General features: G+C 34.6%; 1 pseudogene; it reads left to right on the top strand.

The window, feature by feature from the left end:
• The first annotated feature begins 30,529 nt into the window (after positions 1-30,529).
• Positions 30,530-33,444, top strand: LOC131625058 (uncharacterized; annotated as a pseudogene).
• The last annotated feature ends 38,645 nt before the right edge of the window (positions 33,445-72,089 follow it).

Consider the following 72,089-nt stretch of genomic DNA (forward strand, 5'->3'; position numbering starts at 1 on the left):
TCTCTCATGCTGAGTATGAGAAGATATCTAACAGGGAAACGGCCTATGACATATATGAGTCTTTGAAAATGACTCATGAAGGAAATGCTCAAGTCAAGGAGACAAAAGCTCTTGCCTTAATCCAGAAGTATGAAGCCTTCAAGATGGAGGATGATGAAGACATTGAAAAGATGTTTTCGAGATTTCAAACTCTTACTGCTGGATTGAGAGTTCTTGACAAAGGATACACCAAGGCTGATCATGTGAAGAAGATCATCAGAAGCTTACCCAGAAGATGGGGTCCTATGGTGACTGCATTCAAGATTGCAAAGAATCTGAATGAAGTTTCTCTGGAAGAGCTTATCAGCGCCTTGAGAAGTCATGAAATAGAGCTGGACGCAAATGAGCCTCAAAAGAAAGGTAAGTCTATTGCATTAAAATCAAATATCAAGAAATGCACTAACGCTTTTCAGGCCAGAGAAGAAGATCCTGAAGAATCAGAATCTGAAGAAGAAGATGAACTGTCCATGATTTCCAGAAGGCTAAATCAACTTTGGAAGACCAAGCAAAGGAAGTTCAGAGGCTTCAGAAGTTCAAGGAAATTTGAACGTGGAGAATCTTCTGATGAAAGAAGATTTGACAAGAAGAAGGTCATGTGCTATGAATGCAATGAGCCTGGACACTACAAGAATGAATGTCCAAATCTTCAGAAGGAAAGTCCCAAGAAAAAGTTTCATAAGAAGAAAGGTCTTATGGCAACCTGGGATGAGTCAGAAGATGATTCAGAAGATGAGCAGGCCAACTGTGCGCTGATGGCGACAGAAGATGACGGATCAGAATCTACATCAGAATCAGATTCTGAAGAGGTATTTTCTGAACTTACTAGAGATGAGTTAGTTTCCGGTCTAACTGAACTTCTGGAACTCAAGTCTCAGATTAGTCTCAAATACAAAAAGCTGAAAAAGCAATTTGAATTTGAAACAAAGAAGCTTGAGTTGGAGAATTCTGAATTAAAAGAAAAACTTTTAAAATTATCCAATAATGTTGGATCTCCTTCTGATTCAGAAAAATCCACTCCTAGTCTGAACCATATTCTGAAAGAATATGATTTAAGTTTCAGAAAGTTCTTATCTAGAAGTATTGGCAGAAGTCAGCTAGCTTCTATGATATATGCTGTGTCTGGAAACAAAAGAGTTGGCATTGGTTATGAGGGTGAAACCCCATACAAACTTGAACCTGTTGATGAAATGAAAATTACATACAAGCCATTGTATGATCAGTTCAAGTATGGCCACTCTCATGATATTAGGCACACCTCACATGCACAAAGTTTTCACATAACACACACTAAGAAGCATGTGACTCAACCTAGGAAATATCATGAAACTCACATTAAGAATTATCATGTTGTTCCTCCTATTGCTTACAATGTTAAACCCAAGTTCAATCAGAACTTGAGAAAATCTAACAAGAAAGGACCCAAAAAGATGTGGGTACCTAAGGATAAGATTATTCCTATTGCAGATATCCTTGGCTGCAAGAAGGACAAAGCACAACATGTCATGGTACCTGGACTCTAGATGCTCGCGACACATGACAGGAAGAAGGTCTATGTTCCAAGACCTGGTGCTTAAGTCTGGAGGAGAAGTCAAGTTCGGAGGAGATCAGAAGGGCAAGATAATTGGCTCTGGAACTATAAAGTCTGGTAACTCTCCTTCCATCTCTAATGTACTTCTTGTAGAAGGATTATCACATAACCTCTTATCTATCAGTCAATTAAGTGACAATGGTTATGATATAATCTTCAATCAAAAGTCTTGCAAGGCTGTAAATCAGAAGGATGGCTCAATCCTATTTACAGGCAAGAGGAAGAACAACATTTATAAGACAGATCTGCAAGATCTTATGAGTCAGAAGGTGACTTGTCTTATGTCTGTTTCTGAAGAGCAGTGGGTCTGGCACAGGAGATTAGGTCATGCTAGTTTGAGAAAGATCTCTCAGATTAACAAACTGAATCTTGTCAGAGGACTCCCTAATCTGAAATTCCAATCAGATGCTCTTTGTGAAGCATGTCAGAAGGGCAAGTTCTCCAAACCTGCATTCAAGTCTAAGAATGTTGTTTCTACCTCAAGGCCATTAGAACTCTTGCACATTGATCTGTTTGGACCAGTCAAAACAGCATCTGTCAGAGGAAAGAAATATGGATTAGTCATCGTAGATGATTATAGCCGCTGGACATGGGTAAAATTCTTGAAACACAAGGATGAGACTCATTCAGTGTTCTTTGATTTCTGCATTCAGATTCAATCTGAAAAAGAGTGTAAAATCATAAAGGTCAGAAGTGATCATGGTGGTGAATTTGAGAACAGATCCTTTGAAGAATTCTTCAAAGAAAATGGTATTGCCCATGATTTCTCTTGTCCTAGAACTCCACAGCAAAATGGGGTTGTAGAACGAAAGAATAGGACTCTTCAAGAAATGGCCAGAACCATGATCAATGAAACCAATATGGCTAAGCATTTCTGGGCAGAAGCAATAAACACTGCATGCTATATTCAGAATAGAATCTCTATCAGACCTATTCTAAATAAGACTCCCTATGAATTGTGGAAGAATAGAAAGCCTAACATTTCATATTTCCATCCTTTTGGATGTGTATGCTTTATTCTGAACACTAAAGATCATCTTGGTAAGTTTGATTCCAAAGCACAAAAATGTTTTCTTCTTGGATATTCTGAACGCTCAAAAGGCTACAGAGTATACAATACTGAAACATTGGTTGTAGAAGAATCAATCAATATCAGGTTTGATGATAAGCTTGGTTCTAAAAAAACCAAAGCAAGTTGATAATTTTGCAGGTTGTGATATTGACATATCAGAAGTTGTTGAGCCAAGAAGCAACGCATCAGAAGCAGAGCTTCTCAGAAGCAAAGAGTCTGAAGATCAAGTATCAGCGTCTCTGGAGGATCTAAGTATTTCTGAAGAACCATCCGTCAGAAGATCATCCAGACTTATCTCTGGTCATTCAGAAGATGTCATTCTTGGAAAGAAGGATGATCCAATCAGAACAAGAGCATTCCTTAGAAACAATGCAGACTGTCAATTAGGTCTTGTATCTTTGATCGAGCCAACTTCTGTTGATCATGCTCTAGAAGATCCAGACTGGATAATTGCTATGCAAGAAGAACTAAATCAGTTTACAAGGAATGATGTTTGGGATCTTGTTCCTAGACCAGATGGATTCAATATAATCGGTACAAAATGGGTCTTCAGAAACAAGCTCAGTGAGAAAGGTGAAGTGGTAAGGAACAAAGCCAGACTGGTGGCTCAGGGTTATAGTCAGCAAGAAGGGATTGATTACACAGAAACCTTTGCACCAGTGGCCAGGTTAGAATCTATTCGTCTATTAATTTCTTTTGCCACTCAACATAACATCACTCTCTATCAGATGGATGTTAAGAGTGCCTTCTTAAATGGTTATATAGATGAAGAAGTTTATGTCCATCAACCTCCTGGTTTTGAAGACTCTATGTCTCCTAATCATGTTTTTAAACTTAAGAAATCATTGTATGGATTGAAACAGGCTCCCAGAGCTTGGTACGAACGCTTAAGTTCTTTCCTTCTGGATAATGGTTTCACTAGAGGAAAAGTGGACACTACTCTCTTTTGTAAAACCTTTGAAAAGGATATTTTAATTTGTCAAATATATGTAGATGATATTATTTTTGGAACATCTAATGCTACACTTGGAAAGGAGTTTGCTAAGTCTATGCAGGCTGAGTTTGAAATGAGCATGATGGGAGAACTCAAGTATTTCCTTGGAATACAAATAAATCAAACATCAGAAGGAACGTATGTTCACCAAACCAAGTATGTGAAGGAACTTCTGAAGAAGTTTAATCTTCTAGACTGCAAAGAAGCCAAAACTCCTATGCATCCAACATGCATCCTAGGTAAGGATGAGGTAAGTAAGAAGGTAGATCAGAAGTTATACAGAGGTATGATTGGATCTCTTCTATATCTGACTGCTTCTAGACCTGACATTCTGTTCAGTGTTTGTTTGTGTGCTAGATTCCAATCAGATCCTAGAGAATCTCATTTAACTGCTGTTAAGAGGATTCTAAGGTATCTGAAAGGTACTACTAATGTTGGCTTAGTTTACAGAAAATCTAAAGAATACAACTTAGTAGGATTCTGCGATGCTGACTATGCTGGAGACAGAATTGAAAGAAAAAGTACTTCAGGAAGTTGCCAATTTCTTGGAAGTCATTTGATCTCCTGGTACAGCAAGAAGCAAGCAACTATTGCTCTATCAACAACAGAAGCAGAATATGTCGCTGCTGCTGGTTGTAGCACACAGATGCTCTGGATGAAGAGTCAGTTAGAAGATTATCAGATATTTGAGAGTAACATTCCTATATTCTGTGATAATACTTCTGCTATATGTTTATCTAAGAATCCTATTCTTCATTCAAAAGCTAAACATATTGAGATAAAACATCATTTCATAAGGGACTATGTTCAGAAGGGTGTTATATCTTTAAACTTTGTTGATACAGACCATCAATGGGCTGATATCTTTACAAAACCCCTAGCTGAAGATAGGTTTAAGTTCATTCTGAAGAACATCAGTATGGATTTATGCCCAGAATGAGAAGATGAGAAGTTCTCATGTATGAGTATCTTCTGAAATGAATGTGGAACATTTTTTTTAATCAGAAGTTCTGATTGAATTCTTTTAGAAATTATGATTCGGTTATTACTAACGTTTCATTGTCTAAGTTGATTCAGAACCTCTTTTAAAGCAAAACAGCTGTTACGCTTTATCTCGGGATGGTAAACCTGTCGTTACTATTCATGGATAAGCGCGCGTGCAGTTGAAGGGACGCCGACCATAGGTAACTGTGCTAGTCACCTCATTTGTCTTTATTATCTCTCCTCACGTCACGTAACATTAAATGCTAGTCATCATTCGTTTCATTCCATTTTCCTTTAAATACCCTTCAAAATGGTTTTTTGGTTTCCTATCTTTTTGTTTTCCTCTTAAAAGTTTTCTCTCTCTCTCTCTCTCTCTCGGTTTTCATTTCTTCTCTCAAAACCTAGCGTTCACCCTAAGCCTGTTGAAGCTCCATGACTCAAAGGCTACAGATCTCTGTGCATCTCGGGATGGCTCTTCTAATACCGCTCAAGTCAGACTCTTCTTTGATGTTGTTATCAACTTTCATCCAAAGACAGAAGACTTTCTTGAGTTATGGGAGGAGGTTAAGAATGATATTCTTAACTTCTATGTTAAGGGAAAGCCCCGTTTGCAACATTAGCTCTCTGTCTGTGAACTGTCCCTCACTTCCTCCTTGGTTCTGGGATCTCTCCTACAGTGGAGGTTTCAGTCTGGAAGACAAGAAGTCCTCCGGGATTCTTGATGGGTTGACACAGAGCGTGTCTAGCTAGGGTTCTGTTTTTAATTTTTGTAGTGATTTCCTTTTTGGAAATCCTTTTTTTGTATTTGCTAGGAATGTTTTTCATCTTGTTAAACATAGGAACCTTTTGTAATATCTTTTGATTATCAATGAAAAAGTTTCTTTGTGTTTTACATTCCAGTAAATGTTTTCTTTTGTCGTTTTATACATCTGAATCTTTTTATATATTCTTTTTGATGTTATGACAAAAAGGGGGAGAAAGATAAATGATAAATGATTTGATTAAATCTATCAGTTGCTGGGTAAAGGCTCCCACACATTCACTAACAAGAACTGCAAGTTCTATATGGTTTAAGTGTTTTGCAGGTACAGAGAAGTGAAGTGAATCTTCAAAGCAAACACTAGAAGCAAAACCATGGAAACTGAAGCAAGCTGAGTGCTGTCAAGCTTCAGAGATCAGAAGCAAGAAAGAAGAATGAATCAGAAGCACTGATAATAGAATTTGAATATCTTTGTCTATCCTGTTATGACAAAATTCTATTTGCCCTGATACATATAATGTTATGGCTCTGATACATTATCTGCTCTGATACATGTTTTTAGCCTAAATGCTCTGATACATTTGGCTCTGATACATATCATGTATTTGAATATACATTTTATGTTCTAACTCGTTCATGCTGACTTTTGTCGTTTAGTTTTTGTTCTGTAACATTTCAGGATGTAGAGATGCTCTGATGATGCTCTGGTACATTCAACAATGTTCTGATACAAATCTAGCATGAAGTGATGTTGGTAGACATTCAAAGTTCTGAAGCTATCCGAGGGAAGCAGAAATCAGAAGATGTGAATGTTCTAAAAGATCCAGTAATTCAAGTTCTGAAGCTGTCCTGAATGGAAGCAGAAGTCAGAAGCTGTGAATGTTCTGAAGATCAAAGAAATTCAAGTTCTGAAGCTGTCCTGAATGGAAGCAGAAGTCAGAAGCTGTGAATGTTCTGAAGATCAAAGAAATTCAAGTTCTGAAGCTGTCCAATGGAAGCAGAAGTCAGAAGCTATGAATTCTCTGAAGGCAGAAGCTTATATGATCGTCTCTACCGAAATAATCAGGGAAGTCTTTTATCAAAGTTCTTCGAGTATTTATTTCAGGGGGAGATTATTTATCTCAGGGGGAGATTGTTAATCTCAGGGGGAGACATATTCATATGCTTATGCTATAGCTGTGTAATTTGTCTTTTGCCGTCTACTCTTTCTGATCGCAAATTCATATCATTTATATATGTTTTTGTCATCATCAAAAAGGGGGAGATTGTTAGAACAAGATTTGTTCTTATCAATTATCTTAGTTTTGATGATAACAATAATATGAATTTTGCTTAAGATAATATGGTACTCTAATCCAATGCAATTTCCCTTTCAGGAAATATATAAAGAGTACGCATAATTCAGCGCTCAGAAGATGTGTCTCAAATGGTTCAGCATGCAACATCAGAACATGGTCTGGCAAGACATCAGAAGATGGTCGAAGCAGAATCAGAACATGGGTCTATGGAAGCATCAGAAGAACATGAGATCAGAAGCACTGAAGATCAGAAGATGGTATCACGCTCAGAAGCACTTCAAGGTCAGAAGATCAGAAGATGCTATGCACCAAGCTGTTTGACTCTGATGATATTCAAACGTCGTATTCACAAACATCAGATCAGAAGGAAGTACACGTGGCAGACTACGCTGACTGACAAAAGGAACGTTAAAGCTACTAAAGGCTACGTCAGTAGACACAGCGTGAACAAGGCTCGAGGTAGTTGACAAAAGCGTATAACATTAAATGCAAAGCTGTACGGAACACGCAAAGCATTAAATGCATTCAACGGTCATCTTCTCAACGCCTATAAATATGAAGTTCTGATGAGAAGCAAGGTTAACGATTCTGCACAAAATCAACTTATATCAAACTTGCTGAAACGCTGTTCAAATCTAAATTCAGAATCTTCATCTTCATCAAAGCTCACTACATTGCTGTTGTAATATCTTAGTGAGATTAAGCTTAAATTGTAAGAGAAATATCACAGTTGTGATTATCGCTTTTAAGAAGCATTTGTAAACTCTTGAATAGATTACATTAAGTTGTAAGGAACTAGAGTGATCAGTTGATCAGTATACTCTAGGAAGTCTTAGCAGTTAGCTGAGCAGGAAGTCTTGGCAGTTGGCTGAGCAGGAAGTCTTGGCAGTTGGCTGAGCAGAAAGTCTTAGGAGTGAACTAAGCCTAGAGTGATCGTGTTGATCAGTAGACTCTAGAAAAAGTCTTAGGAGTGAACTAAGCAGTTGTTCCTGGAGTGATCAGGTTGTGATCAGAAGACTCTGGAAGACTTAGTTGCGGCTAAGTGGAAAACCATTGTAATCCGTGCGATTAGTGGATTAAATCCTCAGTTGAGGTAAATCATCTCTGCGGGGGTGGACTGGAGTAGCTTCGTTAACAGTGAACCAGGATAAAAATATTTGTGCATTTATTTTTATCGTCCAAGATTTAAAGTCACACTTATTCAATCCCCCCCTTTCTAAGTGTTTTTCTATCCTTCACAACCATTTAAGAGTTTTGGAAATTTTGAAGTTTTAGGTCATAAACACTTAGAAAATTTTCTAAGTGTTTTAACCTATAACACATAACACATCTGAAAACATGCCATGCATTCATTTTTACCATGCCATGATAATTGAGGAAGATTCCTAAAACAAGAACATGTGATTATGTAATGATTACATTTGAGAATTTATGGCAAATTGATGAATCACCCAAGGAATCTTCTCACCAACCAATTAGAGCTCACTTTGCATCTGAAATGTTCCCTAAGATCAGATAGAATCAATGGATAGGGAGCTGGCTCGAAAATGCAATGATCACACTTGGATATTCTTTGAAATTTCTTCATGGCTAAGAAACCAAATTCACTTCACTAAGCAAGCTCACTCTCTCAATCAGTACTGAATCATTTGCCTATAAATAGGAGAGCATACCTCAGTAGAAAAACACACCAAAGCAACCATATTCCTTGCTTTCTCTTTCTCTTCTCATGCTTATGGTTTTTCAAAGTTCTTTGGCAAGAAGAATCGTTTTCTTCAAACCAGAGCTTATCTTTGGAAAGTAAGCATTCTAACATCTCAAAGGGGTTCATTTGAGGTGATCCAAGCACCTGGATCACTTTTGTAAGTGGAGGAACGCCATTGTTGCTCTCACTTTGGAGCTGTTGCAGTTGGAGGTCCACAGAGCAATTCAGAAGGCTCCAAGCAAGGTTAAGCATCCAGGCACGTTCCATAGGAGGTAGTGGAACTATCCAGATGGTCGCAGCTCATCTGTAACTCAAGAATCATCACTCTCCATGTCCACTTGAAGCTCAAATCGAGGGAGGTCCATAGAGCAATTCAGGAGAATTGAAGTTACAATAAGCATTCAGTTAGCATCACTGAGTCCCAAGGAAGCTTTTGGGATCATTCATACAAGCCCAGGTGCTCTCTACCATCCTCACGACCTCCATTTTCAGAGGTAAGTTTCTGAACTCCACCTCTTTAATTTAAGCACTCTTTGTGGTAAAGCTCGATTCTATCTTGTTCAGCATCATCAGAGGATTGAAAACCCTCTATCATCATTCATTTATTCATCTTGTGCATCATTTAATTTTAAAATAAGGGTTTATATGTTCTTCGAGTGAGATTGATGTTTACATCATGCCATTTAGTTGAGAAACCAGAGAGTTAGGAATTTGAAAATGTGAAGCTCGGGGAAGAAGATGAACATGGCGCGCGCAAAATTTGAATCTTCTGGCTTGTTTTAAAATATATTATGTTGGATGCGTGTGAATAACAAACTGCGCGCGTAGCCCAGATGGTGGGAGTTTTTGCCAATGACTTGGAGGGCGTGAGTTCAAGCCCTCTAGGTGACAAAACCATTTTTTTATCACCTTTTCCACTTAATTTCTTCACAACTTTAACCAATTAGTTAACCTATCAAATTAGCTCCTTTTTAATTCATTTTTTATACACTTATTGATTAATATATATATTTTATAAATAATCAAAAAAATCATAAAAATATTATTTATTTTATATGTTTTTATTAGGTTAAAAATGGTGTTGTTTTAAGTATTTTAAAATATAGTTCAATATATGTTTTCATTAGAATTTCAAAACCTAATATTTCATAAGTATTTTAGTGTTAAAAACCCTAATCATTTAGGTCTTAATTAGGTATAGATTTTGTCTGTACTTCAATTAAGTTGACTTTTGTCAAAATTTAAATCATGTTCAAACTTCAAAGTAAACAGACGATCGTGGTTTTCAAACAACAGAACCCCGTATCTTTTCAACTGTTTTCATAGACAGTAAATCATTTTTAAGTGGGCCTCTAATAGAGTGTAAGTCCCAACACCTTCTCTTCTTAGCTTGTTTTCAAAAACTGTATTTTCAAAATCTTCTCTCTGTTTTCAAAACATTCTTCTGGTATTTGAAGGGCATTATTCCCGGTGAAACTCTTCAGATACCTATGTGACCTTTGTCCATCTTCACTTCTTCTGTTTTCAAAAACCTTTACTGTTTATCATATATATTCAACTGTTATCCATCAATTGCTGGTAAGGCTTTGTACATACTTCTTCAAAGGCCTCCACTCCATCCAGGTTAGGCTTTACAAGCTTTCAATTTACAGTCTTTATTTAAATTACTGTCAAATATAAACTGTGCATGTATATTAGTTTAGAACTACGTTTGAGTATAAACCTTAGGACAGTTAAACTATATATATATTATAGGAATATGACCTAGGATTGAGAATGTCTTCCCGGTGAAGGCTCTTTCCTAATTAGAGATCTGTAGTTCAAACCCCCAAGATGAATTATTCCCGGTGAAACATCTTGGCAAAAACCTGAGAATCCAAAAAAATTGGACACATCCACCCAAAGAGGAATTATTCCCGGTGAAACCTCTTACCCATTTGCTTAGAGCCAAAATAAGTTCAAAACTACATAGCTTTCTCTTGTGCTATAACAAGGACCCTCGATGACCCTCGATTAGCCTCCTCTTGGGCTTTGTACAAGGACCCACAGGCTTCTTAAAAGCATTTCCAGCTTCCTCTTGAGCTTGTATACATGGACCCATCAGGTTTCTTATAAACATAGGAACAGGTCTTTAGTCACCTTTTAACATACCCTGGTGAGTTTCTTCCAATTTAAACCAGACTTTAAACAAGCTAAGTTTGTCTCAATTTTACATTGAGTACACCTTTTGGAATGAGAGACATGGACAGTCTCTGTCACCCTTATCTTCTTTAATTTTCCTTAGCAGAGTCTAGGATCCATGTTTGCTTATCCTCAGCAAGTGTCAGCCTTCATCTTGGGCTTTAAACAAGAAGTCTCCACTAGATAATCTTTCTGCCATTCATTTTAATAAAAATCCCTGGAAAGGGTTAGCTTCCAAATCATTCTTTCATTTTAACAAAAATCCCTGGAAAGGGTTAGCCTCCAAATCATTCTTTCATTTTAACAAAAACCCCTGGAAAGGGTTAGCCTCCAAAATCACTTCTTCAAAAACCAAATATTCATTTCTCTTAGGAGATAATTTCCCCAAAAGAGTCAAAACCCCTGGAAAGGGTCAGCCTCCAAAAAACATGACAATAATCAATCTTTTAACAGACAACTTCTCTAGCTGAGTCAAAATCCCTGGAAAGGGTTAGCTTCCAAAAATCAGTCTTTTAATAAATAAATCCTTCAATAGAGTCAAAATCCAACAAAAAATAGTTAGCCTCAACCTTGGGCTTCATACAAGGCACCAAAACAATAAAACTCCCTGTTAATAGTCAGCCTCAACCTTGGGCATTGTGCAAGGCAGATAATAGAGTCTCCCCAGTGAGTCCTTCATTGTTCAGTAGCCACAACCTTGGGCTTTGTACAAGGCAGATAAACCATATGTCGTGCGTCAAAGATTCCTAACATCTAGGATCTTTTCCCATAGAGTCATCCATACTCAGTTTATTTAAGAGTCCGCCACAACCTTGGGCTTCATACAAGGCAGAAAATAATATTCCCCTAGTTAGAGTCAGCCTCAATTCTGGGCTTTGTACAGAACACCAAATAAAACCCATCAAAATAGATTTTCCCTAAGTAGATTCAGCCTCAATTCTGGGCTTTGTACAGAACATAAAAAATCCCTTGTAAATTAATCCCCAGTGGAGTTTTCTCCCAGAGTCATAATAATAATCATTCAATCAAAAAGCCTCAAGCTTGGGCCTCATACAAGCCAGTTAAAAATCAAATCTTGTATACAGTAGATAGACATAGCTTATCTCTATAGAGAGATCTTTCCTCTATCTCACCACATTCAAACAAACAAACATTACATTTCATTTTAATCAAGTCTCCCATTTAGGACTTTTGAAGGGCATGAGCTGGCAGTAAAACCCAGACATGTGGTAACTTTCCCTAATTTGGATGAGCATCTTTCTTTCATTTAAGAGGCATTTGACTGGTATACTTGCACATACACAAGTAAGGTCCCCCTCTTGAATGAAATGAATTCAGTTATTCTGTCACTCTTTTAATGTTTGTGGTGGAATAGTAGAAATACCTCTCTATAAAGATGACTTCATGTCTCTTTACTGTAAACAGAGATTTAATTCAAGCTTCAACCTTGAGCTTCAAGCAAGGCACCCAAAAATAATTAATAATTAATTAGTTCCCCGAACTACATTAAGCTCTGACTTCCATTAGGGATATGTAGGCATGAGGTTCACAAGGAATCTCAGCGAGCTAATAAAATACCAAAAATAGTCAGTCTGTCTGTCTGTCTTTCTTTTTTTAATTCAATTCCTTCTCCTAATACAAAGGAGAAACTTTCCCAATAATCATTAGCAACACAAACACATTTAGACACAGAGAAGGTTCCTATAGAGTACTACAGATATGTAGGGTGTTTAAACACTTCCCTATGTATAACCGACCTCCCGGACTCCAGAATTTCTAGTCTAGGTGAATCCCCACACTTAGCAAACTCCTAGGGTTTAGTTGAGATCTTTTTTCCCCTTTCCTACTCGTAGGACAAATAAGAAAGTTCGTGTGATATCGTAGGAAGAACTGAAACAAAATTCATCCCACCACGGGCGCATTCTCCTTCCAAATTTCGCGTGAAGGGTCTAGCGTGCCGTCCTCCCAAGTGAAACGGGGAGGTAAAAAAACGACCACCACAATAAGCTTGAGTTAATGTTAGAGCCTCAAAACAATAGAGAAGCCCTAAATCTTCAAGACCCTTGATCCCATGCTAAATCATTGGTTAAATGAATGTATGATATGATGATGACCTAATAGAGGTATGTACATGAAATGTAAAGCTTAAGCTAGATAAGGGGTAAGACAAATTTGGGGTATGACACTATAACACACCCACTTATTTTTATGAAGGTGTGCATTAGCATGATACACCTTATCAATTTTAAACTAAAAACTCTTCTCTCTCTTCATTATGATTTATATAATTTCTTTTTCAATTATTTTCATATCTAAAACTCATTTTTCTCTCTCTATTTTTATTCAATTAATTACTACACATTCTTTTTTTGATAATAAAATTAATGCACATTCTATAGTATTAGTAGTAATTAATACTAACATTTATAATAAAAAATATTTTTACTTTTTTCTTGATCCAGTACTCTTCGTTATGGTAGGTTGGTGGTAGTAAAAAAAAAATATATCTCCATTAAGTTTATCGTTCACTATAAAGTTTTCAGTAAAAGAATTGAAAATAATATCCTTGAGCTGTGTTTCAAGAAGAGAAATTAATAAAAGTATTTTGATTTGATTATAAATGTTAATGTTATAAAGAATATGCACTAATTTAATTACAAAACTGTTTTTTTTTTTACCAAAACAAAACTAACTTCTTTCATTCAACAAAATAGGTTCAATACAAGGAGGTATAAAATTAATGTTTTAAAACTGTTTTAGTCACACAAAAAAAAGAAAGGAAATAGATTAATAGATAGACAATGCGCAACGTTAAAGATTTTTTTTCATATTAAATTGATAGTGAAAATGCTAAATAGCTGCTACATAAATTAATTGAATAAAAATAGAGAGAGAAAAATGAGTTTTAGATATAAAAATAATTGAAAAAGAAATTACATAAATCATAATGAAGAGAGAGAAGAGTTTTTAGTGTAAAATTAATAAGGTGTATCATGCTAATGCACACCTTCATAAAAATGAGTGGGTGTGTTATAGCATTTCCCATATATATATATATATATATATATATATATATATATATATATATATATATATATATATATATATATATATATATATATATATATATATATATATATATATATATATATATATATATATGGCCGTCTTTGAGGGTGTGCAAGGCGACCTACAACACAGGGCTTCACATTTTTTCATGTTTAAGTTATGGCAAAAAGGGCCTCCAGTTATATATTTCACTGCTAATTTACGCTTAAATAGGGCCCCTTAACAAATTTTCACGATTCAATTGAAGATAACTTCAATATATAGGCTAAATTACCTCTAGGGTCCTTTAACTTATTTACATGTAACAACTTGGTCCTTTATGTTATTTTTGCTTCACAATGGTCCTTTAAGTTACCTAACGTCCTCAACATTGGACTTGGTCAAATGTCATGTTAAAAAAAGATGATGTGTCCATTAAGTTGTTGATGTGTCCAGTCCTATGTGTCCACTATTCTTTTATGTTTAAAATTCATTCTTTTACGTTCCACTTCTAAAATAGAAGGAAGGTGAAGATATTATAAGGTCACGCAGAAGGTGAAGAAAGTAGAAGGTTAAGCAGAAGGCGAAGGTGCTCGTAGACGACGACGGAGCTGAAGGTGACACAAGAGCATTGCTGAGGTATGTATCACATATTCTAAACTGATTGTTGCTGAATGTGTGTCTGTCGTTGATAATAGCAATGTTAGGGTTTGATACTCATTAGGTTGTTGGGTGTGTGTGTTGTTGACGTTAGCAATGTTAGGGTTTGATACTCATTCGGTTGTTGGGTGTATGTTGTTGATGTTCTTAAGTCAATCTAGACATGGATGAGTTTTATGTTGATTTCCATCATGGGGGATTTTTCGCCGGTGATAAGTATGAACAAGGGGAAGTGTCGAACTGGAAATGTGATGGTGATAAATGGAGTTACTTTGAGATTTTGGGGGTTGTTAATGAGATGGGATATCCAGGGGTGCTTGAAATTTGGTACGACTTTACTGGGACATTGAAAGCGTTAGAAGATGACTATGGTGCTATAGAAGCACTGAACTGGTCTAAGACAAATGGAAAAGTTGATATATACATTGTTCACCCTATATCCCAACCTGACATAGTGGCCCAACCTGAAACAAATGAGGTCCAAGCAGAAGTGGTTGTAACTGAAACAACTGAGGTCCCACCTGAAACAACTGAGGCCCAACCTGAAACAACTGAGGTCCCACCTGAAACAAATGAGGTCCCACCTGAAACAACTGAGGTCCCACCTGAAACAAATGAGGCCCAACCTGAATCAAAAGAGGCCCAACCTGAAACAAATGAGGCCCAATCTGAAACTGAAGTAGGTGAAGTAAGTGACAGGGACATAATAGAAGGGTTTTATGACTCAGCTGATGAGATTTTAAATGATGGATTTGGAGAATTGTTAGTTGGAGAAGGGTTCATAGCTGGCCAAAATGATCAACCTCTTGATGAACTACTTCCAGAGGAGACATCTAAAAAAAGGAAGAGGACTAATGGAAGACCAAAGAAAAAAAAGTGGTAGTGGAACTCCAAAAAAGGCAAGTTCAGGAAGCTTAAATAAGGGAAAAAAGGGAAGACCAAAGAAAAAACAAGTGGATGAAGGATTAAATGCAGATGGTGTAGAAACATCAAGTGAGGAAGATGTTCTTGATTTTGGATTTAAAAAAAGGAGCATAGGTAGGAAGGTATGTCATGGTTTGTCAGACTCTGACTATCAAACTGAAGAGCTAATAAGTGAGGATGACATGAGTAGTGATTATTCAGATGAGAGTGGGAAGGTAAAGTATCCATCATTTGTTCCTCCTAAGAAGTTCAATGACTATAAGTGGGTGTTAGGAAGCTTGTTTTCAACAAGGGAAGAGTTCAAGGAAGCTGTGTCAAGTTATGCTGTTCACAATGGTAGGGATTTAAGATACCTGAAGAATGATAAGACTAGGGTCAGAGTGGGTTGCAAGGAAGGTTATGGATGGGTGGCTTTATGTTCTAAATTGCCACATGAGGATACTTGGCAATTAAGAACATTAAATGATAATCACACTTGTAGTAGAGAGTATAATATTAGGATGTTTAATACAAACTGGCTAGGGAAGAAGTTGTATTCAACAGTTAGAATTAACCCCAATGTCAAACTGACTGATATTTGTGACAAAGTACATGAAAAATGGAATGCTGGAATGAATAGGATGAAAGCTTACAGGGCAAGAAAGGCAGCATTAGATATGGTTGAAGGGTCTTTCAAGGAACAATATAGAAGACTTTATGACTATACACATGAGCTACTGAGATCTAACCCAAACAGCACCATCAAGATCAATGTCCAAGCAACTGATGTGAATCCTACTGAATTTGAACAACAACCAGAAGATTATGTTAGCAGGCCATTACTACCAAGCTTCCATAGACTTTATATGTGCCTTGAAGCTTGCAAGAAAAGTTTCCAAGTTTGTAGACCAATAATAGGAATAGATGGATGTTTTCTCAAGGGCAACTATGGTGGGCAGATTCTTGCAGCAGTTGGGAGAGACCCCAATGATCAAATGTTGCCCATTGCAATGGCTGTAGTTGAATCTGAGACAAAAGATTCTTGGGCATGGTTTTTTGACCTGCTAGTTAGAGACTTGGGAGGACCAGAAATATGTAAGAAATTCACTTTCATTTCAGATCAGCAGAAGGTAACATTATTGTCTTAACTTTTTTTGCTTTGTAACAATTCAATCCTTTGTCTTTTAAAAATGTAACAAATTAAATCCTTTCAAAGTGTAACACTGTTTGTTCATTACATGATTAGGGACTGTTACCTGCAATAGAGGAGTTATTGCCTGGAGTTGACCAGAGATTCTGTGTTAGACATCTATATAGCAACTTTAGAAAAAGGTTTCCAGGCAAGCAATTGAAGGAATTAATGTGGAGGGCAGTAAAGGCAACCTATCCCCAAGCATGGGAAAGGGAAATGAGGGAGATGAGAAAGGTTAATGAGGAAGCATAAAAGCATTTGTTGAAGATTCCTCCTAGATTTTGGAGTAAATCACAATTCAAATATACAACAAAAAGTGATGTGTTGGTTAACAATATGTCTGAAACTTTTAGTTGGGCGGAGTTAACGCTCGCGCTCTTGCATAAGGGGACAGCCTAGGATGCAATGGAGCGGAGATAACAATGCCCTTAAGAAAGGAGAGAAGAGAGAGAGTTTGAGTGTTTCGAGGAAATCCCTAAGGCAAGGGAAACTCGAGTTACTCTTTGGTTTGTGTCTTTTAAAATTTGGGAACTTACGCCCGAATGGTTCCCTAAAGCAAGGGAGATCCAAGCACTCGAATGATTCGCTAAAGCAAGGGAGATTCAAGCTTCCATTCCCTTTTTAATGATTTTCACTTTTTTATTAATGTTTTTTAAGTGTTTTCTTTGTATTTTTTTAAGGGGATTTTATTTTGAATATTTTTAGATGTTTTAGTGTTGAAAAGGAAAAGAAACTAGCCTAAGTATGAAGGGAATTTCTACCTAATGTTATCATGGTTTCTACCTAAGGTTAGGAATAAAAGACACATGAAAAATAAAGCAAAAAGTGGAGTATATGAAAATAGCATAAGAGCATGAAATAGAACAAGTCAAAATATAGCACAAAAGTGAATTAAGAGTACAATTATTTTTTTATTGATTTTTATGAAAGAAATGAGTTCAAAAGATTAATGTCAAAATTAACCTAAAATCTACTTATTTTTATGAGTTTTTTAATATGAAAAATATCAATTAAAGGGACCAAGATTAATTCCTAAAAATGATCTAAAAGTCTAACAAATTTTATTGATTTTATGATTAAAAGAGTGTTAACGGACCTAAAAGTATCTAGCAATTAACTCTAAAAGTCAACTAAAATCTATTTAGAAAAGCATGGTTTTTATTGTTTTATCAAAGGAAATTTAATAACCAAAAACTATGTCAATACCTAAATTCTAACAAGGAGATATGTGCACAGGGGGTGCAAATTAAAATAGAGGTGCATGCATGAAATAGGCGCCAGGCCCAGAAGGTTGAGCCCAGAGGGTATAGTTTTTTTGTTACAGTTTTTTAACACACCAAAAATGGTGTGTACGGGCCACAGGGGTGAAAATAGCAGTTCGGCCCAAGATTTATGCAGATTTTGTTATCTGAAAAAAGGAACATGGGCCATGGGTGATTGAACGAATTCGCGTGGCCCAAAGCTGTTTTTGTGGATCAGGAAAAAGGATAGGGGCGTGCATGGGCCTCAGGTAGTGTGAGCTATAGGAAATTCGTACCAGGCCCAAGGCATTGATTCAATCCATCTTCAAATTTTATGATTCAGATTTGTTTAATGATTAATCAGAATGAAAATAAAATAATAAAAATAAAAGAGCAAAAAGAAAGAAGGCTTAGGGTTCAGAACCTTGTGACGCTTGGAGTTCATACGAAGAGACTCTCTCCCTCTCCTCACTTGCGGCGGCCGGACTCTCACCACTCTCTTTTCCGGCAACGGCGCAAAGACGCCGCTCTAAGATCTAGGCCCTCGCTCCTCTCCGTCTCAATCTCAACTCTGATTTCTCTCGGCTTCGATCGATCAATAAACATCCGCGGCGGAGTCCTTTCAATGATACTTCCGCCGCCGTCCAAATCTCATCGCCGTTTCGTGCTCCGATCAGAGTAGAAAACCAGAAATATCAACTTCCAAGTAATTCCTTGAATCCGGCTTTGGCTAGTTCAACTTCTTTCTCGTGTTGTTGCGATTCACCTGTTGATGAAGATGCTGTTCAGAGTTTAAGAATGAAGCTTCAAAGAGAGAATTCCAGTTCTGATTATGGTGAGTTCTTGAAGATTGTTGGTGAATTGAAGGTGATGATTGTGCTCTGAGGAAGATGAAGATTGATTTTCGGTCGGAGTCTGACGGTGCTTCAACGGCAACGAAAATGGAGAGAAATTCAGAGAATCTTCAGGTAATACTTCGGTTCTCTAAAGCTTCATGATGCTTCTTCTTTTGCGTTCTCCTCTTTGCGCTTCCGAATTTCCTCTTTCCTCTATTCTTTTGATTTTCAAATTTTCACGTTGCGATATTGTTATTGTTCTTGATTTTCTGAGCTTTGTGTGGAGAGTTTGAAGATTTGTGAGGAAGTCAGAATGAGAGAGATGGATGAATGATGGAGAGAAGATGAAGGTTGAAGTATATGATGGTGAGTGAAGATGAATGTTGAAGTGGTGGAGAAGATGGTGAAGAAGATGGTGAAGAAGGTGGAAGAGATGGCGTGTGTAAGAATGGTGAAAATGGAGGGAGGTTTGAATATATAGAAGCTGGTGATGAGCTAGGTTCGGGTGCTGACTAGGATAGGAGTGAGGAATGGTTTCAGTTACTTGTGGTTTGGAGTCTGTTAAAGAGGTTTGGAGTTAGTTATGTCAGTTAGGTGGTTAGAGCTGTTAGGGTGGTTGAGTTTATAACAAACTGTTAGGAAAGTTGTTATGGTTATGAGATTGTTAGGAGGGATTAGTAATTCTGTTGAAGGTGGTTATGAAAGTTTGCTATTGTTAGTTTTTGAATCTGAAATTCTGTTAAATAATGTGAATGTGATGTGGAATTAGGGGCTGCAGTGTGTGTATGCATTGAATGGTTCGAAACAGCGGGCTATTAGATATAGGATGGTTATGGTTTTTGACAGGGCTGCTGTAGGTATTGTTTGTTAATAGGGCTGGACTGAATATGAATGCGACTTGTGTTTGTTTTTTATATTTTCTTCTAATGTGAACTGTATGCTGCAGGTTTGTACGGTAAAACTGTCCCCGGTCTTGAACTTTAACTGGTTAAAGATTGTAAGTGAACTGAACATGTATATACTGAATGAAGGTGTGTATTTGGTTTATGTGGTGAAAAGCTGCAAGGTTCTATGTTAGTAAGGCTTAGCGCAATGCTGGTTCGGAATAAGCAGTACGGTGACGAGTCAAATTGGATGAGTGTGGTTTGGTATGTATGAAATGTTAGCTGACAGTTAGGTGAATTAGGAGGTTAAGAAAGTTAGTTGCGAATATGGCTGAACTGTGTGGAATGGTTGCTTTTCTTGTGGTTTCTGCTACTATTAGTTTCTTGTTTGAGTTTTGGTTAAGATTGGTTATATGTGTTAGAGAAAATAGGAAGGGTTTTTCAATTCTGTTATGGCTATAAAAGGTTAATAAGTCTGTTAGTAATGAGATGGTTTTCTGTTTGTGAGTTGTTAATGATTTTTGTATAGGATAAGGCAGGGACTGTTATGGGCTATATCACTGAAATTGGTTTTCTTTTGTTGCATTGCAATGTGTATGGTTCTGAATTTTGTATAGCTTTCTGTGGAATGTAGACGGTAAGCTTGTATTATCAAGGATTGATTTTTTTGCGAACCGATTCCTTTTTGGTGTCATACTGAATTCTGAATTGGCTTTTCCTGTTTTGATATGCAGGTTTTGATTGTGGCAGGGTATGGGCATAGGGCACACAGTCATGAAGATGGAATCAAAGGGTGCAAACCTATCATTGATGACAGCTTAGGATTAGAAACAATAGGCTGAAGCAATTTTTGTATAGTTTTCTATGTAACGGTATGGATGTATCGAATATGTATCAAACACGGACATGGGGTAATGGGTGAATATTGTAATGAAGTTCTTTTCTTTCACATGAATGTAACTCTTATTCTCTTCCTTTCCACTTTTTGTAATAGCTTCTAGTAATGTATGAATTGAATGGCCGTTTGACTTTGCCATGTATGTTGACCCTCTTGTGTAGCCTCTTTATGATTCAAGTAGTCAAACCAAATGCCTTGTGACCTTGAACAAAAGGAATCTTCTAAACATGCTCACGCTTTTGGCAATTCAAACCATAAACCCTTGACTTAAACTTTGTAAATTAATCTATAAGTCTTCTTTTGCCTTGACAAAGTTCCTCATTGAAGATAGTATTTGAAGCATAAAGGGAAGCCTTGTCCTGAAGTACACAGTAACCATGAATCCAGACCTTATTCTCACAGTCCAATGCTCTGAGGAGCACTCGATGAATCAGTGATATTTGATATGTACACCTCAAAATCACTATGAACCCTTAATGATTCAAGATCCTTGATCCCAATGTCAATTTTATTAGTTAATGAATGCATGATGAGTTATATGACCTAATGGGAGGTATGTACATGAGATTATGAAATGCATAAGCCTAAGCCAGATAAAAGTCAAAGGGGTAGGACAAATTTGGGGTATGACAGTGGGCTATCAGGCCGCTTCGTTGGAGTCCATATGTCGAAACCGTATAGGTTAGGACGCAACCCCTGAGTTTCTCGACCCATGTAGCAGTACACACGTTCGAATGATCTTGCCAGCATTTCATCATAGACTGCCCCACATCTGGGGCATAGTGCAACTTCAGTGTTCCCTTTGTGGCATCTGACCAAAAATCCTACTAAGCTTTCCTCCATCCTTGGGTACACTTGTAGTAGGGGATTTGGTTCTCTCCCTGGGTGTTCCTATCTTTCGCGTCGAGCCTTTTCGAAGTTAGCTTCGACCCTTCGATTCAGCATGATCGAACACCTTGGATACATCCATTGTTTTCCACCATTCCTCTCATGGCAATTCCAAAGGTAGTCTTTGAGGCTTTCACCTTTTGGAGGAGCTTCGATGCCCTTATTTTGCCTTGTCAGCCATGTCTCTAATTCGCCAAATTCAGACACTGGACGTCTGGCGCTGACCATGTTAACAACTGCTGGAGGAACTTCAGAGATTCGGATTTTCTGGAGTTTCATTCTGAGGTCTTCAATGGCCTCACTGTTCTCTCCCTGCGACCCTTCATGTATCTCTGTCTTGGAAGATTCTTCAACATCAGTATTGAAGACTATATCATTATTTAGGCTCTCAGTAGCCTGCTTTCCATTGAACATTGTTTTGGTTTCCGCAACTTCGACTTCAGATGCCTCCACCATGTTGATATCTTCTAGCTCACAGAGGCTAGCGTCAGCAATGTTCAGGGGATTGGTATCGACCTTCATGTGACTCTTGGTCTTATGAGCAAACTTCAACCTTCCATCTTTGATAGCATTTTGAATTAGATCCCTGAAAAGAAAACATTGTGAAGTTTTATGGCCTAAAAAACCATGATATTTACAAAAACCTCTTTTCTTCCGTTGTTCCAACGGAGGAATTTTGGAATTTGGAGGCAGTATCATTTGGCCATCTTTTACCAGTAAATCAAATATTTCATCACACTTGGTAACGTCAAATGTATAAGTTTTCTTAGGGAACCTATCATTCTTATCGTTTTCTACTGGATTTTTTCCATTTGCAGGGTTTAGCAATTTGCAGGCATAAGGTGGCGCTTCTTTCAACTCAGCTAAGTCTATTTCGACTTCTTCAGGGTTATACGAGTCATTGAAAGACTCATCATCAGCGTCTTCGGCTTCGACGTACGCTACCCTTTCCTTTTTATAACTTTTATTTGCTCTAACCTTTTCTGCTTTCAAGCGTTCGACCTGTCGAACCCTATCTGCCAACTGGGCCATATCCCTAAGGTATTGGGTATCTAGTTTCTTTCTAATTGAATAATCTAGACCACCCGCAGCCATTTCGACTAGTTCATGCTCTGGGACTGTTGTAAAACACCTTGATTTCAACAGACGGAACCTATTCAAGTAATCATCAATTGGTTCTGTGAACTTTCTTTTAATACTGGCCAATTCTTTCAGACTTATCTTAGTTTGGCCTATGTAGAATTGTTCATGGAACAGCCTTTCTAAGTGTGCCCATGCATCTATTAAATTTGGTGGCAGGGTAGTGAACCAAATGAAAGCATTCTTTGTTAGCGAACTAGGGAAATATTTGATCCTTAGATCTTCGTTTCCTGTTAAGTCCCCTGCTTCTGTCAAATATCTAGCAATATGTTCCACCGTTGACTCGTTAGTTTCGCCTGAAAACTTTGTAAATTTGGGTACCTTAGTGCCCCTAGGCAACTCTGTCTGCATGATATAATCTGATACGGGGGATGTATAATTTGGACGTCGAAGTCCAGTACTAAGGCCATTATTGGCCATAACCCTTTCTATCATGGCAGTTAAGTTATTTTCTGTAGCCAGATTTTCTCTTCTGACTCTTTGGACAATCTCATCTGGATGCTCGTCCCTACCCACGATCCTTAATCTGGGTCTCTCTTCTTCCGTTTCCTGTCGAATGGGAACGGTTCTTTGATTTGAAGCCTCTAAGTTAATTACTGGAGTTCCTTCGGTCATCTCTGTTCTTCGTGAGGGGCCTATATCTCTAGTGGCTGTCCTAGATGGTGGAACCATATCTTGTATACGTTCCAAAATGGGCCTCTCTTCTTGATTCGAAGGCTGTTTGTCTTTCCTTCTTGGTTGTGGAACTCCCATGAAATCTTCCATTCGATTCATTTGAGATGATATCTTTTGGAAAGTCTCCACATTATCCCGATTTGTATTAGCAATATTTGTCGCTAGTGGGTTCAAAATTGAAGCTAATTCTTTGGCCAAGACCCCTAACATATCATGGTTGCTTGCATCCATTTCTTGCCGAAATGCTGCTTGGTTATTTGTGGTAAAATGGGGCATCTGGGTAGAAAAACTAGTATTGTGTGGACTTCGACCCACTGAACCAACATTCGGTGAAAACGTCGCATTGTTAGTTGTGGCATATGTGGGCCCTGCCCCTCGTACGCCTGTTCCAAATGGATATGGCATTCCGTATGGATTATTTGGCCTCCACTCGAAAGTAGAATTCGTGCCTTGACCAAACAAGTTATTTGCAGCATTTGTCGAGGAAAACGGTATTTCCTCTGCGCTTGTGGATGAAGGTGCGGTTGTCGATACTGAAACTGGAATAGTCCCTGAAGGTCCTGTATTATTTTCAGGCATAGCCTGGGAATTATCTGCAGGTCTCGATCCATTCGGACCCGGTGTATCCCGTGTTCCCTGACTAGAAGTCGAATTTGCCGCTCCTGATCCAGAACCTTGTGGGGGACCTTGGTCACCCCCTGCACTGGCCGTAACGACCATTTTCTTGTTGTACCTTCGTTTGGGAATCGGTTGTGCACTGTTCATTAACTTACCGTTCCTAAGGTTCATACAAGGTCTTGATATTGTCTAGACAAAAATAAAACAATTGATTAAAAACAATCTGCTTGACACTGTCCCACCGGGCGTGCCAATTTGTTTACGATGATTTCCGGTAAACAACCGCTAGTCTTCCAAACTATAATAAATATGATTTGGTTACTCGCAGGATCGACTAGATTGATCCTAGGACACATAGTCAAAAAGATTGTTATCAATGGTCATTCGAACCATAGTCATGATTCGTCTTCGTCAATAAGAAATGTTTCGAATAAAACAAGTAATCTTGACAATCACTTGGTTATACGTAAGTATAATTTCAGTGAAAGGATAAGTAAAATAACATATGAAATGAAGGTATTGTTAAAGCGTAAAGAATCTTAAAATGCAGGAATATTAAATACTTCAAAAGTAAATGACATAAAAGTAAAAATACAGAAATGTAAATGGCAAGAAGTAAATGAAATACAATAATACTGAAAGATATTTGAAAACGAAAGAGAATACACATGTATTAAAATGGTGGTGTCATACGTACATTTTCTCAGCGAACTCTTTCTCTTAACACTTGATACTTGAGTAATATGTGAGTGATTTGTACAAAATGAACACACAGAATCCTAGCATTAAGACTCCTATTTATACTAATTTCGACCTTAACGGCCCTACGCTAATCTATTGCCACGTTTCTCATAAGAACTCCAGGGACGCCATCTGTTATTTAGACAGTTACGAAACCGTCTTCGAATTTCAAATCTTCCCGCCTGAGTCCTTCTTCGACGCGTGGCAGTGTATTTAAAAACACTACGAAAACACGCTAAGTAGTAATACTTGAACATATTTCATAAATTTTGTCTAAGTCCTCGAAGACATACACTTCTTCAGTATTCATTATCTTCATAACGAACTTAGAAGTCTTCATTCTCGAAGCATGGCCATCAGGAGCCATTCTTTTATTTTTAAGGGATGGTCATCAGTAACCATCTTTCCTTCGAATTTTTACTTCTTCGAAGAACCAAATCTGTAAAACGAAATCTTCAGCTAACACATACACAACAGTATTTTTATTGCTTTTACGGTTTAGTGTATTGGGAATTGTTGAACCATTGTATGAGTCCCTCCATCTATCTCTTTGCATCACCTTTTCTTCTTTCATTCTCTGTTATTTATTTCCACCTTCTTCATTCTTTGCATTCTCAATTTTTTATTCTCTTCCTTTGCTCCTCATTCACTGCTCTGCCATCATTCAGTTGCTCTGCTTAACTTCAGATCTTACTATTCTGCATATCTACGAATTTGATTTTCAATTTTAATTTCTGATTCTCTAATATAATTTTTGTTTGTTTCAGGATTTTAAATTCAGATACGTGAAGACAAAAGTTTTGCTTTATAATAGATTTGTGATTTGCACCATCATCTGCATTCAGTTTCCTTACCTTTAATTCATTAATGTATTTTTTTGCAGTGACAAAGAGTGGAAAATTTGACTGCATCAAGGATATTAACGACCAAAACGTGGAGTTGATTTAATGAGATAAGAAAGAGAGTATGGTGTTTACTTGATTTTATTACAATAGAGAAGACATAAATCAGAGAAAGAAAAAATGATTTTGGATTGAAATAAGCACTTTTTATAAGTGTTTTTGGAGATAAAAAGTTATTTTTACGTTGCTGCACACAAAATTTACATCACTGCATTCTCTTTCCTTCCTCATGGTTACTTCTTTTATTTATTTTTCTTTAATTTTTAATTAAATGGTGAAATGTCATTTCTTACTTGATTTGAAAAATTCAATATAAAAATAATTAAGATTATTTTTATTAATTATTATTGTTAATTAAGAGTCGTTAGTTTTAATTATTAAGATTTAGTTTTTTTTAATAAATAAAGTGAAAGGTTTTAATTTTCCCACTTTATTTTTCTAAACTCTTAACTTTTCATTTTTCTACATTACTCTTACTTTATTTTTTTTGAAAAAGAAAAAAATATATGAGACATAAAAAGTGGAAAAGTTTAATTACAGAGCATTCCATTGAGAGAGAGATATATTTTGTTTATTTTTTATTTTTATTAAATATTTTGTTATATTATATGAGTATAGAATGAGTATTATCTTCTAAATATTGCTTTAAAAATTTAGGGTGTTATTATATATATTAATTTTTAATATATAAGACCATCAAATTATCTACTATCTATATAAGAAAATCAATAGCCGATTTAAGGTCATTTTTCAAACCCTAATTATCTCATTAATCTCTAAACAATTCGTAGGGTCTATATCAATAATGACATTAATCCACAGAATCTTTTTACGGCTATATAATTAACATTCTTAATTATTTGTTTTTTTCCAACAATTGCAATTGTCTTTTGGTATTGAATGAGAATATGAAAAATGAATGAGAATATGAAAAAAAAAGACAATAATTGAATGAGAATATGAAAATATTAATTGAATGATAATAAGAAAAATATTTATTCAATGATAATAAGAAATTGGAAGGCAATAATTTTTTATAAATGAATATTTTACATGGACAATAACAATAGGTGAATACACAAAAATCACAAGATCATTTTGGTCCTATAAAAATGGATTTAATAAATTAAGTATGATTTTTTATAAATTTATCTTAAAAAAATATCATAAATTAAAAGAAAATAATTATATTTAATATTATGACTTAATACAAGAAAAAAAATACTTAACTCCTTCTAATAAGAATTTCTGATGATTAATTTTGATTTCAAACTAATAGATAAAAAATATTTACTTATTATTTGATCTAAATTATCTTAAAATAATTGGAATATTCTTACATTACCAAAATATAATATGGTATAATCCATTTTTTTTTTAATTTTCTTATATATGTAATTCATATAAATACTTATTAATAAAACGTTAAATTAATTAATTCAATTTTATTTTGATTTTCAAATTTGTTTTTGATTTAGAGTGTCAATTTTATAGGCAACAATAATTTGCTTCTATAAAAATTGTTTCAATCAATTAAGTATGATTTCTTTTATAAATTTTTTAAGCAAAAATATCATATAGCTGATAAAAAATGATATATATTATTATTACATGATACAAATAAAAATAAAATTGACATGAAAAAATGTTAGCATTTATTTATGATAAGATGTTAACATTTATTCTAAAAGTTGATACATATATTTGTTTTTATTAAAAAACATGAGAAAATTATGATTGATGAATAAATAAATTTTTTTATGAAAGACACAAATTTATTTCTTTTTTATATTTAAAACAAAAGGCCAACATATCAACTATTATATATTTATTTACTATTTATAAAAATATTATATATAAGTAGTGTACATCCTCATATTTAATTCTTTAAAAAAAACTTTTAATATATTTAATTGAAAAAAAATGGGTATATGAATTTCACGGGAGAGTTTAAAATTGGGATTGCAATTTTCTCACGTAAAATTTCAAAAGGAAGGATAAGATTTCACGGGAGAGTTTGACTACGATTCTCTCGAGAGTTAAAATAGGATTAGGATTAACTACACACAAATAATTATAAAATGCATTAAATTATTACGTGCCAAATATTTACGTTCCAATTAAATTATTACCATTTTTATTATGTCACTCTTTACGTGCCAAATATTTATGTTTCAAATAATTCAATCATGCTTTGTTTCTTTTTCCAATTTAATTATTTTGATTCTCAATGTTAATGGTAGCTAACAAGTCTTAAATGCATTATTACTTTAAATATTAATCATATATATAATCATATTTGACCTAAAGTCTTTTCCCAAACCCTATTATACTTCCAACAGTTTTTCTCGGTTAAAGAAATTAACATATTGGAAACAAAAAATTAACCTTTTGAATTCCCACTCTATTCATTCATCAAATTTTTGTTTCGATTTATAGTAGATTTATGATTCACACCAACCTCTGCGTTTGGTTTACTTGCCTTTTATTTATTAATGTATTTTTTTCAGTGACAAAGAGTAGAAAATTTGACTACATCAAGGACATTAACAAAAAATAAAGTGGAGATGGTTCGATGGGAGAACAATCTCATTTTTCATTAAATTTTCATAATAATCAACATTAAGAGTTTATTAATAACAATTATACATTAATCAACCTAATAAAAATATTATGTTGAGTTAACAGCCCCAAATTATTAATCATAGAAATAATAATATTTTTAAAATTAATATATAATAATAATAATATCTCTAAAAGTTATTTATGGCTAAAAAAATTCACACGATTAACTTTTTTTTTGTTTTCCAATCCTAATTTATTTAATAAAATATTAAATAGTTTTATTTTATTTTATCGCAATAAAGGACCCAATAGAGGTAGATTTTAGTTGTAGTAGGTTTTAGTTGTAGGTGGTAATAATTAATAGTCTTTTTTTAATTAGAAGTTTGAAGAAAATGTCATTGGGAATATGTAGTTTTAGGTGATAATAATTAGTCTTCTTTTTTAACATTTGCAATTATTAATATTTTTTAAGAAATAATTGATCTACTATTATAATAACTACTATCATAATAAGAAAATCGATGTCTACCAAAATTAATTTCATGTCCAAGTTTAAACAAATATTTTAATCCGATTTTCATGCCTTCAATTGTCTTTTTTCATCATCAACTCATATTAGCATGCCTTATGTCTTTAATATTTCACAATATCTAAAAACAATCATTATTTCTTTTGCATGCTACAAGTTTTCCAATCAATTCCAATATCTAAAAGTAATCATTACGGTTAATTAATCATAAAAAAGTGAAAATTATATAACTCTCTACCTTCCATACAATATCAACAAATATATAGTACCTTGACATAATTCAAATTCAAATAGAGGAATCAATATAAAATAATTGTAAATAAACATACAAAAAAGATTTTGTATAGAATTAAAAATTAAAAATTAAATGGATATAACACCTTTCAATACGCATTATTGTATCTTTCCTAGGGGTGGCAAAACGGGCGGTGGCCCGCCGGGCCGACCCGCGCCCCGCCAATAAATGGCGGGTTGGGTTGAGGTTTTGGGTCCGCCGCCCATCAAAGACCGCCCCGCCAAAACCCGCCGCCCGCCTAAGCTCGCCCCGCCAAAAAACCCGCCGCCCGCTAAAGCCCGCCTCACCTATTTGTTAAGTTCGTTTCGCCTTAATCCCGCCCTTATTTAGTTAATTCTAGTCATTCAAATTTTAAATGGTTTTATTTTATACATTTATTTGTAAATATATGCAATATTTTTTTAGGTAAAATTTATTTAAAAGATGCTTTATAAAAAAACTGTTCTAAAAAATAAGTGAAAAATTTAATTGAAAGGCAAAAAAAGTCTATTAATCTATTAAAAAAATAAAAGAAAATAAATAAATAAAATAGGCGGGTAAGGCCGCCGCCCGCCAACCCGCCACCTTGACGGGGCGGGCATGATTTTCATGCCCATTTTACTTGGCGGGCTTGCTCGCCCCGCTCGCTTTTTGGCGGGCTTTAGGCGGGCACGGGGCGGGGCAGGGCGGGCGGCCCGTTTTGCCACCCCTAATCTTTCCCATTGAAAATAGTTGACATTACTTCTAATTTATATTCATTTCTTTAATATCTATAAAAAAAATATTTGACATTAATTCTAATTTATATTCATTTCATTAAATATATCAAATATAAAGAAAGAGTTGGTATATAAATCTTTTTCTATCAAGATTATAAATAAAATTATACGTTATTTTTTATTTAATAAATGTTCTATTTTTGTTATTGGATATGCAATTTGAATTAAATATTTTTGCTGTTTTTATTTCATTACATTAGTATTTTTGATTCGGTATGAGTAGCTAACACAAATATGAGAATTTAACGACATATATGTGATAAGTAACATTAATATTAATAATATACATCTTTTGTACAAATTTTTCTTTGTTAAATCAAATTAAATATATATTTAAAGTTAAATAAGGAGATTTAAATGTGTTGCATTGAATTATAATATGTCATTTCATTATTTTTTGTTTCTTGACTTATATAGATGTTATAATTTTTTTTGCAATTTTTTATTTGGATAATTTGAATTTGCAATTTGAATCATGCTCATAAAAAGGCGGGTAGACATACTAGGGGTGGGAGCCCATAAAAATTGTTGATAATGTGCGTCTGCGAAAAAAAAGGTGGGTAGACATACTAGGGGTGGGAGCCCATAAAAATTGTTGATAATGATAGTACATAATAACTACATTATCTCAATTTTTATTTATTTTTTTACTTTTTATCAAGAACTATATTTTTTCAGAGTTAAAATTGTAATCAACAATAATAATTAATTATCTCTAATATTATTTTAATTTTTATCCAACATAAATATCATCATTGAAAACAACTACAAATTGATAAATTAAATTAATATTGATATGATAATCATCATTGAATAAATTATTTCGCTTAATTAATATATATTTTAATATAATTCTTTAACGATAACCATATTATATTTATTTAATATTTATACCGACTTTACGTGCGGGCGCACGGGTCCTTTACTAGTTCTTATACAATGATACACTCACTTGTATATATATGCGTTGTCCAAAAATATAATTTATATTTTTTTGTTTTTTCCCTATCTATCATGAAAAGTTATAAAACTATAAATTTGGTTGAAATATTTTTAATATAATCTCTTTATTAAGTGTCTTAAATAGGAAAACACAATACACATTTACTAATAATTATAATTTTATGAAGTGTTTTTTACAATTCCATAAGAGCTTAAATGTTATTTTGTTGGTTTGAAGAGAGGATGAACTTTGTATTTATAAAATGATAAAACCATTTATCATATGTAAAGGGAAAAAATATGACTAAAGTTATAAAGTTTGTTTATGTCATGATTATCCTTCTTTCTCTATTTCTTGCTGCAACAAACGTTGAATGTAAGCCATTTTTATCCTTTTTAAATTTTTTAAATAACTTTCTACACAATATTTTAACGAATTTAATTTAATATGTATTACTTTATCACTTTTTTTCTCCTTACAGCGTGGCATGGTAATAGACGTTGTCTTAGACTATGTACAATGGTTACATTATTCAACACCCTACTTTTTCACTTTTTATCTTCCACATCATCTTCTCTCTCTTCCACCTAATAATTCAACACCTATTCAATTTTTTTTCACTACAATGATTTTGTTTAATAAAATTCAACACCCTACCCCACATCATATTCTTATTTTATTTTAAAGTTTTGTTTTTATGATTATATATTAATATCTATTATCAATTAAAATTAAATTAAAATAATTAATATTTAAACTTTTTTTTTTAAATTTAATAATTTATTTATTTTTTCTAATTTTCTATTCTTAATTTTTTTTCTTGCAAGTAATAAATAAGAGATGTAAAAATAGTTATTTTTTAAAAAAATAAAATTATAAAAAAACTTAAAAATGCAATAAATACACTAAACACACAACACACTAAAAAAGAAACACACAAAAATGAAACACACATAATTTAATTAGTACAATAGACTCGACTCACAAACAATTTATTTAATTATGAAATATTCCGAACTTTTCCCATATGTGTTTGACTAGATCTGCTTGCAATTCGTGATGTACATTTGAATCACGCATCACAGATCTAGCACGCACGTGATTCGCAAATGCAGGTAGCACCTCGGTCGAGAATGACTCCGGTGTACTAGACTCACTTGCCTCAGGGTGTTAAAAGGGTTATTGTTGGGATCCATTTCACTACAAGGATGTTTAAAGCTACAAACAATGATTTTTTTAAGGCTAAATAGAAAAAAAATTGAATTTTTTTTTATGAGTCCAAATCAAATGAACCAAGTCTCTATTTATAGAGAAAAAAAATAATGAATTTTGATAAAAATAAATAAAAAATTTATTTACTATGAAATAATTAATTTTAAATGATTAAAAGAAAATAAAATCTAAATAATCACAACAACCAATAAAATTGTGTAAAGTGTTGCATGTGGCCCCACTTTTTTCTCATTCAACATGTTGAATCTTTTCAACACCAATTAATCCACATCACATTAAACACCTCATTCAATCAACCATTATAGACATTCAACTATTGAATAATTTTTTCAACACCCCCATTGTAAATGGTCTTAGAGATTCAGATTGTAATCAAAATAAGTGCAGAAAACCTACAATTATTAAGTGTGTCAATCGTATTTGTACATGTGTAGCGGTATTTACTACCCTATCCAAGAGTACCTAATTTCACTATTAGAACTTTCTATCTCTTAATTATTGTGTTTGTATTAGCGCTCTATAATTTGATTTTTACTTTATCTAATTTCAAGATCGGTATTTTTATGGTTTTGTAATCTAAGATGATGGATATGAAGTAAAATAAGTTGTCAATTAATATTAAGTAGATTATATATATTTGTTCTTGCGGGAGAATATTTGATAATCACTCTAATGCTGATCGGTAGAGGTTACAGAGAAGTGGTGTGTTTCTTGTTATTGGATTGCTTGCCCCTCTTGGAGAGGGGTGAGTCTATTTATAATTTCTTGTCGTTATGGTATTACTCTTTCTGCTCTCTTTCTCGAAGGGCATACGGGACTCTTTTCCTACGGGATGCAGCTTCTCTTGTTGAGGCGAGATGTGTTTTATGGCTATGATTATCGTGTCTCTCCTTGTCCCCAGAATAGTTTCCTTAGTGAATTATGACTTTAATGCGATCATAATGGTTGTTGAAAGCGATGTCTTTTGGCGGGTTGGAGCACAAATAGTCCACTGAAGACTTGGCAGACCAGTACCTGTAACACCCTTCTAAACCTCCGATAAATTAATTAATATTTTTAAAGTAAACATGCAATTAAGAGCGTTACAATTACTTCATATAAAATAAAACGTCTGTCATGCTAATCCGAGGAACATAAACAATTAAAACATGTTTAAAACACAACGGAATACTTCAGTTGAATATTTAAAACCACCATCTACCACATTCAAGGTATAAACAACATTATTCAACAATAAAACCAAAACGAGAGTTATTATGCAACTCTAAAACGCAAACATTCCCCAGTGTTACAAGACCAGAGCATGACACGACTCTAACTATCGAGATAGCCTACAAGCTATCCTCACCAAAGCAAGCACCGCTACACTTCAATCTAAAAAATGATCAACAGTAAGGGTGAGTCTCATTCGCAATTAAACAATGTTATCAGTTCCTAAACGATAGAACATCAACTGTATAATATTCACCGAATAGAAAATACATTCAGATTATATCCACATCCACAAAACAACAGTAATTCAAACACACAACATTATAACATTGGATAACCTTCCATTCATGTTATAATAATTCATACACCTAATGCAATACAACTATATGCATGTGGTACCAATCATGAGTTTCACTCATCTCACTGATCCACCATCGTCAAGGATACGGCTACTTCCTCTCACTAATTTCACACAATGGAAATTAACGACCACTGATCCATCTACATCGGGATTCAGCCACCATATGATTACGAAATGCATGCATCATCTATCACATGTTAATCACCACTCCAATCATATGAACAACATTATCATAATTCAACTCATTATACGGTACATACGACAATAACACCATTTCACAATCATGTACCAAGTACATTAACCAACACAACCACAACAGGGGGATTTACATCATCATAATACCATGCATAACACATCCGCCACAATTTACCATTTCAAAAATATCGGTTATATAAAATAAAAGTGAGACACTTCTCTTTGAATTAAATAGATATATAGGAAATAAAATTATTGACTCAACGCCCAAAACGGAATCCTAAACGAACTTACAGTTCAAAAGATATGAATTTTTGAAAATAATTATTTTTCACAAAAGCAACAGCGTAACTGGTTACAGAAAAAGCGTAACGGGTTACGAAAACGATTTTTCAAAAACACCTTTAGTGTAACCGGTTACAAGGAAACCGTAACCGGTTATACTTGACGTAACTCTATTCGCTATTATTTTTACGTGACCGTAACCGGTTACGAACAACACCGTAACCAGTTACGAACTCGTAACCAGCCCCAAAACCCCATTTTTCACAACCGTAATCGGTTACAAGCCCGACCGTAACCGGTTACATCAGCTTGCAACAGAAAAAAACACTTTTGACAGCAACTTATTTTCCCCAAACACAACCTTATCGAATCATTTCGACTGTACACGGAAAACAAAGTCAATTCACAAGTAATACAAGTTATATCATCAATCGAACAACACATCCAACATCATCAATCATCACAAAACATGTAATTACACATAATCTACCAAATTAAACCTAAATTTCAAAACCCCAACCTAGAACACATTTCTCTACTGTATCAATAGCATACTAATCTCAATCCTAACGCCTATAACCCAATAATAGAGGTTAACCGGAAGAGTCCCCCCTTAACTTAGCCAAAATCTTGAGATCTCTCTTCCTTGTTGATTCTTCTCCTCCTCTGCTCTTTACGTATTCAGCTTCTCCAAAAATGCTCTTGCGTTTCTATTTTTCCAAAACTCTTGTTTTATGAAAAATATAACATAACTTTAGTAAGGCCTTAGTTTTAACACCCTCCCTCTTACTAACCACAACATTGGCGCATTAACTCATTATTCCATAATTCTTCTAAATTTTAATCTAGTCACCGAATAATTAAATAAATTCCAATAATTAAATTAAAAATTCAATTGAATTAATTTACGAAAATTACGGGTGTTACAACTCTCCCCCACTAAAAGAGTTTTCATCCTCGAAAACATACCTCAAACAAAGAGTTCCGGATATGAGTCCTTCATCTGACTCTCCAATTCTCATGTAACATTTCCACCTGCCGGTCCTCCCCAAGCTACTCTGACAACTCTCCCTAACCAAAAGAAGAACGCCAACTGACATCAGGATAAGGTTCTTTCATGAACACATGCAACCAATCAATATGAAGCATTCAAATTCACACTCAACCAGATTGCAACGGCTACATTCCAACGGTAAATACTCATCAAGTTATAAATAGAACCAATCTTCACACTTGAAGTGTATAGAGTAACCACAGTATATGGAATCCAACCACCTTACTCAGAGCAAAAAATCAATGCATCCAAAATGAAGAGTGAGTGATCAACCATCCCTTGAATGGATTCGGAAGTTAAAAGGAGAAAATATCAAGCAAGGATCATCCATGGAGATAATAAGAAAGTGTGCAAACAAAGATATATTTTGCACAAAAGAAGAAGAGAGAATCTGCAGAATGCTTCTGTGCATTTATAGATGAAGAAGCTAAGCATGTACATCAAACTGAAGAAATATGAAGTCATGCATCAGAAGATACATAGAGGCAATACATACTTAGTATGTGAGAAATTCATCCAAATGTTGTTATACACAAATCATCAGCCTTATTAAAGAAGACATCTGAAGAAGAAGAAAAAGCCGACACTGTTGTTAAGCAGCATGCTCCATTGAAGATTATGAAATTGCTCATACTTGACCAATGCTTACATTGCTCATGTCGAATAATAAAAGTAAATGAATGCACTGAGTTGTTGCTCGTAGAGTGTTTCATGTCTATTGAAGTTAATCAATATGTCATCAGATGTTATCAGCTTAATGATCAAAATTGAAGAAGGAGGAGCTAAAGTTTAACATGAAGAAGCGCATAAAACAGAACTGATGTTCTGAATCTGCTTATGGAAACAGAAACACAAGAAACAAATTTAAATAAGAGTTGTTGCTCTTTACCTGCTTGCAGAAGAAGAAGTTGATGATCATTCTGAAGAAGCATTCTTAAAAAGAGATGTGTCCCTTAATTAGTTTTCAGACGATTCAAGAGATCAAGCAACGAGCATAACATAACTACAACATTTTTCTTCAAGCGTATAATTACTACATGTTAATGCGAACTATATAAATATTTAGAATAATTAATAATGTGTATAAAATTGATTTATAAAAGAAAACACAAATTAATATAGAGAATTTTTAACTACACCCATTGGATCTCTCACGCACCTGTGAATTGGCAAAATCGCCCCTCTACTTTCGTAGATGTACCTCTGAAAGCACCTTTTTTACAAAAAAATTGGTTTTTTTCCGTAGATGCATCTACCGAAGCGTTAAAACATAGTTAAACTTGGGTTTTTTTTCAATTAATTGAGAAAATTCCAAATTAATTTCCCAATTAATTAGAAAAATCCCAAATTAATTGGGAAAAACTCTAGTTAATTAAGTTCGTGAAATCTTCAGTAGCTACATGTACGGAAGGGTTTAAAAATAGAGTGTTCCGTATATGTACATACGGAACATTCTGTCATATCTTCAAATCAACTACATTTCACTCACAAACTCCATTTTTTTCAACAAAATGAAACATCAAATTTTAGAAAATCAAAGTAATTGGAAAACCTCAATTGCGCTACTTTGCGTTACTATAATTTGATGTTACCTTTTTTTTATAAAAATTGAGTTTTGGAGTGAAATGTAATTGATTTAAAATATAACAAAATATTCCGTAGGTACATCTACGAAACACTCTTTTTCAAATCTTTCAGTAGATGTAGCTACGAAAGATTTCATGAACTTGAGATTTTTCCAATTAATTGAGAAAATCTCAAGTTTTATTATGTTTTAATGCTTTCGTAGATGCATCTACGGAAAAAATCATTTTTTTTAAAAGTGCTTCCGAATGTGCATCTACGGAAGCAGTGTGTATAATTGGAATTGCGCCAAGTGACTAAGAGATTCAATAGGTGCATTGAGAAATCCTCTTAATATATATTTACGCATGGTAAAATGGCCTCATAAAACATTATTCATTCTTATTAGCCAACTTATTTTGTATGTACATCTTTATAGTGTTTTGTATCATACCTTGAAATTGAATCTTCAATTATTATTATTATTATTATTTTTTATATACATAAAAGATGAGAGAGATAGTTAGAGAGAGAGCGAGCTAGGGTTTAACTTCTATTGTTAATTTCTTAGCACCTTCATGGATAAAGCGAATACAGGGGTTTCAGGCAAGTGGTTTCCGGTACGTAGCAATCATGGGAAGAAAGGTTTGTCTTCGAGATGGGACATTATGAAGAATGTGGAAGGAGGGGTTAAAGGATCAATTTCTACGTACTTTTTTACTGAGTTCAGAGAAGATTGGAGGGATAAGGACTTTTTCTTCGAGTTCAAAGATTTAGGTGTCCTCAATGAGATTGTTATTCCACCAAAAAGAGACTGGAAGGGTCAAAGATATGGCTTTGCGAGATTTGCAGGAGTTCCGGATGAAAGGTTGCTGGAAGTCAAGCTGAACAATCTGTGGCTGGATGACAGGAAGCTGAAGGCGAACGTTTCGAAGATTAAAAGGAAAGAAGTGACTCCCAGATTCGGAGAGGGGGGTAAAAACTCCAAGCCTTCGTCAGATTCTAGGTTCAATACTAGGAGTTTTAATGGAGGGATGGCGACTTCTGGCCCCTCTATAAAACCTTCGGGAAATTTGTGTGGGAGGTCTTTTGCTGAAGCTCTTAAAGGTGGTGGTAGGGGTGATCAAATCACGGAGAAGGAGGCGTGTTGTTCGTTCGTTTACAACACTTCTGAGAAGGAGAAGAAGTGGAAGGATGGGAAGGCTATGGTGGGGGTTGTGGCTGAACAAGGAGCGGCGTATGGGGTGGGGGGAAGTCTTGAAGTTGAAGGTATTTTTTCGATTAAAGCAATTCCTTTAGGGCCAAATCTGTGCCTGTTGGAGGAATTGGAAAAGGGTGTGCTGAGTATTTTTCTAGAAGGTGGAGAGTGGTTTAAAAGATGGTTCAAAGAAGTGCGGAGGTGGAAATCTTCTGATGTGGAATGCGTGAGGGTAGCGTGGTTATCTTTATACGGTGTGCCTTGTCATGTTAGGAATGCTTCTTTTCTTAAAGTTTTATTGTCTGATATTGGTGTGTTTGCTAATAGTGACGTGCTGGAAGAGCAGATTGTAAGGTTTGATGTTTTAAATGTTATGGTGTTCACGAAGAGTTTGGATTTAATCAAGAATAAGATTTCGGTGTGTCTGGACGGAGTTTGGGTGGAGGTTATGGTGATTGAAGATCAAACGTTCAAGTATGACAAACTCGGTGGTTTCCACGGTGAGGTATCTGGATCTAGCAGTTCCGGCGATAGCTTGTTTGAATCGGAAGATGAGACTAGGGAGGAGGTTTCATCTAGGGAGGAGGGTGTCTTTCGAGAGAAGCTGGAAGTAGGGTCTGTGGGCCGTAGCCTATCCGAGGTTGACAAAAGTACTGCTGAGTTTTCAGAAAGTAAAAAGGTTATAGATGTCTTATTGGAGGAAAGAGAAGAGAAGCAGGATGCAGTTTTGAAGATGGCTAAGGAAGTCCATCATAAGGAGAGTTCTGGTCCGTCGGATGAAATATCTAATAGCTTCTCTAGAAACGTAGGATGTTCGCTAGAATCAGCTACAAGTGCTGATTCTGTCTCCAAAGTGGATGGAAAGTGGGGCCCAGGAGGAGTTTTTATATTAGATAAATCGGGATCTGAAACAAGGCTTTATTTTGAAAAAGAGAATGATATTGGGCCAGTTAGTGGTAAGGGGGTGGGTAGGGGAGATGGGCTGAATTATGTGAAGGCCCAAGGAGATTCTATTGCCTCCAGGACGGAAGATATGCAGCCCAGGGAGATTGAAAAGGGGGTAGACTCAGATAGTAATATAGAAGTCTCTTTTGATGAACAGTGCGCTAGGGTGAAAAATTCGAAGGTAGTCAGAAAGAAATTAAGAGAGGTATTTGATCTTGGTACCAAGGCGGAGGATTTCTGCTACCCAGTTGAGGAGCGACTCCCTTCAGAGCAACTTTTCGATATCAAAATTCCAGGTAATGCCCCTTTTTGCTCTAATTCCAGGTTGGGTTCCGATGATAGTCAACTGTCGAGTGGTTCGCTAACTCATTCAGATATCCTGAACTGCAACAAAAGAATTCTAAACAGAGGAATGGGGAAGGTGTCAGAAGGCTTGTGGAGATCTATGTCGAATCTAGGTATGGTTAACAATTCAAGGGAGGCTTTTGATCCAATTCAAAAAATTGTGGAGTTAGAAAATAGAGATCGTCACGAAGGGAGGAGTACCAAGGCGAACAACTCTGTGGTTAAATGATAGTTTTATCCTTTAATATTAGAGGAGGGGGAAGCAACTTGAAAAGAAAAAGAATTGGGTTTATGAATAGAACAGGGGAAGCAGATGTCTGTTTTATACAGGAGACCAAGTTGTCAGGTTTAAATGAGGGCATGGTTAAGGAGATGTGGGGAGATGACAGGTTTGAGTTTTCTTATCTGGACGCAATTGGGGCTTCAGGAGGGATCTTAACGATGTGGAGGAAGGACTTTTTCAAGGTTTTGTTCAGTTTTAGAGGAGAGGGTTTTCTTGGGCAGTGTGTGGAGAAGGAAGGTAAGCTGATATATCTGGTAAACGTGTGTATGCTTCTTGCGTTAATTCGATTAGAAGGATCACGTGGAAGAAGCTGGTAGAATATAGCCGTAAGTTTCAACAGGGAGATTGGTCCGTCGGGGGCGATTTTAACGCTGTGTCAGCTCAAGAAGAAAGAGTGGGGGTTGCTGGAAGTAGACATAGGAAGGAGATTTCTCAGTTCCAGGAGTTTATAACTGAGATGAAATTGGTGGACACCCCTACAATAGGAGGTAAATACACTTGGTTCAACAGCAATGGAAAGTCTATGAGCATAATCGACAGATTTTTACTTTCAGAGAGTTTCATAGAAGAATGGAAAATCGAGGGGCAATACATAGGTGCTAGGGACATCTCTGATCACGCGCCAATTTGGATTAAAAACAACAGGAAGGACTGGGGGCCGAAACCTTTCAGGTTCAATAATGGTTGGTTAAAACATCTAGATTTTGAAAATTTCGTTAAGGAAGAACGGGGTAAGATTGTTGTCAAAGGGAGAGGGGATTTCTGTTTGGTTGAAAAGCTGAAGATTCTTAAGGGCAGGTTGGCTTGGTGGAACAAATTTGTTTTTGGATGGATTGACTTAAACATTAAAAGTGCGCAAGAAGAGCTGAGTTTTTTAGATAACGTGTTTACTAATTTTGCAGGTACGGTGAATGAAGAGGAGGTGAGAAGGAGGGCTAAAGTGGTGGAAGTTTTTTTGGGAAAATCTGCACAAGAAGGAGAGTTTTCTAAGGCTCAAATCTAGACAGACATGGCTTGCCGAGGGAGACAATAATACGAGGTTTTTCCACTGTTCTCTAAGAAGTAGGAGAAGCAAGAACAAGCTGTGTTCTATTCAATACAATGGTAGGAGGTTAGAGGAAGTGTCCAATATTAAGGAAGCTGTTTTTAATCATTTCAATGGATTCTTTTTGGAGCCGGAGCTTTATAGACCTGTGTGCTCTTTTCCTAATCTGAAATCTCTCTCTATGGCTGAATCTCTGGAGCTTGAAAGTCCGTTTTCTTTGGAAGAACTGAAGGAGGCGCTTTGGGAGTGTGACGGAAAAAAGAGCCCTGGACCGGACGGTTTTTCGATGGATTTCTTCAAAACTTTATGGTTGATCCTAAAGGAAGATTTGCTTAAGTTCTGTTCTGACTTTTATTCTAGAGGCAGGCTGGTCAAGTCCATCTCTTCAGCTTTCATTGCCCTCATTCCCAAAAATCAAAACCCCCAAGATCTAACGGAGTACAGACCGATTTGCTTGGTTGGAAGTCTGTACAAAATTTTATCGAAAATGCTGGCTGCCAGGATCAAAAAAGTGATAGGGAGTCTTATTTCATGTAACCAATCAGCTTTTGTGCCCGGAAGGAATATGCTGGACGATGTGTTATTGGTTAATGAGGTTATCGATTGGGCTAAACGGAATAAGTCAAGTGTCTCCTTTTGAAAGTCGATTTCGAGAAAGCATATGACTCTTTATCGTGGAATTTTCTTAGAGATATGTTGGTGAGGATGGGATTTGGAAAGAGGTGGTTGATGTGGATGGACGCGTGTATTTTTTCAAGTTATTTGTCTGTTCTTGTTAACGGGAGCGCCACCCATGATTTTATGGTTCATAGAGGATTGCGTCAAGGAGATCCGTTGTCCCCGTTCCTCTTCGTAATTGCAATGGAAGCACTTACAGCTTTGGTTAGAAATTCTGTAGCGGTGGGTGGTTTCAAACCGTTCCAGTTTGGAAACGACGAGGGAGTCGACATTCTTCAGTTTGCCGACGATACTGTAATTTTTGGGGAAGCATCTTCTGCAAATCTGTGGAATCTGAAAGTTATTCTGAGAGGTTTTGAGTTAATTTCAGGGCTGAAAATTAATTTCTCTAAAAGCAGTGTTATGGGAGTGAATGTGGGAGATTGGATCCTGGATGCGGCAACAAATTTCTTAGCTTTTAAGAGAGGTACTTCTTCCTTTTTGTTTCTTGGAATTATGGTGGGAATTAATCCTAGAAATAAGAAGGTGTCGTCTAAAGTCCTAGACAACTTTAAGAAAAGGTTGGATTCTTGGAAGGGTCGGAATATATCTATAGGAGGTCGGGTGACGCTCATAAACGCGGTGCTAAATGCTATTCCTTCCTATACGTTTTCTTTTTATAAAGCTCCGATTAAAGTTTTGAATCAAATTAGAGGAATCCAACGTAATTTCTTATGGAGCGGGAAAGCAAACAAGAGGAGTATAAACTGGGTGAAGTGGGATACGATTTTCAAGCCAAAGGATAAAGGGGGATTAGGAGTTAGAGACGTCGGAGAATTCAATAGAGCGCTTCTATTAAAGTGGAAATGGAGGCTTTTGAAGGATGATGGGGCGGTTTGGAAGGAATTTGTGCAGTGGAGGTACAAGAATAGTAAGCTTAAAGTGTTCCTGCCAGCGGGTGAAGGTGTAAATGCGAAAGATTCGAAATGGTGGCGTGATGTTCTTTCCATTGATATTTTAAGGGACAACTCGGAAGAAGGTTTCAGCTCCTGTGTTAAATGTATAGCTAACAATGGTTCTAGCATTTCTTTTTGGTATAGCAATTGGTTGGGAAATCAATCGCTCCGTATATCTTTCCCGGATTTGTTTGATCTCTCAACCAATAGATATGCATCAGTTGGGGATATAGTGGAGTGGGAAAATGGCATACAAAGATGGAATTTTGAAAATCTTTTCGATCATGGCTCCTTTTTGCAGGTTGTTAATACAATAGGAGGTCTGCAGGCGGCTAAATGGCAGCAGTTCTTGGATGCCGTTAACGCGATTTCGCTGGTTTCATCAGCAGAGGACAGTTTCGTGTGGTTACCCAGGCATGATGGTGTTTTTACAGTAGCCAGCGTGGCTGTTCTGCAAGAGGAGCATAAGGAGTTTTCTTGGGGTTCTGATGTTAATAGAAGGCTCAGCATTATGTGGAAATCGTCTATTCCGCTTAAAATTAAAATTTTTGCTTGGCGGTTGTTGATTTCTAGGCTGCCATTGAAAGATATGTTGGTGCTTAGAGGAATGGCAGCGAACATCATAGATCCTATATGCCCTTTTTGTAACATACATGAGGAATCCTTGGACCATTTGTTTTTCTTGTGTCAATCTTCTAAGAACATTTGGGACAAGGTTCTGGGGTGGATTGGATTTAGTTCAGGTTCTTTTCGGGAGGCGTTTTTGGGCTTAGACGATATTCAAATCAAGGTGACAAACTCCCATATTCGGAATAAAGTTAATATCATTTGGTTGGCGACTACGTGGAGCTTATGGCTTATGAGGAATGATAATTTCTTCAACAACGTTCCTTTCAGCTTTGAGACGGTGTTTAACAGAATTGTGTTTCTGTCGTGGAGGTGGTCGGAGTGTAGTTTTTTGATTTCTAGATCTAGTTTCTATGATTGGTATAAGTTACCCTTATAGTGTTCTAGTTCTCTGTTTTTTCTTTCCCGTTTGTAAGGGTTGCACCCCTAGTGCGTTTTCCTTTCAATCAATTGCTTATTGAAAAAAAATATTTATTTATTTTTATTCATAACCACCGGCAAGGCCGACCCTACCCGTTTAGAGGCCTAAAGTAAATTTTAAAATGAGACCTTTAAAATGTAGTTTTGAATAATAATTTTGTGGTTGTTAAGAGTTGAACTCAAGACTAAAAGAAAAAGAGGCCTAAATTTTACTAATTCAACTATAATTATATATGTGATTAATGTGTCATTATATATATTTTTATAACCAAATAAAAAAAATTTAAGGTTTTTTTAAGCTCAAACTTTTGAGGCCTAAAGCCTTAGTTTTGGTGGCTTGGCCCTGGGGCCGGCCTGACCACCACCACCGGTTTAGTCTGATTTTTTAATTTTCCTTAAACATATATCTCATGCATGAATTTAACTAAAAATTAATGCAAAACTCAAATTTTTACGTTAATGTATTAAAAAAAATGAATATAAATGAAAAGAGTGATGCTATTTTTAACGAAAATAAAATTTACGAATGTATCACGAATAAACCACGTCCATTTGATTGTGTGCCATTTATTGAAACAATGTATTTTTTGAAAATATATTCTCAACAAAAAGGCCGCACCATAGATACATATCGTATTATTTGTGAGTAATTTATTAAATACATGAATTGATGACGATAAAAAAGTCCCACGATATATACACATAGCTTGTCGTGATGCTCTCGTGGGTAAATTGTTTCGCTACAAATATCATTATCCAAATTGAAATCAACTTAAAAATTACGTTTACATGCACGCACCAAAATTATAACACATTTAATTTAAATTATTGGAAGTAGCTAGGACCATGCTGCAAAGAATAAATATAAGTAAAAGGAAGCAATTCCATTTAAAGAAAATCACATTTAATTCCATAAAGGAAACATTTAAATTGCACGATTAAGAACTTATTGAATGCATGATTGAACATACAAACACCCACAACTAGATACAGATAGAAACAATATAAAAAGCTGCCACACCATGGCTTACAATGGTGCTTTGTCACACACCCCTCATGATTTACTAGTACCATGTCAGTCGCTTACCATCACTAGACAAAAAGAGCACACGGGAAGGATCAAATCCAGTAGTTTCAATTTAAACATCTACCATATTAAACTTATTTCAATGAATAAATAAAGTTAAATAAAAACTCATTCTGTGATTCAATACTTGTTCCTTTTAAAGTTACGAGAAACATTTCCAGACCCTAAACGTCAATCCATTTCCAGAATCGTTTCTGATTTTAGAATCACAGACAAACTTATCTTTTTCATTTTTTTTAACCTATTAAAGAATATCCAATTTACTATACTCCAAAAACACTTGTTAGCATATATATATATATATATATATATATATATATATATATATATATATATATATATATATATATATATATATATATATATATATATATATATATATATATATATATATATATTCCACTAATCTAAACATATAATTCTTTGGAAAATACTTACATAGACACAACCATAACACCTGTACTTACACACAACCAATCACAATTTTTTTATTAATTAAAAAATAAAAATAAAATTGTCTCTCTCCTCTATTATCTCAACCACCCCTATGATGCTAATTAAAAACGAAATTAAAGATTAAATAAATTTAAATTTCCTCTCTTTTCATTGGTTGTTCCTAAAAATATGGATTTAAGTTCGTATCCATGCAAGTATTTCTCTAATTCTTTAGCATAGTAAATCAGAGAGTGTTCTACGTAAATTGAGACCGTGTCTAGACGGGCGCGTATTCAACACGCTATTAGAAGTGGAAGATGAACATTTTGAGGAATCCTTTTTGTTGGAGGAGATCAAAGAAGCAGTATGAGATTGCGATGGTAATAAATGCACGGGACCGGACGCATTTAATTTCAAATTTATTAAAAAATGCTGGAACACCATGTCAGGAATTATTTTTTAGTTTCTGAGTGACTTCCATGAAAAAGCAAATCTTCCTAAAGCAATCACTGCGTTGTTCATACTTTTGATCCCAAAGGTCGATAATTCACAGGTGCACGGGGAGTATAGGCCTATAACACTCGTGAGTTCTCTTTACATGATTGTTGCAAAACTCTTGACAAACAGGCTAAACAAAATAATTGAAAAACTCATATCAAAGTCTTAAACAACATTTATATCGGGGAGGCAGATTCAAGACAGAATCGTGGTGATAAATGAAATTGTTGATTTTGCCAAAAGAGAAAGGAAGGAATGTTTAATTCTTAAGGTCGATTTCGAGAAGGCGTGTGACCATGTTAAATGGGGCTTTCTGAAATATATACTCGGGAGATGCGGTGTCAGTTCAAGATGGTTGACTTGGATTAATGCGTGTCTCACAACCGGGTCTCTCTATGTGCTAGTAAACGGGAGTCCGACTTCAGACTTCGTAATGCATCAAGGGCTAAGGTAGGGGGACTCTTTGTCCCCGTTTCTTTACGCATTCGTAGCAGAAGGATTGACGAGACTAATACATAAAGCTGTGAAGAATGGGGATTTTAAAGGCTTCTAAATGAATAACGAAGTAGATGTCCAATTATTATAATTCGCGGACGATATAATTTTGGTAAGACAAGGGAATTTAAATAAATATGTGGTGCATAAAGGCTGTGTTAAGAGGTTTCAAGTTAGTCTCGGGTCTACATATAAACCTTTCCAAGAGTAGTCTAATGGGCATTCATATAGAGGAATTTTTCTTTGCAAGTTGCATCTTGTTTCCTGCATTGTGAAAGAGGTAAACTTCCGTTCAATTGCGTGGAATCCGATTATCAAGAATCTCAATAGTTTATTGGCATTGTGGAAGAGTAGATTTCTGTCAATAGGGGCTAGAATCACCCTGATAAATTCCGTTCTAAATTCGATTCAGATATACTATTTATCTTTCTTAAAAATTCCAAAAGTAGTTTTGAAAAGTATGGTTAGAATACAAAGGGAGTTTTTGTGGCGCGGCAGACCGGACAAGCGTAGGATATCGTGGGTAAGTTGGGTTGAAGTGTGCAAGAGTAAGTCAAAGGGTGGACTGGGTGTTAGAAGTTTACAAGATTTCAACGAGTCGCTTATGAGCAAATGAAGATGACATTTCCTGAACGATAAAGAAGCCATATGGAGACCGGTGCTAGAATTCAGGTATATGAAGTTGGAACATACTGTGCTTAGTGGATGAGATATTAGTTCTTGTAAGAAAGCCTAACTTTGGCGGAGGGATTTTAAAGCCGCTGCAAATGACGATGTTGATGCAAGAGACTGTTATGGAAATGGGGGCATTTCTTGATAACAATTGGCTTTGGAAGTTAAAGAAGAATTTGTATCTTTGTCCAAGACAGAGAGCGCGCAAGAAAAGGAGTTGCGCGAAATGGTGTTGAATGTTGGTCTTGAAGATGGCGAAAACAATGATAATTTCAAATGGTTTGCAAACGAGGAAGGCAAGTACTTAGTCTGTGAAGGATACTTAGCATCAATAAAAAGTATCAACGAGTTCTTGCCAAACATAGACCGTGAGGAGGCAATGGCAAGTGTTTGGAAGTCCAAGGTCCTTCCGAAGGTTTAGGTTATTGGATGGAGATGTTTGAAGGATAAAGTAGCTACAAAGGATCAATTATTCAAAAGGGCGATTATTCCTAACGATAACGATATGCTCCAAATAGAAGATTACTCGTATGGATGTCAACTTGTTGGGTTCTGTGGAACGCACGAAATGCTCTCGTTTTCATAAATGAACAGCACAACGCGGTTAGTGCAAAAATTGTTTCTTGGTTTTGGCATGTTATCGGGTTGAAATCCAATGGTTGTAAAAATTTCTATAATTGGTGTCAAAATCCAATAGATTTCCTAAATATGTCGTAATCGAATTGTAATTGGGCGAATACCCCTTGTACTCTTTGTTAATGATGAATTTCATTGCCTATAAAAAAAATTGTTTGCCTTGAGAGGAACCAATCAACCTCTCGAATATTAATTCCAAGTATTAACAAACTTTAAATATCTAATCTTTTGTTAATTTTTTTTTAATAAACAATATAAGATGAGAATTAACTTTTTAATGGATTTCTTATTAAGAATCTTTAATTCAACTAACTCAAATCATACTAAAATGTGTGATAATTGTCTACATAAGCTTGTTGAGTACTTAAGAAAATATAAATAAATTATTTAATAATTACTTTATATCTACTCATATTTGAGAACCAAATGAGAACCTAAATGTATCTGACATATGAACATAAGGGAGCCTAACAATTAGAGAAAACTTGACTCACTTCATAAATGATGTCTTTTTTACCATGACTTACAAGTTTCGTTTTATAAAAGAAAAACCCAATTAATTATGATGGATCAAAATATTCTCATTCAATTATAGTAATATACTATATACTATTTTTATACCTATATGATAACAAGTCATAATAATGGTAATTGAATTATTTATGGATGTCAACTTTATATGCACGAATGGAGTAAGAATCTACACGATTATATGTTTTTAAACCACTAATATGAATGATTTTAACAACTAAGATGCCATATTTGCCATAATTGAATTAGAACTTGAGCATCAATTGTTTGTATGATACAATCAAGCTGGTTAAGAAGAAAGAATTATGGGCTGAATTGTTGAGACTTCAAGCTTTGTTTCCAATAGGTGGTTGACGTGTTGGAAGTGATTTCAATATAATTAATAGATCAAGTTAAACAAGGGGATGCAGAGCGCAATCAAACTCATTAGAAATGAGTGTTATCTGTGAGTTCATTGAAGATATGAACTAAATTGATCTTCCTGCGGTTGGCAATAGAAAGGGGTATTTTTCAAGTGAACTACTAAATTAATTTTTAATTGTTTCATCATGTGCCATGATATTATGAAAAGCAAGGAAATAGTTTTTAGTTAGAAGTTGATACAATGAAGTAAAGTCATTTTAAACTTTCTATCATGTTAACTTATAAAAGATTGTTTAACTCACCCAAACTATGTTGTAACTTATATCTTTTAGTTTCAAATATAATTCCAAGTTTCTGATCATCCACGAACACGGTGGGGTGACCAATAGATAAAACATCCTAAACTCAATCAATGATGTGATCCTCATGCGAAGGGTCACATGATGGTTCAAACTTATGATCAAATTAATGTAGGATAAATAATATGAAAGCAAAGGGTTTTATAATGCTTCCGGCCCGTATAACTTTTACTAATGAAAATACATTAGCTCAACTTCACCATTAATCACCACAAGAACATATCCCATCTTTGAAATGGTGGAAACTGTTAGCATCCCTAACTACAATTAATCTTTCTATGATATTTGATATGAACTAGTAGCAGTGTGGCAATCCAAACAAACCCGAACATTTTTTATGATCCTATTTCTTTCGGTTGAAAATTTGTTAATGGGGTAAGAATAAATGTTTATTAATTTTTGTGTTTTTGTACATTTGCAAAAGAGAAGGAATTTAGAGAAGTTTAAAACCTCTGCAATCTTACTTGTTTTTCTATAGTCTATTATGATGTTGACTTTAAGTGACGTGGCATACCGCACCAACTTTCGTTTAACCAAATAGATAGCAGGAACCAAAAATATGAACGAAAAACTTTAGGAAGATTTATTCTTTGAAAGATATTTTTTAAGAGACTAAAAACGAAAATTGCAATATTTAGAAGGATCACAAAGATATTTAACCCGTAAATATATTATGTAAATCAAAGGTGATGCGATGCAGATGGCTAGTACACAAATAAATTTTTTGGTGAGGGTGTGAGTTGAAATCACACTAATGGCAAAATAATTGTTTTGTAAATCATACCCAATTTATTTTTTATGAATAATAGTCTATTTATTAATTATTAATTATATTTAATATTTGGGTTAAATATATTTGTGGTTCTTCTAAATATCTCAAATTTTGTTTTTAGTTCCTCAAAATATTTTCTTTAAAGAATAGTCCTCATAAAAAAATTGTATCCACAGTTTTGGTCCCTCTTGCAACTTAGCGGTGATTTTTACAACTTAGTAACATAATTAGCGATAATTTATTACTTAATGCTTGAATTAGCGAGAGTCTCAGCGACGATTTCAGTATTAGAGACTAAAAATGTGGATAATTTAAAAAAAAAAAAAACCATTCTTTTAAAGTAAAAATAATATTTAAAATATTTAAAAAGACCACAAACATATTTAACCCTTAATAGTTCTATATAATTAATTTTTTATTTTAAAAGTATGATTTGACACAATTGTACACAATGGATCCTCTCCTTCTATCCATCCCTCTCCTTCAACCAAAACACATGTAATTGTATAGGGAGAATTAAAAAAAAATGATAAATAGAATAAGAGAGAGAAGATATTAGAAAGAGATAGAGACATAAATAAGAAGGAGAGGGTTGGAGAGAAAATGTTGAAGGAGAGGATCCAAACCCCACAATTGAATGATGTGGCGTCATATGATCATTATCATGTCAATTTTATGTCTTAAATAAAAGTGTTAACTACTCATATCAAAATGAGGGCAAAAAATCTCAACAATAATTAATAATAGATGAAAGTGCTGAGTATTTTAAGGGGGACTAACGATTAAAAACTAAAAGGGTTAATAGTTGTTTACCCCCTGTAATATGAGCGTGTTTCAGTTTACCCCCTACCGTTGCCAAAGGTAAGTTTTGGCAACGGTTTTTTTGAAAAAACCGTTGTCAAAAGGTAGGGATGGGGAAAAGCAAAATTCGCTAACATTACAAGAGGTTGAATTACTATTAACCTAAACTAAAATAAAGAGATAAAAAAATGCATTTAAATCATAAATATATTAATTTAATATTATAATTTTAAACAACATGTGAGTCGAGTCATAGAAAAATCTCAATTATAAAAGTCTTGTGTTATAAAACATGGTAACCTTATAAGCACATGAAAAATTTATTTTCAATTTAAATATTGAAGATATTATGATAGATAGTAATGAGTGTGTGAAAACATAAAAGGTCTCAATTTAAGGCTATTGGGGTATATATAATAATAAAAAGAAGAAAAATAACTTAATAAATATTGCTACCTTATTTTATTTCATTAGGACGTTAATACAGAATTTTTTAAACTAAATTTAGGTACCTTTGATAGGGGTTTTTGAAATACCGCTATACATTTACACAAACATCTGATACACTTACTTACCTTAGGTCTTCTACAATAATCTTTAGCACAATCTGAATCTTCAAAACAATGTCTATTACTGTACGCTGCAAGAAAAAAAAAATGATAGAGTAATGTAAATTAGATTGGCTAAAAAATTATGTAAAAAGTAAATAAGGAAAATAAAAAAAAACTTACATTTAACGTTTGTTGCAGCCAAAAATAGAGAAAGAATGATAATCATCGCATAAACAAACTTAATAATATTAGCCATATTTCTTAACTTTCCATTTAATAAATGGTTTTACTAATTTATAATCATAGAGTTCATCATTTGCTTACACCAATAAAATGACTTTTAACTCTTGTAGAATTATAAAAGTAACTTTAAATATTATAATTAATATTAAATGTATTGAGTGTATATTAGTATATTGTGGTTGCCTCTTTAAAAGATAAATAGGTCAAATTAAGACTTGTTTTTCAATTAAATTTTCACATATTTATAACTTCTCGTGATAGGAATGGACAAAACAAAATATATATTATATTTCTGGATAACATATATACGCATTTTTTTTAACAAAGGAAAATCAACTCATATCATTAATAAGCAAATGTTCAATACAAGGAGGAAACATATCAAAGAAACTACGCCTAGTCCAAGAATCGGCCGCCTTAACTAAAGCATGAGGAACCGAATTCGCTTGGCGCTTTACAAACTTTATCTTAAAGTTGGGAAAATTATCCAATAAACTACGAATAGACGAAGTAATAGTACTAAACTCAGAGAAGTCATTAACTTTAGAACAAATGGCGTGAATCGTATTTTGAGAATCACCATCGAAAATAACATACTCTAGATGCAAATCAATAGCACTAAGGATGGCTTCTTTGAGGGCCAAAGCTTCTGCTTCCAGGATTGGGTAGGATCCAAAATCCCACGCGGTACCAGCAGAGATGAAATGCCCCAAATGGTCTCGAATACACCAGCCCCTATTAGTAGTACCCCGATCAATATTAAATCCTGCGTCAATATTGCATTTTAATCTGCCTTCCAACTAGGGGTGGGAATAGGCCAGGCCGGCCTACAGGGGCCTATAGCCTAGCCTACTTAAGGCCAGGCCAGGCTAGGCCTATTTGATAAAAAGGTCAGGCTTGGGCTTTTTTAAAAGCCTAATTAATAAAATAGGTCAGGCATAGGCTATTAAAAAAGCCTATAAAGCCTTGTAGGCCGGCCTATATTTTCATATATATTCAAATTAGTCTAAATAGGTTGGCCTATATATGCATATATATTAGAAAAAGTGTTAAATAGATTGGTCTATATATGCATATATATTAGAAAAAAATGATAAATAGGTCAGTCTAAATGTTCATATATATGCGACCTATAAGGCTTCTTAAGTAATATGAATTAATTGAAAATATTAATAAGAAAGAGGCTTTTAAATAGGCTTTCAGGCCAGGCCAGACTTTTAAAAAGGCTAGGCCAGACTGAAAAAACGAGCCTATAGTAGGCCATAGGCCAGGCTCAGGCCTTGTAAGTTTATCGTAGGCCAGGCCCAGGCCTTATAAAGCCTAGCCTAGCCTAGCCTATTCCCACCCCTACTTCCAACGGAGGGATCCAAGTCAGCGGATAATGATGCATTTGTTCCCGATTTTCATTATCTTGAGCCACAAAACTACTCCTGCCAACTACATAAAACATTCAAACCAAATTTAGAATAAGCATAACTCTCATTGTTCCGAATCATATTAAAGTGAATATATCTTAGTATAAAGAAAAAAGTGGTTGTTTTTCTAATTTATTATCCCATTAATATTACATCAAAATATATAACATTCCTATAATTTGAGTCGAGAAGAGAAGTAATGTATGGATATAGATCACTCACATATGCCAATGTTATGGTATCCTAAAGGATCACAGTCACAAAATAAAACGATTTAGTTTAATAAAACTAAATTGTGCTTGCAATTTTTAGGGGTTTAATTGTAATTTTAAAATTTTTTTTTTATTCTTTTTTTTGAGTTTTGATCTAATATTAAAATTCGGAAGTCTCTTTTTATAATTTTTTTTTTGACAAATTTTATTGAGATGACATTAGTAGCGATGATGTGTGCTTATCACATGGACCGGACTTAATTTAATGTCATATTTTTAATCTATAATTAAATTCTTTATTTTTAAAAAAACGTATACAATAATATTAATAAATTATTATTATTATTATTATTAAAAATAGAAGAAATTAATATTGTCTCATTAAATTATTATGAATTATTACTTTTTAAAGAACTCATTGAATAAATTTTATTATTATTTATTAATGAATTAATTATGTAAATTTAGAGGAATTAATAATAAATGAGTTTAAACTAAAATTTACTTGCTAGTAGGAGTTAACCCCGACACTCTCAAGGCAGTTAACAAGCAAATTGCCAACTGAGCTACAATTTTGTTTTGACATAAACAACTAGTCACAGACACGTGCTGTCGCACGGGTAATTTTTTGTTGATGTTGTGTACAACACCAAGAAATCAACGGACAAAATGATATATCATTAGTATTGTTAAATGTCATACAAATGAAGGAGATTTAAGGTATGAATCAAAAAATTTATTTTTAAATTAGTAGTACAATACAAAACGTGTTACAAAGGGTTACACCGAAACCAAAAAAAACAATTCTCCAAAAGGTTTGTGAAGGAGTTTTAATGTATCACACACGTTCCTCAATGAAGTGAATGAAATCATCTTGAAATAGCAAAATAACATAAACAAAATTATATTCTAGACATTTGTAAATTCAAAGTGGTCAATTATAATTGTTTATGACATGATAAGTATTAAGGGTAAATTCACACCTTTCAAATGTTATGGAAGACTTCCTTGAATACAACATTGGTGGTAGAGATCATAGGTTCCTTGTCTTTGTCATGAATAAGGTTTGTTCCTTGTTAATATATAATTGTTATTATAAAATCACATATAATTATAAATATTTAAAAATAAATATGTAGTAAATCACTAACATGATAAATCTAATATGTCTAATAATTATAAATATTTACAAATATCATTAATAACTAAAAATATTTTGTTGATTAAAATAAAAAATGTATTATGGTGATAGTGACCCGTAAAATAGTGAGTTTCAATGATAAAATAGACATAAAAAAAGATTTATGGTAATAGTGATCCGTGAAAATAGTGAATTTCAGTGATAAAATTCATAAGTGTTGATAAAATTTATAAATATCATTTTCATTGTTTTTTTATAATACAATAATAAATTGCTAGTTTTACTAATAAAATTCATAAAAGTTGCATTACAAATTATAAAATGAGTTGGTAAAAAAATTACAAAATAAGAAACTATGATGTAAATCTTTCTACATACATTTAGAAGAAATTTATTGTTATGTCATATGGAATCTATTTATGATTCATTTCTCTAACTGAAATTTGTGTCATATTATAAAAGTTGTTTTTGTAACTCTTTTTCAAATGAAGGATGTAAAAGAAATTGTAATCTTTAAAACTTCATTTTTAAACTTGGATAAGGGGTTTGTATATGGCCTATAATAATACAAATGATAAGAAAATACTCACAAAACTTCCAATTGATGCATATACAGAACCATATCGTAATGAGTGACAATTGAAATCTTGCGGATTATCACTTATTAAAAGATAGTGCTATTTATTGGATTGCAACTTATAAGTCTTCTCATATTTTATAAAACTCAAAGGACATTTCATTTGTAATTGAAATTGAATTATTTAGGAGACAATATAGTAACAGAACATGAGAAGTGGATTGTCAAAAATCACCATACAGTTAGAAGTAGATTGTTTTGAAGAGCCAACATTGTGTTATACATATAAAGTTAAAGTCAATAAACATTAACCATAGTTAGCAAAACAAAGTTCCTGCCTTAAACATAGTTCCACTCAGAAATCTTTTAACAAAGAACTAGTTGCAACCAAGTGCAGTTTAAAAATCTGGAATAACATCAAATTTATAGCACTTGCCCTTCCATCTGAGCTGAAGATAAAAATGATAGTCTCATTTGGTCCAAAAAGAATAGAACTAATGGAAGAATCATGTGCAGACCAGCCAGTGATTTGTAGATCAACAAACATGTCTTTAGGTTTGTTAAGGATGACATGATTGTGAAACCATGTGTTTCAAGACATTCTTTCAAATCTTGCCGTTGTGAGAAATCAAATTCGAATGAATAACCTGCAACCAAGTCCAGTAAATGTTTTACTGATGTGAAACCTATGAAATCAAAAAATAAAACACTCAAGAAATACAAGCAACTGTCCATTCGAAACACATTTCTTGTGTACATTGGACAGAAAAAACCCCATAAAACCATTTCATGTCTAAACAACACAGAAAAAACTCCCATTAAACTATTTCATGTCAATACAACACAATAAAGAAGGAATACATTTCAAAAGCAGTCCATAAAAAAGAAGAATGTTGAACCCGATATAATGAAAAAATGCAGTAGATGAGTAAATCCATGAAACAAAGAAGGAAGTTAAAGATGAAACCCGATATAATTAAAAAAAAAACAGAAAAGCAAAGCCTAGCAATAATTCATCGAGTTATTCCCTTAATTTTCCTTAAAGACTAAACAATCACAGATAACGACACAAAACGGCAAAGAGGAGTAGAAACTCACCAGGCGGTCGACGAAACTCGGTGAATCCTCATTGATCCAAGTCTCGGTGATAAGAAGAATCACTCCATCTCAAACTTTCAAAGGGGCGTCGTTGTCAACAGGTTCTCCATTATAAAGAAAAAAAGTGTCATGCTCCTTGACCTGTTGAACCCAATCCCAATCGTTGAAGTCTCTGTTCCTGGTGGTGACATGAATCTTATCACCCTGTTAAAAGGATGAACAAAGTAATATATTAGTTTCACACAAATCAGTATAATGTATGAAGTAAAGAAAACCATAAACAACATTAACAAACGAAGTGACGTCTCCATCTTGAATGACCATTTTAATGTGCTGATAACCATTTTTTTCAGTAACAAACCACAAATCAACAACCCTAATAGCCATTTTCCATATCTGGTTTCCCTTGACCAGATCTTTGATGAGGATCGGAGCCCTTGACATGGTTCCTGCGTTAAATGGAAAGTGTAGCTTATCATAAAAAATACATAAAAATCACAACTTTAAAGACAGAAAACCGGTATGAGAGTGGAAAGGAACAACACACACATTCAAGAAATATTTCAGAAAAACCACAACTTTAAGACACCAAACAGGTTTGAGAGTGAAAAGGAAGAGGAAATCAAATGTAAACATGAAACGAACAACTTTACAACAGCACAAACATTCAGAAAAACCACAACTTTGAAGGTACGGTATGCTTCGCAAGACTTTGAAGGAAGAGCAAATCAAATAAACGGTATAACATGTTGCGGTATGGAAACGAAGAAAGATACGACTAACTTCGCAAGATTTTGAAGGACATGCTCAGCGGTTTAGGGTGAGTTGAAATACGGCGAAGATAGGAGGTGGAAAAATGATACCTGAGCGTTTGAAAACGATGGAGTTCGGTTGACCACGGTGCTTGAGAGTTCTGCAGATTGTTGAGAAGGAAGAGTGAGAAAGTTGTGCTTCTATAAACTTGCATAAGCGTGTATAAGCATGTATTTGGAAGGAGGGAAAAAGGTTGAGTGAAGTACAAAAAGTGTTGTTGAAAAGTACAGAGAAATAGGAAGTGTGGCCAATCAAAAGAGCACGTTTGGCCAAATGTAATTTTGAATTTGTTATTTACAGAAACATCCTTTTGGCTGTGGTAGTTTATTTTAATAGAAGGGTTAAATGGTCACTTTGGTCAATTTATTAATATTGGGTAGATAGTAGATTTGGTTCGAAGGCTGATGTGGCAGTGCTGAAAACAGTAGGCTCAGAGTGTCACGTGAATGTTATTATGAATTTTTCGGCTACTCAATCCGCAACGGTGAGGCAAGCAAGTCAGAGTGATTCAGCTTGTAATGGAGATCAAAAGGAGGAATCAGGTATTCGTAGGAGCAATGGTAGACAATGGGAAATTTCAGACGGAGACATAGGAAATAAGGTTTGGTAGACAACTGTGGCTTTGGGGGTGGTGGATTCGGAAGGGAGGAGAAAATTGGTAAGTGGGATAGAGAAGTTGGAGATGGATGGTGGAGAAAGGAGGGAAGGTAGGAATGAGTCTAATAACTATTCCAAATAATTATAGGGTCCATGAACATAAGAGGGGGGATGCGTTAAAGAGGCGAAGGATTAGGTCTTTAATTAAAAAAGGGAAAGCGGGTATTTTTTTTATAACTAAATTGACGAGTTTCCAAGATAGTTATGTGAAGAGTTTTTGGAGTGGATCGGATATTGGTTATTCTTTTTCCAATTCCTCGGGAATGTCGGGAGGCCTTTTAACTTTATGGAAAAATGATAAAATGGAAGTTTTAAACAGTTTCAAAGGGGAAGGCTTCCTAGGTATCAAAATTTTGTGGGAGAACAATATCTATTACGTGGTTAACGTGCACTCTTCTTGCGTCTTGAGTATAAAGAAAAAATTGTGGAATTACTTGTTGGAGTTGAAGGAGAGGTTTAAGGACGAAAAGTAGGTAGTGGGAGGAGATTTTAATTCCATTAAAAATAGGTGTGAATGGAAGGGGAGGGCGGAGGCGGAATGTTACAACGAAGCAAAGCTTTTTGAGGATTTCTTTCATAAAAGTTTTTTGGTGAATGTTCCGTGCAAAGGGAAGAAATTTACCTGGTATAGCAGTGATGGAAAGTCTACGAGTATAATTGATAGATTTCTTTTGTCGGACAATGTGGTGACTAGATGGGGTGTGATTGGGCAACTTATTGGTTCTAGAGATATTTCATATCATTGTCCTATTTGTTTAGTGGTGGATAATATCAATTGGGGTCCTAAACCTTTCAAATTTAATAATGAATCGTTTTCCATCGATTCTTCTTTCCTAAAAAGAATGGAACTGTCTTATAGTGGAAGGGAGAGGTGATTTTGTCTTAAAATAAAGTTAAGGCTTCTTAAGGACAAACTCGAAAGGTGGAACATGGAAGTGTTTGGGAGGTTTAACTTGGAGGTGGAGGAGGGAGTTAGGAAATTAACTTGGCCAATGAGAGGTTGGAGTTTGTCAACGAGAATTTCCTCTCGAATTTCGTTGATAAGAGAAAAGATGTGACTAGCCGGGTTTGGTAGAACTTGAGAATCAAAGAAAATATACTCCTTCAAAAATCGAGATTGAGATGGTTAAAAGAAGGAGATTCCAATAGCGGTATTTTTCATAAGGTTATGAAAAATAGAAGAAGACAAAACCATATAGTCCCTATTCTTTCTTCGGGATGAATGCTAGAGAAGGTTAAGGAGATTAAGGGGGAGGTAATGAGTCACTTCACTAGAAAATTTTTGGAGACGAAGGAGATAAGGCCTTTATTGGAAGGGATCACTCTTAAAAGAATTAGAGAGGAGGGTGTTTTGAATCTTGAAAGGCTTTTTTTAAGAGGAAGAGATAAAGGAGGCAATTTGGGGGTGTGGAGGTGCTAGGAGTCCGGGTCCGGATGGGTATACTTTTCTCTTTTTTAAGAAATGTTGGTCTTTTCTTAAAGGAGATATTGTTCTTTTTTTGGGAGCTTCTTCGAAGGAGGGGTTTTATCTAAGTCGATTACTTCCTCTTTCTTGACTTTGCTTTCTGTTGTACCCCAAAATTTGCCCACACTTTTCAAAATTTCAAAACTATTTCAAAAAATTGGGTTTTATAAAATCTCGGGTTCATTTACATTGACATCCTTAATTTTATAAATATTCGATTTAAAGTCTATTTTAAAAATATAGTAGTTTACTCTTAAATTGTTTATATTTTAATAAATAGAAAATGCTGGCCGATGCTTCATATACTTTCAATTGGCTTTTTATTTCAAATAAATAACATAGCACAATTGGTAAGAATGAAAGGCTTGCATGTAGGTTGCCCTAAAAGAACCGTATAATCAGCGAATTGAAAGAGCTCAACCTGGATGATATTGCCCAAAGAAATAATATGGTAATAATGACTAGCAATTGTGTTCCGCAGCAGGCCTACCGAACCTTCTGCTGCAGGAATATAGAGGAACAGAGAGAGTGAATCTCCTTGATGAATATCCTCAACTATATATATATATATATATATATATATATATATATATATATATATATATATATATATATATATATATATATATATATGCTTAAGTGCACTTTTAGTCCCTGTAAGTTAACGAGTTTTTGATTTTCGTCCCTGTAAGTTTTTTTTTGAGTCCCTATATCTTACTTTTTGCTTGAGGTTTAGTCCCTAAAGCTAAAATTCGCAGGAAAATTCGCAGGTTTCCTACGGATTTTGATTTAAGGGACTAAAACGAACGCAAAAGTGAAATATAGGGACTCATACAAAAGAAAAACTTACAGGAATGAAAATCAAAAACTCGCTAACTTACAGGGACCAAAACTGCATTTAAGCCACATATATATATATATATATATATATATATATATATATATATATATATATATATATATATATATATATATAGAGGAAGCATAACAAGTGAGAGCATTTTATAAAGAGAGATGAGATGAATAATATAACCACCATTTGATTCATCAAGAGAAAGAATGTTAATACATTAATGTGGCTATTAATTTCTCTCTCTTGAAAAGTGCTTTCGTAGGTGGGTCTGTAGCAGCGCTTTTTCTAAAACAAAACGCATTCTAAAGTATCCTTTAGCAACGCTTTTTTCTAGCTTTTATTCTTTCTTTTATCATCTAAGGCACCACTTTTTATTAAAAAGCGTTTTCGTAGGTAGGCCTTTAAAAGCGCTTTAGTTGCTAAATGCAATATTTTAAAGTGCAACCTATAATTTAAGCCTCCCAGGTCGACCTGTAATTTATTTTTATTTTCAACCTGTAATATTTTTGGAAATAATCCCTAAACCTGTAATTCAAGCCTTACATATATATATATATATATATATATATATATATATATATATATATATATATATATATATATATATATATATATATATATATATATATATATATATATATATATATATATATACACACCATTATTTCAACAAAAACCCGAATGTAGGATATTATATACCATTATATACCAATATAATACCATTATAATCCAAAATAAAATATATATATACACCATTATAGTTCAATTCACATGTTTGCAACACATACATATAACTAAATCATCTTTAACATAACTAAATCAGAATAAGCCCGAAATTCTCAAAATTCGACGAGCGGACGGTTCTGGTCCTACAAAGTATGAACAGAACAACACGATCAATTAAACTAACTTTGCTCAAACACAATTAAAGGCTCCAACACAAAGTCATTAACAAAATCCGTCACACAATAATGTATTCATAACACTTTTCACACAATAATGTATTCATACCTATATGATTCTTTGCTTAATATAAAATTGACACAATTCCTCTTTGATTTCTTCCAACTTAAGTTTCGTGTAAGAAGCAGAATAGAATTCATCAAAGTACTACATAACAAAAACATAATATGCATGATTTAGTTTAATGTAAGAAATTATAATAAATTATCCTAAGTTATAAATCCATAACGTGATTGGAATCTCTAATTGATTCATTTGAAGGATTTCTTTCAAAAACCTCAAAACAAAGTATCCGCAATCTGTACTGTTTCGCTGTTGCGGACACTACATAGAAAAACAAATAAGATTTTATAGTTGTCTTGTTTTATCAAGTAGCATAACTATTATAAGCAAAATTGTGAAAATTAATGTACCTTCACTTTGATCCAAGTAATGTTATTTGATTTAGTCTGTGATACTTGTGCGTCTCTTTGACTTCGGAATACCTGTATTGATCTAACAAAATAAAAACATATATTTAGATCAATATCACATAAATAAATAAATATATAAATATACATGAATATTTAGAATGATCTCACTTACCTATCAATAATTGACTTCATATCCGAATAATTGGTCCACTCACCATCTACCAAATTCAGATAATATACCACTTCTTTTATAGAATCGATAGCAAGCAACAACCAGTGTTCTCTATAAATTAAAACAAAAGTTTATATGAAAATTTTGCTACGCAAAAGAAACAAAGATTAGATGAACCAAGAATGAAAAACTAACCCTATTTGTTGAGTATTATACGCCCAAAGATACAAGCTTTCTGTATTATGGACAAAAGAAAAACCAATAAAAAACAGTCCCGAAATGCAAAGATAAGTGCATGAGCAGCTCCGGAATCGTCAAAATAGTATAGTTACATTTAAAAAACTCGACAAATGGATACATGGTTCAAAAGTTATGTACAAAACAAGAATATGTACCAAAATCGGATATTTGTGTCATTTCCGATTAGCTCGAGTTTTGATGTTTGGAAATGGTTTAGCAACTATCTTGAAATCATCGGTACACGACACAAACCTCAAATGACGTATTCAGAGAAACCGTTGTATGATGATTACAAAATTTGTCCCAAATTGCCCGCCTTTAAGTTGTACAACTTTAACACCGCAGACAATCTTGTGAATTTTGTACAACCATCATACAACGGTTTTTATGCATCGCTTACAAACCTCTCAAACATTTTGGGACAATCCTCAAGATCTTCTTCAAGCGCTTCTCCAATCTCTTCGACTCGATCATAATCGTATGTGTCTGTGAAATCGTTATTTGAAACATTCGTCGTATTATACCTCGATTCAACATTCCCGTTACTTTTCTAATGTAATTACTATTGTTTTGATTTAATTAATTTAGTTGAAGGTTTAATTTTACATATTAGAAAATAAATAAGAACACAGAAAAAATAGAATTTGTTTAATTAGTGTTTATCAATTAATTCATAAGTTTATTTAGTTAATAGAAAATACCAAAAATATATTTTTCATGTACTTACTTTGGTTTCTTTTGTTTATTTTTCGATTAATTTTGTTCATATTTCTACCGTTTTTTATACAATATTTTGTGTTGCTAACATTTTCGTGATTTTGTGAGGTATTACCATCTTGGGCATTGTGCTATTTCACGGACATTTACAAGTTGTGTCTTTGATTTCTGTATATATCTCCGTTTTAATTTTTATTTGGTTTGTAATAATTTTATCCCCGTTGGTTTTTATTGTAACTCCCCCTCCCCGAAGCCGTGTAATAGTCTTAGGATTTATTTTCCACATCTTTACTTTTTGCACCACTTAATTGCTAGATGTATGCTAATAGGGTGTGTAAGGAAAGATAACAAATGGACATAGCTCACTATTCCCAAATAAAATATTCGAATCAAAATCAATTGCACACACTCACCTCTAGGGTACGCCCCTCTTGGTTTCCTTACGAATAAAGGTCGTGTCCCTCGAATATAGAGGTATCTAAAGCAAACGTCCCTCGATAAATAAAAAATCATCAAAGATCATGGTCCCTCGATGACCCTCGAATTGCTGCCTACGAATGCATGATCTAGTCCCTCGATTGAGATGATTTGTCCCTTCGAATTTGCTAAAGGTACCTCTACTTGTTGCCTTCAACGACCTCCGATGACCCTTCGATTGTCCCGCGCATCCAATAAAAAGGAACTACCTACCCACAAATGGTATGGTTAGTCCTAGGAAATTTAAAAAGCATAGAAAAGACAAAGTATAGGGTAGTGCTCCTAGTTTGATTGCTTAAAACAAAGAAATTGTTTTTCACACCTCTTTCAAAAACAAAGGCTACGCTAAAGTTCCTTTTCCCTTCAAAAGTCTCTTTTCCAAACAAGCAATAACCAAACATGAGCTAAGCAAACTAAGAGCCCACAGAGAACTGTGGATGAAAAGGGTGCTTACACCTTCCCTTTTCATAACTTACCCCCCGAGCCCGTTTCTTTTATAAAAGGTCTTTTTCTGTTCTTTATACCTTTTCTAAAATTGGACAAAATAAAAGTCGGTGGCGACTCTTGCTTAATCGCGATATTCTTAAAAAGTTAGTTCTCCCACCGAGTTACACTTTCAAAGGCTCAAAATCCTCTATCCTTGGATGATTATAGAGCAATTTCTTTAGTGGGTGTTTGTACAAGATGGTGGCCAAAAACTCGATGCGTCCGCAAGTGCACGGATATATCGAAGTAATATAAAAGATTGTCGAACCACAGAGACCAATGTCAACCTACTGTAATCTATTGTTGCTTTGTAAAGCTAAGGCTAATGAACGATTTGATTAAGGAGAAACTAACTACTAAAACTGAAATAAAACTAAGATTAAGATGAATATAAGAAAGAGAGACCGAAATATGATTCCGCGTACTTCGGGAACTCTGTAATTTGTTGGCTTATAAAAATGTTAAAAACATATTTAGTAGAAAATATTAGCTTAAAGACTAAACCTCACACTCTCGTGGTCTTGAATAAAGTCATGCTCTTCACTTAAATCAAGGAACGCGTTTTGAAAACTAAACAAGTTCTAATTAATTCTAAAGCGCTCTCGTTGTGTTTAAGATTAATGCCTAGTTTTTACTATCTGGTTCGATCCCCACGCTCTCGCAGTGTCGGTTCGAACCTTAATAGATTTCTCAATCTCGTGACGAAATCGTGATAGGTAACCTTTCAATCTCGTGACAAGGTTACCTAAATTAATATTAAAAATATAAGCCAAAATATAAAATAATAATAATTTAAACCAACACAATTACCAAGCCCGTCGGAGACGACGGTCCTCACACACCGGACTCAAAATAATTTAGCCGGACATAGAATTAAGCGTAAACAAATTAAACATGCAGATTGAAATTAAGAAGAACATGACAATTAAATTAGAGACAATAAATAAGAATAAACAAGATAGCATAAAATAAAACCTGTAAATGATGAAATAAATGGTACTGGAATTAACTTCTGAAATAATCTTCGAGTAATGAAAGGAAACAAAACTAAATTTAATGGTGTGGTAGTTCCTCGATGTGAGAAACTACCACTTTTACATGGTGGAAAATCCGCCTAAAAACTAAACAAAGAAAAATGGACGAAGAAGAGAAAAACGGCGTTAGTTTAAGATTCGTCCCCCTATCAATAATTCTTGAAGGGTATTTATAGAGTTGGTGCAGAGTGGAGTTTGTTTTCGTCTGTTGCTGTTCTTTCGGAGGAGAAAATGGCGGAGGCTGAAAACTGCGTCTCTTCTGGGCCTGGGTGTGTGACTAACGTCACACACTAATATTCAAGGGGGTGCCGAATGGCGTAGGGGGGTAGATGCCGACCGGCAGGTGCCTCAGGGTACCCCCACGCCACGTGCATCCACTTCCTGTGCGTTGGGCTTGCGTGCGTTTGGGCCTGGTTCTTCTTGTTATTTGCACCTCCTTATTTAAATGTTCTTTTAAGCAATTATTTTCCATTTTAAGTCCTTTTTCCGACTATTTCTTTTGCGAGCTCCGATTAAATAAATTCCTGAAAACAAATAGAAATACCGGCATAATACAAAATAAAATAACAAAATTAAATGAAAATAAAGATATAATTTATGTAAATCGAATCAAATATACGATACATTTACGTGCTATCAAAGATTAAAAAGAGTTTTGAACTTGATTATTTCTCCTAGTCAAAGTGCCTTTGTTCCGGGTAGACAATTGTTAGATGGTGTGTTGGTGGTGAATGAAGTGGTTGATTATGCCAAGAAAGAAGGTAGGAATTGTTTACTTTTTAAAGTGGATTTCGAGAAGGCGTACGACAAAGTGAGTTGGAATTTTTTAGGCTACATGCTTAGGAGCATGGGTTTCGGTTTAAGGTGGGGGAATTGGATGGATTTGTTGGTGTTTAAAAGTAGGATGTCGATTTTGGTGAACGGGAGTCCTACAAAGGAGTTCGAAGTGATGAGAGGATTGAGACAAGGTGATCCAATATCGCCTTTCCTTTACGTCTTGGTTGCGGAAGGTTTATCGGGGTTAGTGAGACAATCGATTGGTATACGAGAATTTGGAAGTTTTTCTTTAAAAGGTCTTGTAGTGTGGATATTATACAATTCGTGGATGATACTTTGTTGGTAGGAGAAGAGACGTGGAAACACGTGTGGGCGATAAAGGCAGTCTTGCTGGCTTTTGAACTAGTTTCGGGATTAGGTATTAATTACCATAAAAAGCAAGTTGATTGGTATTAATACTAGTAATGTTTTTTTAGAGGCCGCTTCTCTTGTCCTTTCTTGTAAGGTGGAAGAAAGTAAGTTTTATTTTCTAGGTATCCCGATCGGCTTCATTCCGATAAAGGAAGAAACTTGGCATCCTCTTTTGCAAAAGATGAAGAACCGCTTGGCGGGGTGGAAAAATCGTTTTCTAAACTTGGGAGGTAAGATCACTCTTTTGAAGTCTATTTTAAGTTCTTTAACTATTTTCACGATGTTTTTTTATAAAATGCCGGTGAAGGTGGAGAAAGAGTTTACGAGGTTGCAAAGTAACTTTCTTTGGGGAGGATGAGAGGAGAAAATGAAGATTCATTGGATAAGTTGGGAGAATGTTAACTTAGCTATGGAGAAGGGGGATTTGGTGATAAAAATATAGTGTTGTTCAACTTGGCTATCCTCACTAAATGGGGGTGGAGAATCCTTCAAGGCCACGATTCTCTTTGGTACAATATTTAGAAGTCTCGTTATGGTGACTTATCATTCCATGTTTTGGGAGGAGGTGTTGCGAACAAAGAAGACATGTTTCATTATTCTTGGTGGAGGGACATTTTGAAGATTGGAAACATTCTTATTTATGATCCTATTGTTTCTAATTGTAGGTTTTCTATTCACAATGGGTTTAATACCCCATTTTGAGAAGCAAAGTAGCTAGTGGAAAGTATTTTGAAGGAGGCATATCCAAATATTTATTTGGCCTCGCGGTTGAAAGGTGTTTCGATGGTGGTTATGGGAGGTTTAATTAACGGTGTGTTGAGTTGGGGCTATCTAGGTGTTCCTGAGGTGGCAACGATAATTTGGGTGGATTTCGTGCTAGATTGGAGGCTTTCAGGGGTTGGGAGAAGGAAGAGACTCGGTTGTGTGGGTTGGTGAACGGGGGGAAGAATTTTCGGTAGCTTTTTGTTATGCTTTCTATGCTAGTACCCATATTCCTTTTGGTCCGTACATAATATGTAAAGAGGCTAAGGGGTTAGTTTGGAAATCGAAGGTGCCTTTCAAGATAAAGGTGTTCAGTTGGAGACTACTTGCTAATAGGCTTCCTACTAAAGATCTTTTGGTGTATAGAGGTATTTGTTTTCCCTTAGATAGTTTAAAGTGTGTTTTTTGTGGTATAGATATGGAAAACCGGGAGCACTCCTTCTTTCTTTGTTTTGCGATTAAGAAAATATGGAGGGAGATTGCTTTTTGGATAGGAAAATTGGAGGCGAGGAAGGAAGAGTGTTTATCGAGTTTTATAGATTGGCACTCCTTTTGTAAAGTGCAAGAGGTAAAAGTGAGTAAATTAGGAGTTATTTGGCTTGCTACTACTTGGTCTATTTGGTTGGTTAGGAACGAGGTTTGCTTCCAAGACGAGGATTGGAACATAGACAATTTGGTGTGAAATATCTTGAGTTTCGGACAATTATTAGAGAAAGGCTATGACATCCACTTGAAAGAACATAGTTTTTCTTAAGAGATTATAGACATAACTTGATTACTAAGGTGCCTGTGTCAAAGAATAGAATATTCCTTTTGAACATTCAAAATGATGTGGCAAAGTGTCTCAAAGCATGCTATACCAATTCTTCATGGCTATGGCATATACGATTCGGCAATCTCAACTTCGATGGTCTAGAACGTTTGGCAAAGAAGGAGATGGTGAGAGGCTAGCCTAGCATCAACCACCCAGACCAACCCTGTGAAGGATGTCTAATTGGGAAGCGATTCCGAAAAAGCTTTCCAAAGGAATCAACATCAAGAGCCACAAAGCCGCTAGAGCTCATACACACAGATGTTTGTGGACCAATCAAACCCAACTCTTTTGGCAAGAGTAAGTACTTTCTCCTATTTTTTGATGATTATTCCAGAAAATCATGGGTTTATTTCTTGAAGGAGAAGCCAGAAGTGTTTGAAAACTTTAAGAAGTTCAAATCCCTTGTGGAGAAAGAAAATGGTCTTTCCATTAAGGCCATGAGATCTGATCGAGGAGGAGAGTTCACTTCAAATGAGTTCAACAAATATTGTGAAGACCATGGAATCTGTCATCCTCTAACTGTGCCAAGATCGCCACAACAAAATGGAGTAGCAGAGAGAAAGAACCGAACCATTCTTAACATGACGCGAAGCATGCTCAAGAGCAAGAAGATGTCGAAGGAGTTTTGGGCCGAAGCGGTGGAATGTGCGATTTACTTGACAAATCGCTCCCCAACAAGAAGTGTGCACGAGAAGACACCACAAGAAGCATGGAATGGAAGGAAGCTCGGGATCTCTCACCTTAAAGTGTTTGGAAGTATTGCCTATACCCATGTTGCAGATGAAAGAAGAACAAAACTCGATGATAAAGTGAGAAATATGTGTTTGTAGGTTACGACTCAAGCTCCAAAGGGTACAAGCTTTATAAGTCGTGACGTAGAGTTCAATGAAAAAGATTGTTGGGATTAGAGTGTTCAAGAATAAAGGTATGATTTTCTTCCTTACTTTGAAGAAGAAATTGAACAACCAATGATAGAGGAACATCTTACACCACCGACCTCACCGACACCAAGGTTGGAAAAAACAAGCTAAAGTGAGAAGACACCGCAACTAAGGAGAATTGAAGAGCTTTATGGGGTAGCCTTAAACCTAAACAACATTAAACTCTTTTTTCTTTTTGGTGATTATGAGCCTCTAAGCTACCAAGAAGCGGCGTAAAACATAAAGTGGAGAGACGCCATGGAAGAAGAAATCAAGTCAATTACGAAGATTGATACGCGGGATGTTACATCCCAATTTTATCAGTATTTATTTTATTATATTATTTTATTTTATCTGGTGTGTTAATTATTTATTTAATTGTTATGTGATATAATAATTAATTGAATTAATTGACTTTGTGTATATTTGTGTTTGTTGGGTTATTTGGACTAATTGAATTATTAGAGGATTATATCTATTGGGCCTAATATTTAGAAGTAGAAGTAAATTGGAGGTGTTATTCTTTTTAAACCCATTAAGACAATAGTTAGTAAGGGTTTGGTGAGAATTAGAGATATCATTTTCATTTTGGTCATTTCAAGAGAAGAGGAGGAGAGGAGCAAAAGAGGAACAAAGTGAGAGCTAGGGTTTCAATAAATTCAAGAGGTAAGAAGGAGAATCCTTATTATTATGGGTTTGTATGATTGGGTCAATGGGTAAATTAACATGATTAGGTTTAGTTTTATTGAATTAAATCTATATATATGTTATCTTGAATCTGTGCGTGCTGGAAATGAGAGAAAACAGAAGAAAATAAGAAACGAAATAAGCCGCGACGGTTGGCATTGAATGAACCGTGACGTCCGGCAGAGCTTGGCCACGACGGCCAGCATAGGATCATGACGGTCGGCAGGTTGTGTGTGGGAAGGGGTGCCGATCTGCACACCCCACTTAATCCATATCATTTCCGTTTTTTTGTGCTAGTTCATTGTATGTGTGATTTTGTTTTCGTGTCTGTTTCATAATTGTGTTCTATTAATTTTTTTATGTTGCTGCTGTTACTTTATATATATATATATATATATATATATATATATATATATATATATATATATATATATATATATATATATATATATATATATATATATATATATATATATATATATATATATATATATATGGGGTGCCGATCTGAACACCCCACTTAATCCATATCATTTCCGTTTTTTTGTGCTAGTTCATTGTGTGTGTGATTTTGTTTTCGTGTCTGTTTCATAATTGTGTTCTATTATTTTTTTTATGTTGCTGCTGTTACTTTATATATATATATATATATATATATATATATATATATATATATATATATATATATATATATATATATATATATATATATATATATATATATATATATATATATATATATATATTGGAATAAAATGATAGAAATGAAGCAACCCATTTAAGCCACTTACTGTTTTCGTTTCATGTGATTCTTTTATGTGTTCTGTTATGTTACTTTTTGTTGCGGTTTTATATATTCCATGTTCTGTTTCCAATGTTTGCATATTGTTACTAAAGGAACATATATAGAATGGTATATTATAAATGGAAATGAAGCATAATTATGAAATGAAAAATAATGGAAATATAGGATAATGAAATGTGAAATAGTAGCATGAGTAGAACAAAATGCAATGTACAGTAGGATGCTAGAAATTGGAAATGGAATAGAAATATAAGTGAATTGAAATTAATATAGTGTGATATTAATTGGTTGATTAAATTAATAGTTGAACTAATTGTAATGAGACTATTTGATTCGAATATACTTGGACTTGGATCGATTATCCGGTTATCGGTAAATTACGGTATTTCAAGAGTTTGACCGTAATTGTGTTTTGGTTGCATATTTATGTTGAGAATAATATATTGTTATGTCAATGATGTTGTTTTGATATTATTCTCTGTGTGTAGTCGTTTGGCATAAATCATAGTGATTAGTTGATTGATTGTGAAAGTGTGTATTCATATATATTTGGCAAATGTGAATTAACATGAGATAGTATGATACTAGTGTTAATTGAAATTTGTGTTCGTATTTGATAATTGGCCTATATATGTGAATAATATATTTTTTATGAATGTGTATATGTACAATTGGTGGATAATTCATATAGTCGAATTATTGTGATATGCGGAATGTTAAGATGGGTGAGATGATCTTAATTGCATATGTGTTGGTGATAATTGTACATACATTCATAGCATAGTTTTCCTTGAGATAGAGTTGGGTTGCTTTGGAATAGAAGCGATGGATTGATCCTTGATATGGATATAGAAGCGGTAAGCTATAATTTTACGTTTGGTGGGCTTTGGTCTTGTCCAGATCGGAAGCGTGACTTGGATTCTAGATATTGAATCGGAAAGCGGTGAAATGTTGGGTTCACATTCGGTACCACATGCATAGAGTCACATGTCTTGTATTGAGTCACATTGGTGTTATGTGATGTTTGGATATATATGATTATGTAATTGTTATGTGTGAATGAGATGTGATAATTGAATTTGGTGATGTTTGATACATGATTTAGTGATAAATGTGAATATGTAATAATTGATGGTTTATGTGCATATTTGGAATAATAGTGTTGGATTGTTTTGATTATTATTCCATTGAGCTTTGTTGCATACTTGAACATGTGAAATAAATTGGATAATGCTATTTACATGATTATGCATGATGTGAGGAATTCCTATGATTGTTAATTAAATCATTGTACTTTATTATACTTTCTTCATAATTATTTGAATTCTCACCCTTCTGTTTGAATGTTACCTTTGTTGGTAACGTGCAGGTTCAGACGCTTAGTAGCTCGTGCGAGGTTTAGCCGGAGAACATCCGCATTTGTTGGGTGATTAGGTAGTGAGTCAATGCTTTGGTCATGTAACACTGGTTTGAGATTAGTAGTATTGAACTCATGTTTTGTTTTGGATATGTATTATGATATTATCTTGTGAACATGTATGTTTTGTTATTTGTTGTTGAGAGGCCACTGTGCCAAATATCTTGGATATGACGTTATATTATCTTGTGGATTATTATTGAAATATGATTATGGTATGGGACATGATCATTTATGAAATACATGAGTATTTATTATTTCCACTGTGAATGCATATTATTGATGAATTATGACAAGTGAAAGGGGTTATCTTGATGACCAGGTGCAATTGTATATTTGATGATGAATGATGTTAATTTTTGAAAACTTTAAGTTTTTTTGGAAACGTCGATGTGACGCCCTTTGTTTATATGCATACTTATTTACTCTGATTATATGTTTAAATATTTAGGGTATTAGAAAGGGGTGTTACATGGGAACTTACTACACTTCCACGAGGACACAAAGCAATCAGAGTAAGATGGGTGTACAAGTCTAAGAAGAATGCAAAAGGAGACGTGGAGAGATATAAAGCAAGATTGGTGGTGAAAGGATATAGTCAAAGACATGGAATTGACTATGATGAGGTACTTGCTCTCGTTGCTCATCTTGAAACTATTAGACTGGTCATTTCTTTGGCAACCCAAAATAAATGGAAGATCTATCAAATGGATGTGAAGTCGGCATTCTTGAATGGTTTCCTCAAAGAAGAACTTTATATAGAGCAACCATTGGGCTATGAAGTAAAAGGGCAAGAAGAAAAAGTCGTGAAGTTGAAGAAGGCATTGTACGATCTCAAGTAAGCACCAAGAGCTTGGAATGTTCGAATCGATAAGTACTTTCAAGACAAGAACTTCATCAAGTGTCCATATGAGCATGCACTTTATATCAAAGCGCAAAGTGGAGATATTTTGATTGTATGCTTTTATGTAGATGACTTGATTTTCACAGGGAACAATCCAAGCATGTTCGAAGAGTTCAAGAAAGAAATGTCAAATGAATTTGAGATGATAGATATGGGGCTCATGGCATATTATCTCGACATCCAAGTAAAGCAAGGAGACAAAGGAATTTTCATCACCCAAGAAGGCTATACCAAAGAAGTACTTTTGAAATTCTAGATGGATGACGCAAATCCAGTTGGCACCCCGATGGAATGTGGAAGCAAGTTTAGCAAGCATAAAAATGGAAAGATTGTGGATCCAACTCATTACAAAAGTTTGGTTGGAAGTTTGTGTTACTTGACATGTACAAGGCCGGATATTCTCTATGTCGTAGGAGTCGTAAGTCGCTACATGGAAGCTCCGAAAACAACTCACTTCAAGGCGGCAAAGAGAATCCTTTGATACATCAAAGGTACAACAAACTGTGGCTTGCACTATTACTCTTCTAACAATTATAATATTGTTGGCTATAGTGATAGCGATTGGAGTGGATACTTGGATGATAGAAAGAGCACTACATGTTTTGTGTTCTTTATGGGAGATACTGCTTTCACTTGGATGTCAAAGAAGCAACCTATAGTCACACTATCAACTTGTGAAGCTGAGTATGTCACCGCCACATCATGTGTTTGTCATGCAGTTTGGCTAAGGAACTTGCTGAAAGAGTTAAAGATGCCACAAAAAGATCCTATGGAAGTATGTGTTGACAATAAATCAGCACTTACTTTAGCAAAGAATCCCGTCTTTCATGAAAGAAGTAAGCACATCGACACACATTACCACTTCATAAGAGATTTCATAGAGAGAAACGAGGTGAAGTTGAAGTATGTGATGTCTCAAGATCAAGCTGCCGACATTTTCCCCAAGCCACTCAATTTGGAAACTTTCGTGAAGCTAAGGAGTATGCTTGGGGTCACAAATCAAGTTTAAGGGGGATGTTGAAATAATAAACTTGCTTTGGGCCTAATAATTATTGATATTCTTGGGCTTAGTTATTTTGGGATTAGATAATTTTGGGTAGTGTTTCTATAGAATTCTTGTATTATTTGGAGAGTTTAGATATTTCTTACTATTGTAATATTCTCTTGAATACTCTTTGAATTTATAGGATGTAGAACTCTCTAGAATTAGTGAGTCTAGAGTTCTCCTTAGAGTACTATAAATAGAGATGTAATCTCACACATTTGCATGAAGAAAAATTACAAAGTTCTCTCTTCCATAATGAGTTCTCCCACCTATCAAGTTTTTATTCAAGCCTCCAATATTTCTAAACATTTGCCCTACACATAAAAACAATTACAATTCCAACAAAGTGGTACCAGAGCTTCAAGGTCCTCAAAAGATGGTGAATGGAGGTTTTCCTTTTCAAATGCTGATGCTCACAAAGAACAACAATGATAATTGGAGTATCAAGATGAATGCGCTACTAGGATCTCAAGATGTGTGGGATATCGTTGAGAAAGGCTTTAAGGAGCAAGATAAAGCCTCGTTAAGCCAGAGTGCGAAAGATATGTTGAAGGAGTCAAGAAAGAGAGACAAGAAAACTCTCTTCCTCATTTATCAATCGGTGGATGAAGATAATTTGGAGAAGATATCCAACGCAACGACGGCCAAAGAAGCA

The sequence above is a fragment of the Vicia villosa genome, unplaced genomic scaffold (genome assembly GCF_029867415.1).
Source record: "Vicia villosa cultivar HV-30 ecotype Madison, WI unplaced genomic scaffold, Vvil1.0 ctg.000182F_1_1, whole genome shotgun sequence".
Taxonomy (NCBI): Eukaryota; Viridiplantae; Streptophyta; class Magnoliopsida; order Fabales; family Fabaceae; genus Vicia; species Vicia villosa.